This window comes from Canis lupus, chromosome X (genome assembly GCF_048164855.1).
Source record: "Canis lupus baileyi chromosome X, mCanLup2.hap1, whole genome shotgun sequence".
In the NCBI taxonomy this organism is placed as follows: Eukaryota; Metazoa; Chordata; class Mammalia; order Carnivora; family Canidae; genus Canis; species Canis lupus.
In genome coordinates this window covers 101,761,770-101,832,204 of record NC_132876.1, presented here as the reverse complement: position 1 = coordinate 101,832,204, position 70,435 = coordinate 101,761,770, and the positions used below count along the sequence as shown (strand labels likewise).

General features: G+C 35.6%; 1 protein-coding gene and 1 long non-coding RNA gene across 2 annotated transcripts in view; one reads left to right on the top strand and one right to left on the bottom strand.

Annotated features, from left to right (window-relative positions):
• Window positions 1-10,146: 10,146 nt before the first annotated feature.
• Window positions 10,147-53,789, top strand: LOC140627590 (uncharacterized). Its single transcript, XR_012026260.1, has 3 exons — window positions 10,147-10,285; window positions 49,458-49,586; window positions 53,589-53,789. It is a non-coding gene; the product is annotated as an uncharacterized lncRNA (long non-coding RNA).
• Window positions 53,790-70,239: 16,450 nt separating this feature from the next.
• Window positions 70,240-70,435, bottom strand: part of LOC140628141 (protein SET-like) — a 922-nt gene continuing 726 nt past the window's right edge. The window contains 2 exon segments of the mRNA XM_072817148.1: window positions 70,240-70,332; window positions 70,335-70,435. The exon segment at window positions 70,335-70,435 is cut by the window's right edge and continues 726 nt beyond it. Of these exon segments, the coding sequence (XP_072673249.1) occupies window positions 70,283-70,332; window positions 70,335-70,435 (151 nt within the window). The 3' untranslated portion in view covers window positions 70,240-70,282.

Sequence of the window (70,435 nt, the reverse complement as noted above, 5' to 3'; positions counted from 1 at the left end):
TGGAGTTGACTACCCATCTCCGCACTTATGTATAAACAATATGGAGGTTGAGCTTTGTTATTATATAACTGTGGAACTGTTAATTCTTAAGAGAATAGCAGTAAGGTGCTCAGTCAAGAAAGGTGAAATTATCATTTTTGCACAGATTGGGGTTTTTTAAATTGTCCATGGTAGATACTATTCTTTGACTCAAGTGGTTTGCTTCTATTTTCCAAGCCAGTCTATTCTAACCTTGTCACTTCTTCATATAACCCAGGTTTCACTGGCTTTGGGCCAACCTATTGAAGTAGACATTCTGTCCACTTGTACTTAATCCCCCAGAATTTGTTGGAGTCCAGAGGGAATGCATCACACATTCTCATTAAAATGTTTGGTCTTCTACAATGTTGTATCCATGGTGCATTTCTGCTCCCTCTGTTCTTGTCTTTTCTTCTGCTGTGCATAGGTGTATCCATGAGTAATGACCGTGTCTCAGGCTGTTTAGCCTCTAAAATGGTACTGTTGCCATGTTTCCCACTTCTGATGAAGGCATAAGAGAGTAAATGATACCACAGAGTATTTAGAGTTGCTGCTCTTCCCTGACCCTTATGGAGTGATTACTGGATCAAGCTGCCTCTCTGGTTGCCTCTAACCTCCCACTGAATTCTCTCTTAAGGCCTCAGATCATCATCCACGTAGATGTCTGTTGATGCATGGCCACCAGTTCACCAGACATGGCTTAACATTGATGGCTATAGGCCTGTTTTAAGGCACATGTGTTAGGTTATATATCCTGGAAATTGATTCTGAAATGAAGTTTTGCTGGTAGGAGGTTGATTGAGAAAAGCCCTCAGAATCAACATCTAAGGGGGAATGAAGGTAGCCCAAAGGGGCAAAGGAAGAAGTTAAGTTACAGTGCATGCATTCAGTAAAGAAGCCTCATCACCCTTGGGGAGCTCTGGAGCTGGGATGGCCCTCCACTGTTGTCCTAACAATGCATAGATCAGTCATTGGATGCCACAGCTATAACTTTAAGGAGAATTCCTGAGGAAGGTCTCTGCTGTAAACTGCCATCAGGTAATAGTCCAAGAGTAGGGGGAATGAGTACCTCAGTTCTGAAGGGTAGATCTGAATGTCACTTTATACCATCCAGTGCAACATCCATATTATTTATGCCACTGACCAATATATAGTCTTTTAAGTTACCAGATTGTCTCAGAAATACTCCCTATTATATTTGTTTGGATTTGGATAGGTTATTTTTTTCTATTTATAATTATAGCATACACATACATAGCATTTACTGTTAGGACTATAATGCACTTAGCCCTTCTACTCTGTCTATTGTGAATATATATTCTTTTCATTTGCAAAGGATTACAAAACACTACTGCTTCATGCAAGTAAAAATAGTATCTTCTAAAATGAATGTTGTCTGGAAGATTCTCTGTGTAACTCACGTGTGCTTTCCTACATGCTTGGTTCCCTTTTTAATTTTTTTTATTTGGATATAGTCAATACACAATGTTAAATTGGTTTCAGATGTATAGCATAGTGATTCAACAAGTTTATACATTATGCTTTGCTCACCACAAGTGTAGCTACCATCTGTCACCATACATAGTCTATATTGACTATTGAATATCATTGACTATATTCTTTATGTCATGTCTTTTGTTCCCATGATTTATTCACTCCATAACTATAAGTCTTTATCTCCCACTCCCATTCATCCTTTTTGCCCATCTTCCTCCCGCCCCACCCCCACCTCTGGCAACCATCAGTTTGTTCTCTGTATTTATTGGTATGACTCTGCTTTTTGTGTTTGATTTCACTCTAAAGAAACAAATGAATAGACATGGTATTTGTCTTTTTCATTCTAACTTATTTTACTTAGCATAATATCCTCTGGGTCCATCCACATTGTCACAAATGGCATGATAACATCCTTTTTATGGCTATATAATATTACTGTGTGTGTGTGTGCTGTGTGCATGTGTGTATATGTACATATATGCCACATCTTCCTTATGCATTCATCTATCTAGACATTTATTTCCATATCTTTCAAAAGTGCTGTTTCCTTGGATCACAATGATTTTAACAAAATGTGGCTTCACTGAGGCCAGTGAATGTGAGTAACAAAACTCCCAAAAGAGTTTTAAGTAAGCTTTTTTAGTGATTACTTCCAATAATTCAAAAGAATATGTATATATCCTGCTCAAATATAAAATAAGCAATATACAGTGATACTATAGATATTGTAGAGACTCTGTAAGTATCTGTAGTATATTTACAGTATTAGACAAAATCCATTCTGTTTAATTTGTTGTAAGTGTGTGTGGGTCTCCTCCTACAAATGTCTTAGAAATATGTAAATGAACAGTTATTTGCTTCCAAGGATGTCACCTGGGTGACTTTGTAGTATAGTTTCTTTCTCACCCTCATGTAATTCTTTTTTAAAAAAATATTTATTTATTCATGAGAGACAGAGAGAGAGAGAGAAGCAGAGACGTAGGCAGAGAGAGAAGCAGGCTCCATGCAGGGAGCCTTAAGTGGGACTCGATCCTGGGACTCCAGCATCACACCCTGGACCAAAGGTGGGTACTCAATAGCTGAGCCACCCAGGTGTCCCACCTCATGTAATTCTTGGTTCACCCTCTTCCCATGACGTCTATTGGTCTGCCAAAATCAAGATGACCACTCACCTGCTCCCCATTGTTCTGTCTCTGTTATTTGTCTCTTCTCTCCTCAGAGCTGTAAATTTCTGCCAAGTGTTAAGGTAGTAATAAGATCAGATATGTTGATTTTAAGGTGGGCACAGTTGAATTAATTCTTCTGAATATTTGTATACAAAAACATGAAACCTATTGGCGAAATTTAGGAATATGAGGGAGTCGGTAATGAATTAAGCATTTCTGAAAGTTTGGTTGTGAAAAGGAGGAGGCCATTCCCTATGCCCCTTAAAGGGTGTGAATTATGGTAATTTCTACTCTTTATATACAACTGGCCTGCTAATTTGCGATGAAGAGCAGGCTTAGTGTGTGCTCTAGCACACTGGACATGTAGAAATGCTGACTATTGGGATGCAGCAAAAGGAAAATTTCTACTTAGCTCTGTGCAATATCATAAAATGATACCAGCACATTGGAGATTAACCATTGATTGATCTTATTATTTGGTTCAGTATGTAAGATTTGGGTTTTAAACTGTAAATCAAATTAAAATAGTAACATATACTTATTTTGTGAGCTGAGATAGCGATCTAGATATTCAACTACTTCCTAAGGAATTCATCTCCATCCAACTGTATGTTTTGCTCTCTGAAGTTTTTATGGTTCTAGGAAAAGCATGAGAAAGAGGCCCATTTAATTTTTTTGTTGATCATAGAAGAAGAAGTATGTTGACCTTGTTTTGGTTGATGAATGATGGAGCTGTTTGTTGCCATGTAAGTGTTTTGCATATCCGTTTTAAATTATTTAATAAACATATAATTTCCTTTAGCATAACTAAATAAATATGTTACATGTGCTTGGAGATAGCCTGAGATTGCTCTTTATAACTTTTGGCAAATTGTAACCAACTGCAATTTAATGGTTAATATATTGAAGTCACACTTGTTTACTTATCTTGGAACTATAGGTTATGTCAGGCAATTTAATCCCATAGCATTCAAATTTTTAGAAATTTCATACATAGTAATTTTCTCTTGATTCAAACAATGAGAAGCACTTAAGTCATCACTAATAATGACAATGATTCAGTGCAGGGCAGGCTTTCTTTGTGAATCTAGGTCAAAGTAAAATAGTGGCTCTTACCTTTAAAAATAGGCTACGATCATTAGAATAATATTTGTAGAAACGTTATTCGATAGCACTTAAGGTCTTTAGTGGAAGTTACACAGATGAAATGACTATATTTGTTTGTGTGTGTATGACACAGCAATGACTATTACAAGTGACATAGAAGATTAAGACAGTATCCCTAGAGGTCAACTAGCTTCCCAGCTTTGGGCAATAAGCAAATAAGCATTAGCTATTTTATATGTACATACTACACATACACATAATATATATGTTTTTAATATATTATACATATATATGTATTGCTTAAATATATATATCCATGTGTTTATGCATATATACCTGTGTTTTAAGTTTTATTTAATACAACCTAAATGATATAGATTATATATAATAAAATTTAAAAATATTTTTATTTAAGTTACTCAGATTATTTTATTTGGTTATATCTTAACCAATGAATGAAGTATATGCACTGGATTTGCTAATGTTGTGATATATTTCTTATGGCACAGCTTTTAGAGCTTTGATAAATGATATTATACACTTCCAACCACTTTTAATTATCCCTAATAACCCCAAAAGGTTTAAAAGTGTTTTCAACCCTATTCAAAGTGGCTTGCTGGCTATTAAAGGCTGAGTGCCTCTGGCTGAGAGGCATCTTGGCTGCTAACACGGGTAATTATAGACATTCCTAAAGCTATTAAATTTGTAAGGCTATTAAAACATCTAATGTTTCTTAGCTTTGATTATAAGATATCTGAAATTGCCTGTCTGGATTAAGAGTTTCTTGTATTAAGTATTTAGGTCATAAGATTTCTAGACCAAGTCTTATCTATGTTCTATGATGTAAAATTACATTTCAGCTACTCCATAAACATGAACTAGTACCTAATTTTTGAAGACTTAATGTGTCTTCCCATGCTATAGTTGAGTTCCTTATTTATGCAGCATTTCTATAGACATTGAAAAATTAAATCTTGTACTTAAATTGCATTACATGTAGAATTCTATACTGTGGGTAAAATTGAACCACACACAGGGCATTGTTATTTGTATATCACACTGACATATGCAAATATACATATGTAATACAAGAGATAATTTCTTAAACTGTAAGTGACCTTAGAGATAATTTTAACCAAATCTCTAATTTTTTAGTTGACAAAGCTCAAGCAGATTGAGTTTTTATGATTTATACTGTCACATACCAAGTTATTGGCAATATTAAGCTATATGGAACAAACATTGCCAATTCTCAATAGAAAGTTATAGGCCAATATGTTAATATAATCCACTCTTTGTAAAATAGGAAGCTTTCCTGGTTTTATTTTCTCCTAAGTAAATTTATTACAGTAGATGATTCAGTTATTTGTGTGAATAAACCTGATGGTTGTTATTCAGATAGAATACAAATAAAAATTAATAATAATTAGTTTCTGACAGTTCCATCCTGCCAAATTGCCTGAATCTATTTTAGAGTACATGTACTTTTTAAAGCATTCAAATCATCTCTCCCTAAAATACCTATACATGGAATGCTTCAGGAAGAGAATAATTTAGTATAAAATAGAGATGCATCCTCCATTACTTTCATTAGGTAAGGGCTTGAAAATGCCTGGGCCCTTAACCTAAATTTCAACAAGAGATATAATTGGCAAGAAATTAGATTTTATATACTAGAAAATTCTAAAATCAGACAGCTTTTTCAAATATTAGTTTTTTTCCATTTTATCACTTGAGGATAGCTGTTTATCTCACCAGATCTCAGTTTCTTCACCAGTGAAATGGGGATAAGTTATCTATTTTGTGAGTATTAAATGAAATAATGATTATAAAGCATGTGTCACATACTGAGTATGTGTCATACTCAGTATGTTAAGATGGTGTAGCCTTTATTTATTTACCACAGACCTCCATAAGTAGTCCTCAGATCCTATAAGAAATAATCCTTGACTTTTTGAGACCCAGAACTAAATGGACATTAAATACTAAGGATTACCAGAAGTGTGGATCACTCAAAAGTTTCTGGAAAAAAAAGAGTAGTTTAATTAAAATTAGTATCAATCTGTGGTCATTCACAAGATAAGATGAAGTAAAACTATATTATAATGAGCAGATAACCCAATCAGGAATTCAGGAGAAATAGAGTAAGGAAAATTAAGAACAAGACTGCTATCTATATAAGAAAGAATGATTCATAGGGCTTTACCCTAGAGAGGATATGATTCAAACCAAAGATCTCTAGTTGTTCAAATCTGTATCTTGTATAACCGCACAGCATTTCATTATTTCTGAAAAACCCTTGTTTGGAAAGAAGTAGTTATATTTCCTACTTGGTTTTGTCACCTCTTGTGCAAAACACCTCCCACTGACTTTGGCTTTGACATCAATGCCTTGAATGCTCCTCTAAGTGTTTCCCAGTTTGTTTTTGTCTTTAATCATGGTTCATCCTTTACTGCATTTTTCAAGACATTTCTAACAAGTCTGATGCTCAATTATTCCTGTTAACAAAGCTGTATTGAAGGATGATACTAGAAAAGAATAAAGGTTATAGAGACCATAATAGGAAAAAAATTAAAAGTGTCAGAACTTCCTCTTCCAACTGTGACAGAGTATCGGCAGTTAGATAACATAGACACACAATGATATAAGGCATCAGAGTATAATAATTGTGGCTAGTAATTAAAGGACAGTGATCTTGAAGAGAAGGAAGGTGTGTTTAAGTGAGTCCTGCATTCCTCACTTCTTTCCCCTAGGAAAGTTAAAGACTCTGAGTGTAAACTTTGAGACTCAAAAAGAAGTAGCAGCTTAGAGCTTCTGGCTGTCTCATTGAAAATAATTGGAGCTCAGGACTACCAAAAAGTCAGAACCTGAGAATATAAGATGCTGGAAAGGAGAAAACTGCTGAAAATTGAGCTCTGTTTTCTGTGAACATTTTCCCTTTTTGAGGCATTTGCCAAACTCCAAGCTCCTGAATACTTAGGCAAGACATACCAAAAAGAACATTACATACAGTGTTCATGGGTTGAATGACATTCTGTTGCTAAGATATCACTTCTCCCAAAATCTATCTGTAAATGCAGTGCAATTCCAATAACTAGATTTTGCTTGTGGAAATTTGACAAGCTGATTTTTAAAATGTATGAAAATACAAAGGGCCCAGAAGAATCAAGGCTAGGTTGAAGAAAAACAATGTTAAATATCTTACACTACCAGATATGAAGATTTACAATAAAGCTTCAGTGATTTAAAAGTGTACTATAAGCTCAGAGATAAACAGACTAGGTGAACAGAATGAAGAGTTCAGAAGCAGACCCACACTTACACTGCATTGCAATACAATGAAGAAAAGATGATCTTTTCAATAAATGATTGCACCAATTGGGTGTACAGATGGAGAAAAAAATGAAACTTAACCCCTACCTCCCATCATTCACAAAATCAATCCTAGGCATATCATAATCATAAAAGCCAATTTAAACCAACAGAGTTTCTAAAAAATAATGTTAGAGAATATAATCATGATTTTGGAGTAGGCAGTGGTTTCATAAAAACCATTACAAATACTAATCAAAAAGAAAAAAGACTGATAAATCGCTTTATTAAAATTGAGAACTTCCATTCATAAAATGGCATTTTAGTATATGCGCTCTCAAAGTAAGCACCAAAAAGACATTTTAAAAGAATGAAAAAATAGTGAAAGGGAATAAAGGGGAAAGGAGAGAAAATGAGTGGGAAATATCAGTGAGGGCGACAGAACATGAGAGACTCCTAACTGGGAAACGAACAAGGGGTAGTGGAAGGGGAGGCGGGCGGGGAGATAAGGTGACTGGGTGATGGACACTGAGGGGGGCACTTGACGGGATGAGCACTGGGTGTTATGCTGTATGTTGGCAAATCAAACTCCAATAAAAAATATAACAAAAAAAAAAGAGGAGAAGGATGAAACAAGTCTTGGGGGTGGGGAATACTAGAGGTGGAGATAATGAAATTGCTTTTAGGTAAGTGAGCAAAAAATCCTTGGTACCAGAAATTAAGCAGTGGCAGCCAACTCTGACTTAACCAGGGGTCAGCCAACTATGGCTTGTGGGCCAAACCTGGGCCACTGCTCGTTTTTGTATGGACCCAAGCTAAGAATGGTTTTTACATTGTTATGTATATGAGGGGGAAAAAATCAAAAGAATATTTTGTGACCTGTGAAAATTATATGAAATTCAAATTTCACTGCCAATAAAGTTTTTTTGGAATACAAAAAAAAAAAATGAAAAAGCAAGCCACAGAGTGGGAGAAGGTATTTGCAATATGTCAATCCAATATAGAACTGATATCCAGACATAAAGAATGTTTTCATATCAACAGGGAAAGAATTGACAATGCAAATTGAAATTTAGATAAAATAAGTAAAGTAAACAAGGACTTCACAAAAAAGAATGCAATAGACTAAATGTTTATGTGTCCCTCATAATCTATATATTGAAGCCCAAACCCTCAACGTGACTGTATTTGAAGATAAGGCATATAGGGAGGTAATTAAGGTTAAGTGAAGTCATAAGTGGGACTTTAATCCTTTAGGATTAGTGTCCTCATAAGAAGCAGCACCGTAGAGAACTCTTTCTTTACAATGTGAGGACATAGTGAGAAGGCTGATATCTGCAAGCCAGGAAGAGTTTCTCACCAGAAACTGACTATCAGGCACCATGATTTTGGGCTTCCAGCCTCCAGAACTGTAAGAAAACAAATTTCTATGTTTAAGCCACCCAGTCTGTGGTATTTTGTTATGGCCGACCAAGTTAATACAGAGGATGTCTAAATGGTCAATAAGATGGTGTAGAAAGTTTCTGGAAGGCATTAGTCATGAGTGAAATGCAAATTAAAAGTACAATGAAATATTGTGTACTGACCAAAATGTAGAGGAAAAAATTAAAATACAAAATATTAGAAAAGGGTGTGAAGAAATTTTAGTTCTCAACCACTGCTGGTAGGATTGTAAATTGGTTCAATCACTTCATAAAAAGTGTTTTCCAGTGTCTATTAAAGCTGAGAATGGGTACCCAAGATAAATGAGTATATATGACCATTAAAATACATGAAACCCAAATGTAACATATTTTAAGAAAAGAGTAATTTATTTTTTTTCCTTTTTTTATTTATTTATGATAGTCACACACACACAGAGAGAGAGAGAGAGAGAGAGAGGCAGAGGGAGAAGCAGGCTCCATGCACCGGGAGCCCAACGTGGGACTCGATCCCGGGTCTCCAGGATCGTGCCCTGGGCCAAAGGCAGGCACCAAACCGCTGCGCCACCCAGGGATCCCCAAGAGTAATTTATTTTTGATACTATTATGAAAATAGTGAATCCAGTAAGAGGCAACTATAATCCATTTGTCAGATTCCTGGCTGTTCTTAATGCCTTAGTATTAGGCTATCAAATTACTGACATAACTCAGATTTTACTAAATTTTATTCATTTGCCAATTAACATATTTCTGGACCTTCATACTTATGATCCTAATTTCTGCAACTTACAGAATCATCTTCAAAACTGATGAATTTGAGCAACTCATATGCAAACAATGGGAAGAAAAGAGGTGAATAACACCCATCAAAGCAAAAATTGGATGAGGCTGGAGATAGGTTGTCACCAAGATAAGAATTTTTAAGCTTGTGAAGTAAGATGCATAAGCTGGGTCAGAGAGGTCCATGTCACTGGTCAAAGAAGCTAGGAAGTATTAGAAGAGGCTTCATCTCTTTGATAGCCCTAACACTATTAAGAGGCCAGTTGTAGGTTAAGAAACCTAAGAATCCTAAATTTTTAAGAACCCAGGAACATATATTCACAGTGGTTATAAGACTGATACATAAAATTAGAATTCTTATATGGGCTTAACAATAAATTATCATAGAAACTGAAATGCTCAAACATGGCAAAGGAAACCAAATTATTGGCTAGACTGATTGAAATTAAACAAAGGAATTTCATATGTGTGATGTTTAATGACCTAGGTTAAGATATATCCAGATGCTTAAAATTTAGAATTGTGTAAACCTTGTTAGTGGAAGGGAATTCTTAATCTCAATTGGTGTTTATTTCTTTCACCTGTATGGTGCCTGAAAGTGTACTACCCATAAATGCCTCAGTATCTATTTATCCTTATCTCCTCCTCTCTACTCTCGTTTTATACTATCATATCTAACTGAATTCCCTTTGGATATACTCTCTTTAAATACGTTAATATATTAAAACACGTTAAAGTCAAGTTTAACAAGCTAGATGTCTGTCTCTTTGAAATGACCGGTGTGACCCATTTTATGTTTATATTGAAAATAATGTTTGTCTATTTTTCAAATTTTAAAGGAAAGCCTACCCCCCAAGTATTGACTACATTATGTAAATATATAAATAAGGACCACTACAATTTGAAGGAGTTATTTTCCTCTCTGAACAAGGTCTGCAAAATTCTTCCTACAGGAGAGGTGGAGAAAAAGGTATTTTGAAGCAGGTAGGCATTTCTTGAAGAATTCAAATTCATGCATGCATTAATACTTTGAATATTTTATCAATAAACATTCTTACAAGATTTTATGTACTAGGCACTAAAAACATCGAGATGCAGAGTTAAGACATGCTCTTTCTGAATTCTTACAGTCTATAGGGGAAACAGGAAAGTAATCACATGGCTCACTTCCAAAATTTTTGACTGTCTAGTAAGAAACAGATAAATTCAATTTTATGTAATAAATATTGTGATAGAGAAATGAACAGATATATACAGGCGCATAAGGAAGTTAGATTCCCTACTTTAGCCCAAGGATGGAAAATGGAAAGAGTGTCCAAATCAGTAATGATAGAAAACTCAAAGATACAGGAAAGAGAAAGAGGAAGAATATTTGATAATTTCTCTAAGCCTACCAAGCCAAAAGTTTATTTAGTAAATGACTGGGCTAGAGGTAGGGATGTAAATGATGGTGGATCTCTACACATAATTTGTAGAGTGGTGATAAAGATCTTAATGTGGGGCAGCCCCAGTGGCGCAGTGGTTTAGCGCCGCCTGCAGCCCAGGGCGTGATCCAGGAGACAGACCCTGGATCGAGTCCCACATCAGGCTCTCTGCATGGAGCCTGCTTCTCCCTCTGCCTGTGTCTCTGCCTCTCTCTCTCTCTGCATCTCTATGAATAAATAAATAAAATCTTTAAAAAAAGATCTTAATGTGGGGGAGAATTTTTCCCCTTGATAGCTTGTATTATGATTGTCAAATGGGAGGTAACTTGCTAGAAGTGAAAGGAAGATGTAATAGAGGAAAGCCCTGGTGATTTTGAAAATCAGGGATTTATGGCATAACCAATAAAATAACTGAATGTACTTCTCCAGCAGCCATCAGTAGTCCAAGTCAAGAGAGAGAAAGGTCCAATTATCCAGGGTTGGAATTGTACAAGTCATGTATGATGCAAGAATAAGGGGGAGGAGAGTGATGGTGGTGATGAATCATATGATAAAGAACAGATAGAAAAAAGAACACTGAAGGTTAGAAAGGAGCTAATAGATTAGGGAGGAAATCAGTAGAGAGAGTATGTGTATGTCTGTATGTATGTGTGGGGGTGGTGAGATGAAGAGTCTGGAGGGTAAGGCAGCCCTGGTGGCTCAGAGGTTTAGCGCCGCCTTCAGTCCAGGGCCTGACCCTGGAAACCCGGGATGGAGTCCTAGGTCGGGCTCTCCCTGCATGGAGCCTGCTTCTCCCTCTGCCTGTGTCTCTGCTTCTGTGTGTGTGTGTGTGTGTGTGTGTGTGTGTGTGTGTGTGTGTCTCATGAACAAATAAATAAAATCTTTTTAAAAAAAAGATCCTGGAGGGCATAATGAGTTAGAAGAACCATGTCTGCATTTAAATGAATCTTAGCAGTTATAAATAAAAATAGAAATAGGTGGACCACTAGAAACATTGATGACATTCTGCAATTAAAAGATAACTTTGTAAAACTGCAGACATAGATACTGAAGACATTAAGAGTACATTGGTTCTGATACATTGAAGTCAGAGGTCCAATATGGCCCAGGACTTTAAAGCACAGGACTTTAAGCAGATCAATGGATCATGGCTGTTTGGAAAGACTTAAAGTAATATTAAGGATTTCAGCAGTTTAGAGAGAAGGATTGTGAATTACTGTGGGGTATTATAGCTGATTCCACCCTGGGATTCAGTCAGCCTGCCTGTAAAAATAGTGGGCCAGGAACCCCTCTCTGTGTCTGGTTTCTATTTGTTATAGTTGTTGTCCATGAGGATTTCATTTTCTTGCAAAAAGGGGAAAAGATAGATAGTCATCACACTTCTGGAAGAAAATAAAAGAACATGATGTGACCCCAATGATCATATTTAATACCTTTAAAATGTTGTAATTTTATGAGAGGATATAACTCTGGGAGGGAGGAAATGGACTTAGTAGAACCCTGCTTGGAAACCTAGATAACCTTAGTAGACCTAGAGTGGCAATAGTTGTATTCTTTGGCCCTGACTTAATTTTAGAAGATGTATGACATCCACTGGAGAGAAATAAAATACTTGTTGGAGGCTGGATTTTTGAGAGGGTTGATGTCCTGGTCATACATATTTGGGGGTCACTGTTGTCAAAGATCCAGAAATACTAAAATGAAAAGCACCAAATCATTAAATAATATTTAGTAAGAGTTTATTATGCCTATAAGAACAGTTTGTGAAGTGGGAGCTTCCAAATTCAAAGACTAATAGGAATCTCAGGGGCATGAAATTATAGGATGTCTTATAAAGTAAAAATGAGGAAGTTGTTAACCTTTATAGTAATTGGTTATTACAGTGGGGGTTTCCAGACAGCAGGGGATTGGTTAAAAGTGATTATCTAAGATCAGTTTTAGGAAGATGACTTGTTTCTTTTATTATTGTCAAAGGCATTTATAAGAAATAACCTAAGCTAAGTTTCTCTTAGGTTCATGAAATAAACTAGATTTAGTTTTGCTGACATGGCCTAAATGATTTTGTCTGCTCAGGGAATTCTTAGTCTGGTCTCCATTTTGTATTTAATTTTAACACTATCAAGTAAACTTTTGGTAGTAATATATTCACACTTGTGCCCACATAAAGCAGAGCCATACCACATTTATAGCTGTATATAATCCATATTTTACTTTACATTTGAATTCACAATTCAGCTAATTATTCAGGACATTATAGATGTTTAATATCTTGAATGTATTTTTAGTATATTAAATTTATGTTGTTATTATAGATTTCTGATTAAGAGAGATTTTTATATTATTTTTACCTGAGAATCCTAGGTTGACTCATCATTTTTATAACCAAGACCCTGAGACTCACCATAAGAATGCTCGTGGGTAGATCTATCTTAAGACATAGAGGAATGTTGTCTAAAAAGTGTCTTCTCCCATTTAGGGATATATTAGTTTCCTCTTGCTGCTGTAACAAATTGCCACAAATTTACTGGCATAATGTAACATAAATTTATTATCTCACAGTAAGGGTGGTGGTAAGTCATGATATCAGGATGTTGGCAAGGCCATGCTCCTTCTGGAACATATAGGGAAAAATCCATTTCCTTTCCTTTTTCAGCTTCTAGAAACTGACTGTATTCCTTGATTTATGACTTCTTCCTTCATCTTCAAAGCCTCTACCTTCAGAGCATATTTAAATCCTTCCCCTTTAATTTTTTTTCTAAAGGTTTCATTTTTAAGTAATTCTATACTCAGAAGGTGGCTCAAACTTACAATCATAAGTTTAAGAGTCCAAGCTCTGCTGACCGAGCCAGTCAGGTGCCCCAAATCTTTCCCCTTTTCTACATTTTCTTCTGTCTATCCCTCTCTCCAACCTTTGCCTCTATCCTAACATATTCTCTGACTCAGACCCTCTGCCATCCTCTAATAAGGACCCTTGTGGTTATATTAAGCCTACCTGGATGATTCAGAATATTCTCCTCATCTCCATGTGCTTGACTTAATCTCACCTTCAAAGTCTCTTTTGCCATGTAAGGTAATATAGTCACAAGTTTTGGGTATTAGGACATGGACTTCTTTGGTGGTGGGCACTATTCTGCCTATGATTGAGGGGTTATTTTCTAGTAAATTTATCAAGTTTGGAAAATTCTTTACCTGTTATTTATTTTTTCTTTCACACATATTTCCTGAGCTTGTACTACATACCTGGCTCCTAATGGAAGACACTAGGCAAATAGTGAAAGCACTGTCCCTCCAGTCAAGAAGCTGAAAGTCTCTTGGAAAAATAAGCGAACTTTGGGCTTCAGAATTTTTTTGATACTCTTTGGATTGCACAGTGATCTTGTTTATCTTTAAGTGCTATATGTCGGTAATATTTGATACCACATTTGTTTGTACTTATGGTACGCACATCAATGCCCTCCAGCCAAAGACCACCAGGAACATAACCATAGTGGAACAAATTGAGTTTATTACTTACTGCAATGAGGGAGAATATACATCATGGGGAATGTGTGGCATCTCAGAGGTTGTTACTAAAGACTTTTTTTTTTTTTTTACTAAAGACTTATTATGGGATTTGTGTTTGGTTAGGAAATGTTAGAAAAAAAAAAGGAAATGTTAGGAAATGTCTAAGTAAGTGGAGACTCACTTTCAATTAGGTGCTCTTAGTAAGCCAGGGCAATTCTATGACTGGTTATCTTTACCTACTTGGGGTGGGGTGGGGGCAGAATAGAGTGGGGATAAAGCTGTCATAGGCAAAGAAGCAACAGTCACTTAGATCAGCTGAGAAAGAGGGATGTTGGTATTCTGTGGGTGACATAGTAATCTTATTTACATCCCAATTTATTCATGGCCTCAGAGTCATCTTGTGTAATGTTGGTGTTCTGTGAGATTGTTTATATCTAACAAGAGAACAACATGGCCTAGCAGTAAGCCTCAAGCCAGCTTATAATAAAATGGAGGCCTAGGTCATTCTAGTCCCTATTTTTTTAAAGATTTTATTTATTTATTCATGATAGACATAGAGACTGAGAGGCAGAGACACAGGCAGAGGGAGAAGCAGGCTCCATGCCGGGAGCCCGATGCGAGACTCGATCCTGGGACTCCAGGATCGCGCCCTGGGCCAAAGGCAGGCGCTAAACCACTGAGCCACCCAGGGATCCCCATTCTAGTGCCTATTATGTTGGATTTGTGGTGTTTCCCATCGCTGTCCTAATTGTGGCACTTGGTAAACATACAGAATTCTGGATCTACCCCACAGTCATTGCATCAGAATCTCTGAGAATTTATTTATATGCTAAAGATTCAAAATATCTCTTTTTAAAATATAAAATATTTATCAATGTTGAGTATTTTCTTGTTTGTGATTACTATCTTTAGTAATTATTTTCTCATATTTTTAATTTTTTACAGTTTTAATTCATAAACTATGATTAAGCTTTTATTTGTGTATGACCCTTTGTTAGCTATTCCTTGAGGATAGCTGACCTATGCCTTAATGCTAAAGCAAAATAGAGATGCATTTTTGAAGAGTTTTGAATTAGGCACTAATGATGCTTGTATAGACTTAACATCTGTAGTTCAGTCTTTTATTTTCACCATTTACTCTTAAATTGACTGAGTATCACCTGATATGAGCACTGTAGGCCACAGCATGACTGAACAACTATTCCTATTTGGGTTTTGAATGCACCCTTTAGACATCATCTCTTTGCATTATCTTCCTGCTAACAAGCTTCCTCATGTGCTTTAAACCTGAAACCACGTCTTACAATCTCACTCTGATGAGCATACCCTTTGAAAGCTAAGCTAAAGATATTTTCCTAGTCCCCACATGCCAACGTGAGGAGTGCTGGGCCTACCAGAGGAGTCTGTGCCTTCAAAATAGCATCCATGACACTTATGCATTAATTTCTGGTTGTTTTATTTTTGCAGCAGTATAAACATGCACAATAGGAAGACAAAAGCAAATAAACTCTCTTTGGTACAATCTCACATAATTATGAACATTCTATGGCTCTAGGTTCTCAAAATATATTTTTCTGAAACAGTAACAATTTTAATGTCATGCTTTAAGTATGATTGTGTTTATAAGTAATTTTAGAAAAATGTTCACAGAGAACATGCTAAAGTTCAACATAAATTAAGGAAGAGAAGATAGATATATGAAGTGTATATTTAGCCATAATTTGTTGCAACTTGTAATTCCAGAAGAAAATTAGAATTTAATAGGCATTCGGGAAGAGTGGCAGTGTAAGAGTGGTAGTATAAGAATGCCACATTTTCAGTGTCAGTAAAGTGTCCATAGTGTACTTGTTAAACTATTCCCAGCAAAGTACCAAGATTTTTTGTATTTGTCCATTCACTCTTTTTTTTTTTTTTTTGAGTGAAAGAGAGAGAGCAAGTGTGTGTGGGGGAGGGGCAGAAGGGTTGGGAGATAGAGAATCTTAAGCAGGCTCCACAAGAATGGAGCCTGATGTTGCGCTGGATCTCATGACCCTGAGATCATGACCTGAGCCAAAACGGATTTAGAAGCTCAACCAACTGAGTCACCCAGGTATCCCATTGTCCATTCACTTTTTAAACATCATTACCAATTTCTCATAGATGGATAATTTTTAATAGAGTGATACTTAATTTATAAAAATATTCTAAAATAAACAAACTAAAAATCTGTTCTTAAATTATTGGAATCAACAAGCATAAAATTACTCTTGTCAGATTGCTATAAACATTTCTAAAGGTTTAGATTCCATTTCCTCTACTTCATTGTAGACCAATAAAATTCATTCACAGGTCCCTACACTTTGAATGGTTCTGTCTGATGTCATATTTAAGCACTGAGTTTTTTGTTCTGTTTTTTTTTTTAATATTTTACTTATTTATTTGAGAGAGAGAATGGGGGAGGAACAAGGGGAGAAGAACAAGCAGACTCTGGGCTGAATCTGGAGCCTGATGCTGCAGTCCCACAACCCTGAGATCATGACCTGAACCAAAATCAGGAGTCGGGCACTCAATCAACTGAGTCACCCAGGCACCCAAAGCACTGGGTTTTTAATGTTTATAACATCTTAATTTGGTAGAGCTCTGAGGGAGCTAAGGAATTTAACCCTAGATTTTTTTCCAGTTTTATTGAGAAATAATTGACATTTATCACTGTATAAGTTTAAGATGTACAGCATGATGGTTTGATTTATATACATTGTGAAATCATTACAATATGTTTATATAACAATATCCATTTATTCCATGTAGATACAATAAAGAGTTCTTGTGATCAGAACTCTTAGGATTTACTCTCTTAACGATTTTATTATACACCATACAACAGTGTTAACTATATTCATCATTTTGTACATTATATTCCAATACTTATTTATCTAATAACTGGAAGTTTGTACCTTTTGACCTCCTTCTTCCAGCTCCCCCTTCCCCACCTCTGGTAGCCACAAATCTGATGTCATTTTCTTTGAGTTTGGCTTTTTTTGTTGTTTTATATTACACATACACATATGAGAGAGATCATACAATATTTGTCTTTTTCTGTGTTACTTAGCATAATGCCCTCAGGGTCCATCTATGTTTTCATAAATGGTAGGATTTCATTGTTTTTTTTATGGCTGAATAGTAGTCTATTGGATATACATACCACAACTTCTTCATCTCTTCATCCATTGATGGACACTTAGATTGTTCCCATATCTTGACTATTCTAAATAATGCTTCTATGATATGGGGATGCATATATATTTTTAAGTTAGTGTTTTCCTTTGAGTGTATACCCAGAAGTGGAATTGCTGGATCATATGGTAGTTGTATTTTTAAGTTTTTGAGGAATCTCCATATGGTTTTCTATAATGGCTGTACCAAATTACAGTCCAACAATGCACAAGGGTTCAAGCTTTTTTTCAGATCTATACCAGCATTTGTTATCTCTTGTCTTTTGGTTGGTAGCTATACTAATAGGCATAAAGTAATGTCTCATTGTGGTTTTAGTTTGCATTTCCTTAATGACTAGTGTTGTTGAGGAGCTTTTCATGTACTTATTGGCATATAATATGTGTATATCTTCTTTGGAAGAGTGTTCAAGTCCTTTTCCCATTTTTAACTGGGTTATTTGGGTTGAAATTTTGCTTGTTCTCTTTCTTTCTTTTTTTCTTGCTATGGAGTTGTAGGAGCTCTTTATATATTTTGAATATCAACCCCTTTTCAGATATATGGTTTGCAAATATTTTTCCCATTCTGTAGATTGTTTTCTTTATTGATGGTTTCTTCTGCCGTGCAGAAGCTTTGTAATTTGAAGTAGTCCCATTTGGTATTTATTTTGTTGTTTGTGCTTTTGGTGTCATATCCAAAAAATCATTACCAAGACCCATGTCAAGGAGCTTGTGTAAAATGCTATTGGAATTTTGGTAGGAATTGCATTGAATCTATGGAAGGCTTTTGGTAGTATTGACATTTTAACAATTTTAATGTTCCTAATCCATAAACATGGATACTTTTCCATTTATTTGTGTCTTCTTAGATTTCTTTCATTAATATCTTGTACTTTCCTGAGTAGAGAGCTTTCACCTCTTTGATTAAATTTACTTCTTTATATTTTATTGTTTTTGATGCAATTACAAATGTGATCAATTTATTTCTTTTTCAGATAATTCATTAGTAGCATATACAAATGCTACTGGTTTTGTATGTTAAGTTTATGTACTGCAACTTTACTTTATTCATTGATTAGACATAACAGTTTTTTTTTTTTTTGGTTGAGTCTTTAGGACTTTGTATTTATAAAATCGTGTCTTCTGCAAATAAAGACAATATTACTTTTTCCTTTCTAGTTCTGATGGCTTTTGTTTCTTTTTGTTGTCTAATCACTGTGGTTATGACTTCCAGTACTGTGTTGAATAGGCGAGAGTGAGTACCCTTGTCTTGTTCCTGATCTTAGAGGAAAAGCTTTCAGCCTTTCACTTTGGGTATAATGTTAGGTGTGGGCTTGTCATATATGGCATTTATTATGTTGAGGTAAGTTCCTTCATTGCTTAATTTGGTAAGACTTTTTTATCATAAATGGATGTCAAATTTTGTCAGATGCTTTTTTGTGGGTACACTGAGATGGTCACACAACTCTTTTATTCTTGTTAATGGAATGTTTCACATTGATTGATTTCTGTATATTGAGCCATCTTTGTATCCTAGGAATAAATCCCACTTGATTATGCTGAATTATTATTTTAACGTGCTGCTTTATTTTGTTTGATAGTATTTTATTGAGAACTTTTGCATCTATGTTTATCAGGGATATTGGTCTGTAATTTTCTAGTACTTTCCTTTTTGGGTTTGGTATCAGAACAATATTGTAAAATTAGTTTGGGAGTGTTTCCTCTTTGATTTGTTTGGGAAAGTTTAAGACGGATTGGTATTAATTCTTCTTTAAATGTTTGGTAAAATTCATCTGTTAAGCCATCTGGTCCTGGGCTTTTCTTTGTTGGGATATTTTAATTACTGATCCAGTCTTTTTTTTTTAATAAAATAATTTTTATTGGTGTTCAATTTACCAACATACAGAATAACACCCAGTGCTCATCCCGTCAAATGTCCCCCTCAGTGCCCGTCACCCACTCACCCCCACCCCCCGCCCTCCTCCCCTTCCACCACCCCCAGTTCGTTTCCCAGAGTTAGGAGTCTTTATGTTCCGTCTCCCTTTCTGATATTTCCCACACATTTCTTCTCCCTTCCCCTATATTCCCTTTCACTAACTGATCCAGTCTTAATCAGAGCATTGAAAGCAGTGAGAATGACATTGTTGGTCAAGTACTTGGCAGATCCAAAAGCAAAAACAGCCAGTTAATGAATGGAGTAAGAGAGGCTAATAGACAAGAAAGAATGAATATTATTTGCCTTATATTGTATATTTAGAAAAAAATGAAGATAAGACAGTGATGATATTTATAATTTTAAAATAATAGTAGGAATGAGTTAATTGCAGAAAAGATTAAATTTTTTGATATACAAAATGTAGAAGTTAGCAACAAAGCTAAATAGAATTGTGATCCATTTTTACTTAGGAAACTATTCTTGCTACTGTGACTGAGCTCATCCTTCATTTGTCTTTTCCCTCCCCTCCCACTTCCAGTGTGTCATCAGGCCCCACTGAGATAGCTACCTAATGATGCCTCAATTTTTTTATAGTCTCTGCTTTATCCCTGAGACTCTAGTCATGCCCAACACATAGTAAATATTGAGTAGATATGTATAAAAAGATCAATTGAATGTGTGTTCCCCAATACATGCCACAATGCTATGTTTTTCCTTTGTGATTTTGAACATGGGTCTTGCTTTGCCTATAATGTTCTTTTATAAAAGAAGACAGGCTTCATCTATGTGGCACAACTTATCTAAACCATTATTTAAAATTCCCAGAAAAGGTCCTCCTTAACTCTACTCTGGGCCTAGATATATTGTTTCATTGCAATTATTTACTTATATATGTCTTCCACAGTAACCAAATGGTCTAAAATATAAAAATTATATCATTCTTCTAGTTATCTTCCTTTGTGCCCTAGCACCATGCCTGAAAATTCTAAGCAATCAATAAAAATTAATTCTCTGGATGAATAAGTGAGTGAATGAGATGAAAAGAAATTATAAAATGGCTTTAGATCTATTTATCACACATAGAAGTTTTATATTTTGAATCTCTAATTTGTGTAAGGCTTCTTACTCCTAAAGTCTAATAGTTATAGTTTTCAATTTCATTGATAAGTACACTAGAAATTTCTATTCCAATCTTTCTGTTTTATCCTTTATATATCTTTTTGCATCCTTTTTTGAAATAAGGAAAAATTTAACCAAATCCACAAAACATGCTCTCATTAATATTCTAAAATATATAATCCTCTCTCCTGGAAGTAATTATGGAGGATGCACTATCTACTTTGATATTTTCTATGTTGTGGGATGCACTTCTAAATACCAAAGATTTCTTGCCTCAGTACTGACCCCAATTTTATCAAAAGAAGTTTATAATTGAGGGCACACTCAACTGATCCCTAATCTGTGTCAAGGTTACTTCCCTTAGGTTAATTACCCAGTACTTAACTCTTGCATTTGACCCTCATATAAGAGCATATTCAAAAAGAATTCAATCCTTACTAAAGTAATGGATTACATCTTTTCGTAATTCTCTACTAGTTGGATAGTAAAGTAATTTACAACAAAATCTAATCTTTTCTGAACTTTATCTCATTCTTTGCAACATCACTAGATAAAGGTTCTTTGAAGATCACTTATATACTGTCACACATTTTATGGCAATCTCTTTCACTAAAAATAGTCTTAACTCCTATAGTCTTATTTTATCTTCTGAATAATTAGTAGAATAATATAATCACAGTCCTCTGATTTATTGCAGATTTTGACAAGTAGACTTTAGGGGAAAATATTCCTTTTTATTTGATAACACCTTGCTAGACCACCTGTATCATCAAGTTACACACTTGGAGTTCTCAGTTTTTCCTTATAGGACTATTCTAAATTAATGTTGAAGCAACTCAACCTATTTTAAGATATGGCCAAGACACAAAACAAAAATATCAATTTAACAATAGTTCTTACACTCATATTTTAATGTTCTTATTCAGCAAATATTTTTTTGAGGACTTAATATGAAACAGGCTCTGGTTTATTCTGAAGATTCCATGTGGAGAAAGACAAGTTTTCCACATTTAGCCTTATATTCTGGAGGTTAAAGGTAGATAACAAAAAAGTGAAAAACTGTATAAACAAGATAATGTCTTAGTGTTATGTACTGTGTAGCATATACAAGGAAATATGATAGTGACTGGACAGTTTCTTTACATAGTGTTTAGGGAAGGAATCTCGGAGGAGATGGGCTTCGATTTGAGGTTTGAGGGATAAGAAAAGACAGCTACAGACAAAGGAACATTTTTCCAAGTAGAGGAAACCAGCAAATTCAAAGGCTCTGTGGGATGCATCCCTTTGGCTTATTAAAAAAAAAAAAAATTAAGATCACTGTGACCAGGTGTAATACAAGCAGGGTTTTCAGTGAAAGAAGTATATGAATTGATGTCTAGGCTTATGCAAAAACCAGATCACATAGGGTTTTAGAGTGTAAAGGTAAGCCATGGGAAGATGTTAAGCAAGGAGATAACACAATTGGATTTTTGTTTTTTAAAAATTCCTCTTACTGCTGTAAGGAGAATGGATTTTACAGGGTGGAAGCAGGAATCCCAAATTAGAGATAATGGCAACAATCTAGGAATAAGATGGTGGTTACCTACCTACATTAGGAGAGAATTGGACTAATTTGAAATAAATGTAGGAAGTAGAATAGATGGCATTAGATTAATATTCTGGGTGAATAATACATAAGAATTAAAAACTGCCAATTTGTTTTTACTTGACCATTTAAAGAACTTTGCCTGTTGCACATGTACATTGGGGGAATATAGAGGATAGCTGTTATTTTTCTCCTGTTCGGCTTCCATTCCAACTTCTACATTTACCATTCTGATTTTTTATTGATGATTCTCCCTTTTCCTCCCTAGTTATGTTGGTTGTGTAGGACTTTCTCCACTTTCTAGGTCAGATATGGATATGAGATGCAAGTGTGGCAATGAGTATTTTCAAATCTTCTACCAAAACGATTTAGTGACCACACCTGGTCCAGTCGAATGCATTGCTGAGGTTTTGGATTCAACTAATGGAAATATGGTGCTCTTGAAAAAGCACCATATTTATTTATTTAGAAATAAAGTGAGTGATAAATTAGTAGGATTTCAGTTTGGAATACCTGGAGGTTACCACACTGGGAGAGCATGCCAGAGAACGAGGCCAATGCAGAGACAAGCCAGGGTAAGTGGTAGATTGAGAAACCAAGTCCCACTCCTGAAGCCAGATTGATTCTGAGACCTTTCCGTTATCCATTCCAAAAGTTAGCTTTCACATGCTTGAGAAAGTTAGAGCTCATTTCTCTCCCATGTAACCAAGAGTTCTTATTGCTTTAGGTGAGAAATTTGTTTTAGGCATATTAAGATTGAGGTTTGCTAGATTAAGATACAGGATACCCAGTTAAATTGGAATTTCAAATAAATGACGAATAATTTTTTTATATAAGTCTACCCCAAATATTGCTAATTCTGGCAAGCCTATGCCTATTAGATATCCAAATGGAGATGCTAAGTGAGCCATTGCGTCTATAGGCCTGGTGCTCAGGAGAGAATTCAGGGATTTTGATGTGTATTTGGAAGTTGTCACAATAGTGATGTTGTTCACAGCCACGAGGCTAAAGCATTACATGTTGAGAAACAAGGCAGATAGGTTTAGCCCTGGATACTCTTTCAATTCTGAGGGCGACCCATTCCACTGAAGTTTAATAAAAGGTTGAGAAGAAACAGTCAGTGAAGGTGAAAATAGAGTGTCAAGGACAATAAGAAAGAAATGAGTTTCAAGACTAGAGTCATCAACATCAACAGAGATTAGCAAATTTACCTAATTTAGCCCTCTCAACCTTTCCATCATTTCCTGTAACTATTCAGATGTCATGGCCCCTCTGGCCACTGTTAGAGACTTCTAGAAATTTATTCCTTTCTTACTGGTGTAGCGATGTGCCTTCTCTGCTGCCTTTGATATTTTTGGACTTCAAAATCTCTTTTCTGTTTCTGTCAAACAGCTTGAGACTTTAAAGGTTTAAAGATAAAGAAGAGTTAGAACAGGTAGGTGCAATGACTAGTAAATCAAAGTACTCTGTTCAGGGGTGAGAACAGGGAAACATACAGCTCTAGTTAACAGTTGCTCATGACCCAACTGTTATCAACACTGCAGAACCTACTGGCCTTTTTCCTCAGCCTGAGTCTGACTTGTCTTCCACCTTCACTCTATCTAGGTATTGTTATAGGGCCACTAGTCACCCTCTTGTTTCTCTCCAGTACTTTGATTTTCTTCCTTTAACTTCTCCCTTAGTGAACTGTGGAATGGAAGTATCTTGTGGGAGGAGTTTTTGTTTCGTGATTCTCTTTTTTATTTTTAACCAGATTGTTTATAATTATTACTGAAGAAGTGAGGGTATCAGAATTTATTTAATCTACATTTTATTCTGCATTTTTGGATAGACATGAATTTTAAGTAGCAAGAAATTAAAAATCAAGTTTTCATTAAAAAATCAAGTTTGCTAACAGCTTATCTGATATCTAGGACTGATTATTTTATCTGGGAGCTATCACAGGGACTGATGTTATTTAAACTGGGAGTCATCATTGCTTAAATTCTTACCTTTTAAGTGTAAATATAAAATGCTAATCACAATATATAAGCAAAGCAATTACTACTGTCTGCTGTATTTTTTTTAAATGCACTTCATTTTGCAGATGGTGAGAGCTCTACTAACACATCTATTGTTAGCATGAAAGTCAAGCGATCATCTGTGTAGGTGGTTGTGTGGGAGCAATGCTAAGATTTACAAGGATTTTCTCCCACATTGGCAATCCACATTGAACAGAGAGCCATATGAAATAATCTTCTGTTCCCTGGCATTTTTAATCATTCACTTAATTTGTAATAATAAAAAATTCTCAATTAAAACTTGCCATTTTTCCACTCAGATAATATCTTCATCTTTTAAAAAATGTATTTTCTTGGGTGATTTTTTCAATCATGTATCTATTGAGGAAAAAAAAGCTTTTACAAGTTTATCAAAGACAGAAATTCTGGGAAGAAATTAGTAATTATGTTCAGCCTGTCAGTTATAAGATTCAAAAAGTTCTTACAAGTTTGCATCAATAATTATATACTTGGACCTAAAAATTGAAGGGAAAGTTTTTTAAGAGACAGTGCTTGTCTGTTTTACAATCTTTCTATGATAAATCTGTAGCAGTAAGACATGTAAAATGTTTCTAACATCTTATTTTTTTCATTAATATATTTGTCCCAATTTAAATACTAATTATCTCAAGGGAAAACAGAATCATATATTGAAGCCTACATTTTTAAAAAGGTACTATAGGAGTCTTAATGGCACCCACAGTTATTAAACCACGGTAGACAGAAGAGGACTAACTCTCTTCCATTGGTAAACCTGGCTTTCTTCTATATAAGTCTCCTCTTACCATGTTATTTTCTTTTACTGCTTTGGTGTTACCAATATGTGGACACAGGGCAAAACCTTGACCAACTTAACTCTCCTAGACCTAGAGGGTATGTGATCTATGGTGTTAGGAAACATTTAGAATTCACTGGTTCTAAGAGATGAAGAATGATGGGATTGCCACACAAATGTTATCCAACATCTTCTAAGCCTGCCAGGGTCCAGTCAAGAACATATTTGGTTCTTTGCCTTTCCCTTCAAAACCATGAATTCTTTCCAATGCATTATGTTTATGTGACTCCACTTTTTAAAAATGCTTTCAGCCAAAAATCCATGCCAGGCAAGAAGTATTAAATAAATGCAATCTATTTGAGCTGGGGGGAAAGGTCTTTATAAATTTATCAAATCCCTTTTGTTACAGTGAAAGATACACAGCCTAGACTTAACATTTTAATTCTCGCATTCCTCAGTACTTCACTTAACATTCCTAAAATTTATTTATTTTTAATCTTCTGGCTTAATCTTAACTTTTCCATTTTTCCTTTCTGACCTTTCCATTGTAACCTTTAGCAAATTACTTAACCTCTTTTTGTCTTGATAATTCCCACTGTTGTGAGAATTACATGAGTTAGTGTGCACGAAGCACTTAGAACAGTAAAGCTCATGATAAATGCTATACAAGTGGCATCTAGTAACACTATCATTATTATCACTGTTGCTACTGCTATTGTTATTTAATATCGTAACCATATAAATCTTTGTTCTTTCCTTTTGGTGTTATTTTCCTCTTACCATGTATTTTTTTTCTTTACACTATTACATTTCTAAAAATATTTTCTACATTCAAAAATGGAAAAAAATGATTTGCAGTCAGAAAGCCAGATAATTCAGTTTCATACAAATAATTTGGTTGGAGGGTGGAAAGCAAACAATCAGAAAACAAACAAACAAACAAAAAACTATCCCCAAACAAAAATAATAAAAACTGAAGGGTGGCAAAAGCAAAATTGAAAGAAGACTTTAAGAGTGGTTTATATGCAAATACTGTTAACATTATGTTATAACTCAGATATACAAGTGCATTGGGAAATAGGAATTTAAGATGATAATCAGGAAAAAATACAAAAGTCAGCTTACTACCCTTCTTGTTGGGCTGACTCTTCTAGGATTGGCACAGAGAATAAAGCTATCAGTTTTGACTTCATTGAGAGATCTATAAAATTTCAATTGATTTAGAAGAACCTGATTTTATTACCACAAAATAATCTATAAAAGACCCACACCTTAATTTCATGACAAATCCCTGAATGCAATTAACTATACACCTACAAAAGTCCAAGTAAAATGTCAACCTTAATAAACAATTAAAATGGATTATATTAAAATAAGAACAAAATTATAAAACAGATAAATAAATCACATTTCCTTCTTTATTTGAGTATTTAAATATCTAAAGAAGTAGCAACCTTGTGATTCCTGGCCAGAAAATAGAAGACTAAATAGGTCTTAAAATAGTCAGGTATTCCATATTAATGTAATTGAAGCAGCAGTAGCTGTGTCTCCTTTCCAGGTCAGTTCGGAAGCTATCCCTCAATTCAACAGTCTAGTTTATATCATTGCTAAAAATAACTAGCATAACATTTTCTCCCTAAAGTCGATTTAGAGAACAAATGTACTGTAATAATTACAGCCATTATTTGTGGCAGTTTTCCTGAGTCCTTAAATGAGTGCAAATATTTAGGAATAGGGATCATCGAGTCATCCTGGAGAACTATCTGACACTTTGACTTTGGAATGTAGTATGCTTTTAACTTTCTTTGGTGTTATGTTAGAAGAGAAGACAATGTAAGTAAGGAATCATCTAAAATTTGCAATTGTAAGGAAAAGATAGGAAAAGCTATCACATAAAAAAACTATCCATTATCTCAGACCAAATCATATATACTGTTCATCAATGCAAACAAAAAAAGGTATTTGATTGCTAACTAGAAGCAGTCAAAATCCCCAGAAAATATTATTATAAAAATACCATCTGATAACTCTTCAAGGAATCCTATGATGTAATAAAAACTTTGGAAATGTTGAAATTATATGCAAACGTTAAAAATTTTAGCGACTTAACTAAGTTTTGATGGAAAAATAAAATCTAGGGCAGCCCTGGTGGCTTCACGGTTTAGCGCCGCCTTCAGCCAAGGGCGTGATCCTGGAGACCCTGGATCGAGTCCCACGTCAGGCTCCCTGCGTGGGGCCTGCTTCTCCCTCTGCCTGTGTCTCTGCCTCTCTCTCTCTCTCTCTCAAATAAACAAACAAATAAATAAATAAATAAAATCTTTTAAAAAATAAAATAAAATCCAAACAGGTATAAGGTGTTTGATGTTTGCTTTAGCATAGCAAGGTACTTAATTTTTTGAACAAATCAAAATATGTATAATGAGTAAATCTTAAAAGAGTTTAGACAACCTCTATGTCTCCACGTGGAAGTTTTCAGAAGTCTCTCATGAAAAATACCAAGGCTCTATCGTCTTCAAATATATACAGCACTTTTTTTCCCCCTCAAAAGTAAATTCTTCTATTGAGTCTACTTCCAGGGAATTTATCAGCAAGATTATTTAATATTCTTGCAACAGTGAATCACTGTGATCCTTTTCATTGCTTCTCTCTAGTTCCTTTGTAGGATCATTGACTTTTCTCCCTTTCATTGTTTTCTGATATCACAGCAAGTAGGGACTTTGCTTATGCCTACAGAAAATTAGTATTGATAGAATTATTTGCCAAAACCTAGGAAGTCGCTGAGCAGATGCTTAGTCAAAGTCATAGTTTTTAAGAAGCAAAAAATCTTGGATCAAAGGAAATTCAGGATGTGAAAGGGTAGTAAGAATGAAATAGGAATTCATTAATAATGTGCTTTTCCTGTAGTAGGTGCTAAACCAAAATTTTGGACTGTTGAAGGCATTACACTCAAAAATATTCTTTTTCTTTATCATCATGAAAAAACATTAGGTATTAAATAAGATAGTAACCCAATTCTGTCCTTGACCTCATAGTGTCTCAAACAGGTTAAGTTTTTAGAGAACCAAGTGAAATGTAATAGTTGGGAAAGCTATTTTTTAAACAGATAAATAATACCCAACCAGGGTGTCATGCAATCAAATTGCTTAACTTAGTATCAAATGTCTGCTTGTAAAGTTTCCCCAGCCCATCTTTCCTGAGGTTTATACATCTCTCTCTTGTTGCTCAATACAAGCAAACTATTAGATTTCCCATTCCTCATGGACAAAAAAAGTAAATTGTATTAGTAATTTATTTGATCCTGAGGCACAGGAAATCTATGTGCTAGTTCGTTTATAAGTATGTATTTCTCTCTCCATTCTCTCAGTGTGAGTAAACTCTTCAGTTTTCAGACTCTTCCTACTTAAAGAAATGAGAGAATATATGCAATCGTATTGTAGATAGATTTTCTGCATAACTGACACTGTAAGTAAACTTATAAACAAAACAAATGAAAGAAATCATTCCTTTTCTTTAAGTCTTTCCCTATTTTCCTTAACCTAAAACATTGTTTGGAGGGTGTGAATGGAGGAGAATAGCAAAAGGAGGAGGTGTGAAATAATTTTTGAAACTTATCAAATAATAAAAATCAAGGAGGAATTTAAAAAGATTGAGCAGACCACATACATACTTTTAAGATTTATGTATCTCCAAGGTAAAACTGGCACTAAAACTTTGAGTCAAAGTGGAAGACTGAGCATGTGCATTAATTTCTCTCTCCAATTCCAAATACATTTAAAATGCTCAATAAAACATTCAGAGAGTATTAAATAAAAATATATAGATGAATGCACAGGCAAAACTGGGATTTTCAGAGTACTGGTAATAAAGAGGTAACACAAAACAGAAATTGGAATCTGTAGTGTTAATGGTTTGCTTCATGACAGAAGTGGAAGCCACAAACCCCAAGTGCTACTAGAAGCCAAAAGCCCAGACTATGTTTCTTGTTTCTGAGAAGGAACCTACAAGTCTCTGCCAGCTATGTATATGCTTTTTTTTTTTTTTTGTATGTGCCTTATCGCCAATGATAAGCTATCTGGCCCATATCTTGGGTTGAAAAAGTTATCTTTGGAAAATGGGAATTCTCAGTTTGACAGTGCTGTGGGTGTGGCCCAACAAGTACTATTCACTTTACCTGGAAACACTAGGCCTGAATATTAACAACTGAAGTTTCCAGGTACTCCCATAGAAAAGATGCCCAGTCAGATCACACAAGGGAGAAAATTCTGTAGAAGAATAACTTTAATGGAAGGTGAGTTTACAGATAGGAAAAAAAAAAAAAAAAACGATGCAGAGCCCAATGCAGCAAAACAAATTTGGCAGACTCAGACTCAAAAGCTGTATTAGGGTTTGTATCATTAAAAAGTATGTCTAAAGCAGCATGATGTTTTCTAAATACATTTTATTGAAAACATCTGCTTATTTTACTTTAGTCTAAGAATATTTTATATTGATATAAATATTTAATATTAAAAGAATATTTATATTAATATTTTATTAATATTTATTAATATTTAATATTCATGACTGCATCATGATTAAAGCATGTATATTACACACTTACTAGCTTTGTGACTATGGAGAAGTTGCTTATCTTCTCGATGGGTCATTTTTGTTAGCTGCCAAAGGAATTTTGTGAAGATTAAATAAATTACTTAAAGTATTTTTGTGCCTTCTGGCACATACTAAGCACTCAATAAATGTAAGTAGTTAGAGACAAAAATTGTTAACAGTTATCTCAAGGACATGGGCTGTAGCAGAAAAGAAGAAAGAGGACTTTTCCCAATTTTTGTTGTCTATATGTATTATTTTAATTCCTTTTGTACAAGTTTTTATTAATTGTTTAGTAAAATGTAGATTAAATGAATTCTGATACACTCACTTCTTTGGTAATAATTATAAACAATCTGGTTAAAAATAAAAAAGAGAATCACGAAACAAAAACTCCTCCCACAAGATACTTCCATTCCACAGTTCACTAAGGGAGAAGTTAAAGGAAGAAAATCAAAGTACTGGAGAGAAACAAGAGGGTGACTAGTGGCCCTATAACAATACCTAGATAGAGTGAAGGTGGAAGACAAGTCAGACTCAGGCTGAGGAAAAAGGCCAGTAGGTTCTGCAGTGTTGATAACAGTTGGGTCATGAGCAACTGTTAACTAGAGCTGTATGTTTCCCTGTTCTCACCCCTGAACAGAGTACTTTGATTTACTAGTCATTGCACCTACCTGTTCTAACTCTTCTTTATCTTTAAACCTTTAAAGTCTCAAGCTGTTTGACAGAAACAGAAAAGAGATTTTGAAGTCCAAAAATATCAAAGGCAGCAGAGAAGGCACATCGCTACACCAGTAAGAAAGGAATAAATTTCTAGAAGTCTCTAACAGTGGCCAGAGGGGCCATGACATCTGAATAGTTACAGGAAATGATGGAAAGGTTGAGAGGGCTAAATTAGGTAAATTTGCTAATCTCTGTTGATGTTGATGACTCTAGTCTTGAAACTCATTTCTTTCTTATTGTCCTTGACACTCTATTTTCGCCTTCACTGACTGTTTCTTCTCAACCTTTTATTAAACTTCAGTGGAATGGGTCGCCCTCAGAATTGAAAGAGTATCCAGGGCTAAACCTATCTGCCTTGTTTCTCAACATGTAATGCTTTAGCCTCGTGGCTGTGAACAACATCACTATTGTGACAACTTCCAAATACACATCAAAATCCCTGAATTCTCTCCTGAGCACCAGGCCTATAGACGCAAGGGCTCACTTAGCATCTCCATTTGGATATCTAATAGGCATAGGCTTGCCAGAATTAGCAATATTTGGGGTAGACTTATATAAAAAAATTATTCGTCATTTATTTGAAATTCCAATTTAACTGGGTATCCTGTATCTTAATCTAGCAAACCTCAATCTTAATATGCCTAAAACAAATTTCTCACCTAAAGCAATAAGAACTCTTGGTTACATGGGAGAGAAATGAGCTCTAACTTTCTCAAGCATGTGAAAGCTAACTTTTGGAATGGATAACGGAAAGGTCTCAGAATCAATCTGGCTTCAAGAATGGGTCTGTTTAGGAGATTAAAAATATTATCTATAGAATTCCTTCAAATGCACATTTATTTGGTTTTCCCTTCTCTTAAATCTATTTTATTAATAGTGCAGAGTGAGTATTATGGAAATAATCTTTATAGCATTGGAAAATACAGGCTTTGGCCTCTTTTCCCTTACTGATTTTTTGTCAGGTATGGAAGGGTCCATGATTCCATTACTGGGACTTAGTCGAAGACTCTAAGGCAAAGTGTCAGAAAATGAATTATCTGGATTCTTTATAGGGAATGGAATGGTATAAGGTTTCATATGTAGACCCTCTCACACTTGGAAGGCTAAATGTGACAGAGAGGACTTCATGTGACTGATGGAATGCAAAATAAAACTCATTTTTCTCAACCCAACACAAATAGGTACAATACTACTTTGTAATGGCAAAGTTTCCCTATGTTTCCAACCCACGTGTTCAAACATTTGGCCTGAATAATCTTATCCTTTCATATAGATAACTAAGGTAGTCTACATGAGCTATGAGAGCTACTATAACCCCAAAATATCATCCTAAAGAGCACTGCCTAAGATTCTGTGCTGAAATGCTCATTTCTTTAATATATATTTTTTTCTTATTTTTTTTAAGTAATCTCTATGCCCAATGTGGTATTCGAACTCACAACCCTGAGATCAAGAGGTACATACTCCACTGACTGAGCCAGCCAGGTGCTTTTTATTTCTTTATTATAAACATGACCTTTTCAAAGCTTATTCTAATGCAGATTATTTTAGAAACAGTACTACTCAAGGCAATAATAACTTAGTATGATTTCGTTTTATCTAATTTATTTTCCCTCTTAAATAATTCATAGTTCTAGAAATTTAATATTAGAAGGAAATTTAGGATTAGAAGGAAAATAAAATACCATCTAGTCCAAACACTTCATTTTTCCAATGATAAAATTGAGGCTCAGTAAAGGCTCTTATACCTAGTTAAGCACAAATCCAGAACTAATCCCTAAGACTCTTGACTCTGGTCCAGTGCATTTTCCATTATACTATCATAAAACATTAAGAGAACAGTGGTCCCTTGGGGTAAAGGTTAGGGGGTGCTGGAAAGGAATAGAAAGCAGGAAAAAAGGAGAGAAAAGGAGGTATGCTGATCTCTTGCAATTATTTTTCTAGAGTTGATCCACATAACAGGGTCATTAGCAGAATTGAATTTAATTACATCAATGTAGATATGTTAGGTCAGTTAGCTTCACAATACAATGGTACCTTTTTGGTAAAGTTTAGCAGAATCAAAAAGTCTTATAATGCCAGGACTGTGAAAATATGCACTCATATTATTCCCATCCAAAAAGCTATGAATCTAGAAAAAGATAGGAGCAGTTCTTCAAATACCCTGTGTATTAGCCAGTATTGCTGCAAAAGCAAATTGCTGAGGATTGGGAAGTATATAAAAGGAAGGTCATCTTTTCTAAGATTGGAGGGTTAATATTTATTTTCAAAGTCAGAAAATAAATAAAAACAATCAGGCTCAAGGCATGCAATAAAATTTTTAAAAATTCAGTTCTTATAGTACATACTTTATTCATTTAGAAAAAATCTATATAGTAAATTCAATGAATAAGAGTAGCCAGAAAACTTGAAATGTAATAGTCTAGATTATATATTTGGTAAGTCTTAATACATATGAAATGACAAAATACTCCTTTTTTACTCATGTTCTATTAGTCAAGTTTTATTCTAACACATGAGGCAGATCCATGGGACTTTAGGAAATTAATTTTATCTACAGTGGTTAGCGCCAATGTATACTGTGTATATGATAAAAAAAATAAAGTCATAAATTGAGTAAAACTGCTTTGTATATAATAGGTAATTGTTACTATTTGTTAGGTAACATATTTCTTGAAAGTTGAAAGGAAATAAACTCTTTTTAGTTTTTTTAAATTAGAAATCATGTTTGTTGTTTTCTCTGTTCAGGAAATTGACTTCTTTTTTTATTTTTAATTTTTTTTGTATTTTTTATTTTATACATTTATTTTTAATTGGTGTTCAATTTGCCAACATACACCCAGTGCTCATCCCATCAAGTGCCCCCCTCAGTGTCCGTCACCCAGTCACCCCCACCCCCCGCCCACCTCCCCTTCTACCACCCCTTGTTCGTTTCCCAGAGTTAGGAGTCTCTCATGTTCTGTCTCCCTCTCTGATATTTCCCACTCATTTTTTCTCCTTTCCCCTTTACTCCCTTTCACTATTTTTTATATTCCCCAAATGAATGAGACCATATGTTTGTCCTTCTCCGATTGACTTATTTCACTCAGCATAATACCCTCCAGTTCCATCCACGTTGAAGCAAATGGTGGGTATTTGTCATTTCTCATGGCTGAGTAATATTCCATTGTATGCATAGACCACATCTTCTTTATCCATTCATCTTTCGATGGACACCGAGGCTCCTTCCACAGTTTGGCTATTGTGGACATTACTGCTATAAACATCAGGGTGCAGGTGTCCCGGTGTGTCACTGCATCTGCATCTGAAATTGACTTCTAATAAGATAATGCAGTTAGTATCAGAATAGTCTCGAATAAGACAACAACATCAAATTCTTAGTCACCCCCAGAAGGTATCATTGGAGTTCACAGGGGAAGTTGCAGTACACCATTGTTGAGTCAGTGCCCTGCTTGGCAGGATGGAGTCATTGGGGTCCAATGAGAAATGAACATACACACCTACTCAGTTGTCATGAGACACATCGGTGCAAGACTGCTTACTTAAAAAAGAAGGAAATTAACTAGAAATCAAAGTCTCATAATACAGGATCTCAGATGTCCAGTATACAATAAAAATATTACTCATTGTACCAAGAACTGTGAAAATCATGGCTGATGAGAAAAGCCAATCAGTAGATGCCAACACTAAGATGAATCAGACGTTGGAATTATCTGACAAGGACTTTAGAAAAGCTATCAAAACTGTTTCATTGAGAATACCACATGATCATTTCAATAGATGAAGAAAAAGCATCTAAATTGAATATCCATGATCAAAACTATGGATAAAATAGGTATAAAAGGAACTTATCACAATGAAGGCCATATATGAAAATCCCATAGCTAACATCATAATCAATAGGAAAAACTGAAAATCTTTCAAGATCCAATACAAAGCAAGGATGCTCACTCTCACTATTTCTATTCTACATAGTACTGGAAATCCTAACCAGAGAAATTAGAGAAGAAAAAGAACTGAAAGTCACCTAAATCAGAATGAAATTATCTGTTTATAGATGACATGATCATATAGGTAGAAAATTCTAAAGATTCAACAACAAGAAAGCTGTTAAAACTAATAAATGAATTCATTAAAGTTGCAGGGTAGAAAATCAGCATAAAAATCAGTCAAATTTTTATACAGAAATAGCAAGCTATTCAAAAATTAGAAAATTAAGGAAACATTGCCATTCACAGTAGCAACAAAAATAATAAAATACTGTGTAATAGATATGCAAAAGGTGCAAGACTTGTATGCAAAAGGTGCAAGACATTTACTTAAAAAATGTAAAATGAAGGAAAAAAGACATAGATAAATGGAAACAAATTCTATATTCATGGATTAGAAGAATTAATATTATTAAAATCTCCATTCTCCCCAAAATGATTATAGATTCGATGCAATTTCTATCAAAACCTAATGGCCAGTGACCATAAGATATATGAAAAGGTGCTTAACAGCACTAATAATCAGGGAAATAAAAATCAAACCACAATGAGATATCACATCTGAACAACATGTTAGAAAGGCTGTTATCAAAAAGATTTTTTAGGGATCCCTGGGTGGCGCAGCGGTTTGGCGCCTGCCTTTGGCCCAGGGCGCAATCCTGGAGACCCGGGATTGAATCCCACGTCGGGCTCCCGGTGCATGGAGTCTGCTTCTCCCTCTGCCTGTGTCTCTACCTCTCTCTCTCTCTCTGTGACTATCATAAATAAATAAAAATTAAAAAAAAACAAAAAGATTTTTAAAAAAAGATAAGTATTGGTGAAAAGTGTAGCGAAAAGGGAACATTTGTGTACAACAGTAGGAATACACATTAGTACAGCCATTATGGAAAACACTACGGTTCCTCAAAATAATTAAAAATAGAACTACCATAGGATCTAGCAATCCCACTTCTGTTTATATATCTAAAGGGAATGAAATTAATATCTAGAAGAGATAATCTGCACTCCCATGTTTATTGCAGCATTAAATAGAACAGCCAAGATATGGAAAGAACCTAAGTGTCCACTGATGGATGAATAGATAAAGAATATATAAATATAGTTCAGCCTTATAAAAAGATGAGTCTACCATTGGCAACAATATGGGTGAACCTGGAGGACATTATACTGAATGAAGTAAGCAATTACAGAAAGGCAAATACTGCATGATCTCACTTATACGTGGAATAAATAAATAGTACTCATAAAACAGAATGGAGTGGTGGGTTGCCAGGGTCTCAGGGGTGAGGGAATTGGGGGGAGGTTGGTGAAAGGGTATAAACTCTCAGTTATGAGGTTCTGTGGATCTAATGGTGGCTATAGTTAGTTAATATGGTATACTTGAAATTAGCTTAGTGAATTGATCCTAAGCATTCTCACCACACACATACGATAATTATGTGAATTAATAATAATGGAAACTTTTAGCCTCTTAATGCCTACCTGTTTAGTCTGGCTGCTCTCACACTCCCCTTAAGTGATTCTCCTATTCATTCTGGGTCTTGCATCAATCCCCTGAAAAATACTTTGACCAGAATTCTCAAGTTAGTCACTTCTTTTTTTTTTTTTTTTAAAGATTTTATTTATTTATGAGAAACATACAGAGAGAGGCAGAGACACAGGCAGAGGGAGAAGCAGGCTCCATTCAGGGAGCCCGCCATGGGACTCGATCCCGGGTCTTCAGGATCACGCCCTGGGCTGAAGGCAGTGCTAAACCACTGAGCCACCCAGGCTGCCCTAGTCACTTCTTTATTTCTTGTATATGCCCTTTTAAATTTCACCATTGTATCAATTTTAGCTCTAAGTAATTGCTTTCTTTACTCTTGCCCCTGAGTTTCTAAGCTTTACTAAGAAAAAAAATCATATAATTGTTAATCAGCGCCATTAAACTTATGATTTCTTGTCCATTCTGGCTCTTCAACACCATATAATAATTTCATCTCACTATAAATAACTGCCTTCCCGTTTTCTTGTGTTGACTGTGCCATACCTTCGCCATCTCCCTCAGACCTCCTTTCCTTAAGTAAATGGTTTGCTACATGAGAAAGAAAATATAGGACATCAGTTTACTGAATATTTCATGTTTATCTGCCTTGTTAGAGTATTTATAAATTTTCTCACTCTCACCTATTTCCATATGTTCTGGAAAATGTGTCCATTCTCCTCACTAAAGGCAAGCTTTCTATTTGTATCCCCACTTATTCTTGCCTCTTGGACCCATGGATTATCACTTACTCTTTATCATATTAAACACGTCCTTTCTCCATTCAGTCCTGTACTACCAAATGCTCATGTATATCTTTGAGGAACCAAAACCTCAAAATATATGTGACTAGGTTTATTACCTTTATTCACTTTCTATGCCTCCTATTTTCCTTTTTAGTAACAGGGGTAGAATTTAGTGGTTCATCAATTGCTTATAATACTCAGTGCTCATTCCATCACCCAATTACCCCATCCTCCCTACCTCCCCTCCAGCAACCCTCAGTTTGTTTCCTATAGTTAAGAGTCTTCTGTGGTTTGCTTCCTTCTCTGTTTTTATCTTATTTTTCCATCACTCCCCTTGTGTTCATCTTTGTGTTTCTTAAATTCCACATATGAGTAAAATCATATGGTATTTGTCTTTCTCTGAATTATTTATCTCACTTAGCATAATACCCTCTAGTTCCATCCAGAATAGATCACATACTGGTCACAAATCAGGTCTTAACTGGTATAAAAAGAGTGCAATCATACCATGCATATTTTCTGACCACGTAAGAAACTTGAAGTCAACTACAAGAAGAAATTTAGAAGGATCACAAATACATGGTTAAAGAATATCCTACTGAAGAATGAATGGGACAATCATGAAATTAAGAAAGAATTAAAAAATACATGGAAGCAAATGAAAATGAAAACATGACAGTTAGGGTTGCCTGGGTGGCTCAGCGGTTAAGCATCTGCCTTTGGCTCAGGGCATGATCCTGGAGAACCCAGATCAAGTCCCACATTGGGCTCCCTGCATGGAGCCTGCTTCTCCCTCTGCCTATGTCTCTGCCTCTCTCTCTCTCTCTCTCTCTCTCTCTCTCTCTCTCATGAATAAATAAAATATTTTTAAAAAAAGAAAGAAAACATGAGAGTTCAAAACCTTTGGGATGCAGCAAAGGCGATCCTAAGATGGAAGTATATAGCAATACAGGCCTCGCACAAGAAGCAAGAAAAGTCTCATACAAAAACTAACCTTACATCTAAAGGATCTGGGAAAGGCACAGCAAATAAATCCTAAATCAAGCAGAAAAAGAGAAATAATAAAGATTAGCAGAAATTAATGATGTAGAAATAAAAAGAAAAACAGTAGAACAGATCAGTGAACTAGGAGCTGGTTCTTTGAAAGAATTAACAAAATTGATCAACACCCAGCCAGATTTACCAAAAAGAGAAAGGACCCAAATAAAAGAAATCATGAATGTGCTGAAAGATGTACATGAAACATGAGTGATCACAACACCACCACAGAAATACAAAGAATTGTAAGAGAATATTGTGAGCAGTTATATGCCAACAAATTTGGCAATCTGGAAGAAATGAATGCATTCCTAGAAACATGGAAACTACCCAAACTGAAACAGGAAGAAATAGAAAACTTGAACAGACCCATAACCAGCAAGGAAATTGAACCAGTAATCAAAAATCTCCCAACAAACAAGAGTCCAGGGCTGCATAGCTTCCGAAGACAATTCTTTTTTTTAAAAAAATTATTTTTATTGGAGTTCAGTTTGCCAACATATAGCATAACACCCAGTGCTCATCCCATCAAGTGCCCCCCTCAGTGCCTGTCACCCAGTCACCCCAACCCCCTGCCAACCTCCCTTTCCACCACCCCTTGTTCGTTTCCCAGAGTTAGGAGTCTCTCATGTTCTGTCTCCCTCTCTGATATTTTCACTCACTTTCTCTCCTTTCCCCTTTATTCCCTTTCACTATTTTTTATATTCCCCGAATGAATGAGACCATATAATGTTTGTCCTTCTCTGATTCATTTATTTCACTCAGCATAATACCCTCCAGTTCCATCCACGTCGAAGCAAAAGGTGGGTATTTGTCGTTTCTAATGGCTGAGTAATATTCCATTGTGTACAGAGACCACACTCCCTTCTTTATCCATTCATCTTTCTATGAACACCGAGGCTCCTTCCACAGTTTGGCTATTGTGGACATTGCAGCTAGAAACATTGGGGTGCAGGTGTCCCGGCGTTTTATTGCATCTGTATCTTCGGGGTAAATCCCCAGCAGTGCAATTGCTGGGTTGTAGGGCAGATCTATTTTTAACTCTTTTTTTTTTTAAATGTTTTTGCCAGCCGTCCAGGTGACTTACATTTTTTTTTAATTTATTTATGATAGTCACAGAGAGAGAGAGATAGAGAGAGAGAGGCAGAGACATAGGCAGAGGGAGAAGCAGGCTCCATGCACTGGGAGCCCGACGTGGGATTTGATCCCGGGTCTCCAGGATCGTGCCCTGGGCCAAAGGCAGGCGCTAAACCGCTGCGCCACCCAGGGATCCCTATTTTTAACTCTTTGAGAAACCTCCACACAGTTTTCCAGAGTGGCTGCACCAGTTCACATTCCCACCAGCAGTGCAAGAGAGTTCCTCTTTCTCCACATCCTCTCCGTTTGTTGTTTCCTGTCTTGTTAATTTTTTCCATTTTCACTGGTGTGAGGTGGTAACTCACTGTGGTTTTGATGTGTATTTCCCTGATGGCAAGTGATGCGGAGCATTTTCTCATGTGCTTTTTGGCCATGTCTATGTCTTCCTCTGTGAAATTTCTGTTAATGTCTTTTGCTCATTTCATGATCGGATTGTTTGTTTCTTTGGTGTTGAGTTTAATAAGTTCTTTATAGATCTTGGATACTAGCCCTTTATCTAATAGGTCATTTGCAAATATCTTCTCCCATTCTGTAGGTTGTCTTTTAGTTTTGTTGACTGTTTCTTTTGCTGTGCAGAAGCTTATCTTGATGAAGTCCCAATGATTCATTTTTGCTTTTGTTTCTCTTGCCTTTATGGATGTATCTTGCAAGAAGTTACTGTGACCAAGTTCAAAAAGGGTGTTGCCTGTGTTCTTCTCTAAGATTTTGATAAAATCTTGTCTCACATTTAGATCTTTCATCCATTTTGAGTTTATCTTTGTGTATGGTATAAGAGAATGGTCTAGTTTCATTCTTCCGCATGCGGATGTCCCATTTTCCCAGCACCATTTATTGAAGAGACTGTCTTTTTCCCAGGGGATAGTCTTTCCTCCTTTGTTGAATATTAGTTGACCAAAAGTTGAGGGTCCACCTCTGGATTCTCTCTTCTGTTCCATTGATCTATGTGTCTGTTTTTGTGCCAGTACCACACTGTCTTGATGACCACAGCTTTGTAGTACAACCTGAAATCTGGCATTGTGATGCCCCCAGCTATGGTTTTCTTTTTTAATATTCCCCTGGCTATTCGGGGTCTTTTCTGATTCCACACAAATCTTAAGATGATTTGTTCTAGGGGATCCCTGGGTGGCTCAGTGGTTTAGCGCCTGCCTTTGGCCCAGGGCGCAATCCTGGAGTCCCGGGATCGAGTCCCACGTCAGGCTCCCGGCATGGAACCTGCTTATACCTCCTCCTGTGTCTCTGCCTCTCTCTCTCTCTCTGTCTATCATGAATAAATAAATAAATAAATCTTTTTAAAAAAAGATGATTTGTTCTAACTCTCTGAAGAAAGTCCATGGTATTTTGATAGGGATTTCATTAAATGTGTAAATTGCCCTGGGTAACATTGACATTTTCACAATATTAATTCTTCCAATCCATGAGCATGGAATATTTTTCCATCTCTTTGTGTCTTTCTCAATTTCTTTCAGAAGTGTTCTATAGTTTGTAGGGTATAGATCTTTTACCTCTTTGGTTAGGTTTATTCCTAGGTATCTTATGGTTTTGGGTGCAATTGTAAATGGGATTGACTCTTTAATTTCTCTTTCTTCAGTCTCATTGTTAGTGTATAGAAATGCCACTGCCTTCTGGGCATTGATTTTGTATCCTGCCACACTGCCAAATTGCTGTATGAGTTCTAGCAATCTTTGGGTAGAGTCTTTTGGGTTCTCTATGTCCAGTATCATATCATCAGCAAAGAGGGAGAATTTGACTTCTTCTTTGCCAATTTGAGTGCCTTTTATTTCTTTTTGTTGCCTGATTGCTGAGGCTAGGACTTCTAGTACTATGTTGAACATCAGTGGTGAGAGTGGACATCCCTGTCTTATTCCTGATCTTAGGGGAAAGGCTCCCAGTGTTTCCCCATGGAGAATGATATTTGCTGTGGGCTTTTTGTAGATGGCTTTTTAAGATGCTGAGGACTGTTCCCTCTATCCCTACACTCTGAAGAGTTTTGTTCAGGAATGGATGCTGTATTTTGTCAAATGCTTTCTCTGCATCTATTGAGAGGATCATATGGTTCTTGTTTTTTCTCTTGCTGATATGATCAATCACATTGATTGCTTTATGAGTGTTGAACCAGCCTTGCATCCGGAGATAAATCCCACTTGGTCATGGTGAATAATCTTAAATGCACTGTTGGATCCTATTGGCTAGTATCTTGTTGAGCATTTTTGCATCTGTGTTCATCAGAGATATTGGTCTATAATTCTCCTTTTTGGTGGGGTCTTTGGTTTTGGAATTAAGGTGATGCTGGCCTCATAGAATGAGTTTGGAAGTATTCCATCTCTTTCCATCCTTCCAAACAGCTTTAGTAGAATAGGTATGGTTTCTTCTTTAAACATGTGATAGAATTCCCCTGGGAAGCCATCTGGCCCTGGACTTTTGTGTATTGGGAGGTTTTTGATGACTGCTTCAATTTCCTCCCTGTTATCGGCCTGTTCAGGTTTTCTATTTCTTCCTGTTCCAGTTTTGGTAGTTTGTGGTTTTCCAGAAATGCATCCATTTCTTCTAGATTGCCTAATTTATTGGCGTAAAGCTGCTTATAATAAGTTTTTAAGATCATTTGTATTTCCTTGGTATTGGTGGTGATCTCTCCTTTTTCATTCATGATTTTATTAATTTGAGTCTTTTCTCTCTTCTTTTTAATAAGGCTGGCTAATGGAGAAAAAGAGAGAAAAAAAGGGGGGAACAAACAGAAAACAAAAAACAAGGGGAGTATCCACTGATTCTATATACTGTAAATCCCTCGACTTCCTTCCCAGGAGAATTCTACAAAACATTTAAAGAAGACATAATATCTAGTCTCCTGAAACTGCTCCAGAAAATAGAAATGGAAGGAAAACTTCCAAACTCATTCTATGAGGCCAGCATTACCATGATCCCAAAATGAGACAAAGACCGCACTAAAAAGGAGAATTAGCCATCAGTGTCCCTGATTAACATGGATGTAAAAATTCCCACCAAGATACTAGCCAATCGGATTCAACAGTACATTAAAATGATTATTTACCATAAGCACAGCCTGCAGGGATGGTTCAACATCCACAAATCAACCACTGTAGTAAATGCAAGGAAAAAAACCTGTATGATCCTCTCAATTGATTCAGAAGAAGCATTTGATAATATACAGCATCTTTTCTTGATAAAAAAAAAACCTCCACCTTATTGGGATAGAGGGGACATAGCTTCTATTTTCACTATCTTGTTTAGAGATTTCATTTTAAGTTATTCTCACAAAACAGAAACCTTGGTTTCATCTTACTGTCTCTCTCATTGTTCTAACCATAAGGTGAGTTTTATTAGGCCAGGAGATTATTTATTCTATTTACTAGTGTGTCTGCATAGCCTGGAACAGTGCCTGACATTTAATTGGTTCACAGTAAATATTTGTTAAATGGTTCTAAACTTCCTTCCAATGAAGCCCTTCACATGAAATAATTCAGTTATGTCAGCTCTGCTTCCATAATTTTTTGTCAGTTTATCCCCGTTCTCTACATTTGTGATCAGGCCTTAATCATCTGTCATCTGGCTTACCCACTAGCCTCAAACAAAGCAACTGCCTTGGGTCATTTTCATTTCTGCCTTCTCTTCAGAGTTAATTTTTGAAAGTACAAATATGACTACATCTCTTAAATATAGGGACTTCTCATTGCCAGGAAATACAAACTCAGTGATTTTGTACCATCTTTTCCCTGCTGTCCAAAATGGGGTTTTTCCTTCCTCTATATTGAGCAAACTCTCAGAGTTTTTTAGGTAATTGTATGAATCTAGAGTTCCCTTAGTATATATTTTTACATTCTTAATTTATTTTTTTGCTAATATGTACAATACTTAGATATAGTTGTAATTTGTACATTTTGTGTTCAGCTTTATAATTTTTTGCGATTTAACATTATTTCATTTGCACGAGAATTATCAATATAGCCCCATATATGGCTCAGTATTTTATCCAATTTTTAAAATTACTTCAGAAAGAGACAAATTCCTATAAGTCAAATACTATCTTTGTAGAACACATATATTCTAGACTTAAGGTAATTTGCAGCCACTGAAAATGCTAATCAAGATAAATTATCAGGAAGTAGTTGATCAGGAATGTGACTATATGCTTAAACAACAGAGCAGGTCATGAAATAAAATTACTCCACTTCTTTAGGGCACTATACTGTGGTTTTTAAATATCATTTGATAAATAAATAAATAAATAAATAAATAAATAAATAAATAAATAAATATCATTTGACTAAATTAACAACTTTTCACCTGGGTGGTTTTATTTTTTTTAATGAGTTATAATTGACATACAGTATTATAGTTTTAGGGTGCAAAACACAGTGATTTGACATTTATATATATTGTGAAATAGTCACCACAATAAGTCTAGTTACCATCGATCACTTAAAAGTTAATACAATATTATTGACTATATTCCCCATGCTGTACATTACAGTACCCATGACTTATTTTATACCTGGAAATCTGTAGTTCTTAATCCCTTTGCCATTTTGATGCTCCCCACCCCACCTCTGGCAACCACCAATCTCTTCTCTGTATTGATGAATCTGAGTTCTGTTTTAGTTTTTAGATTTTATATATAAGTGAAAAAAGCAGTGTTTGTCTTTCTCTGACTTCCCTTAGCACAATACCCTCAAAATCTATCCATGTTGTTGCAAATTGCAACATTTCACTATTTTTATAGTTGAGTTGTATTCTTTGTATGTGTATGTGTGTGTGTATGTCTTCCTTATCCATCCATCAGCAGACACTAGGTTCATTTGTTTCCATATCTTGGTTATTGTAAATAATGCTGCAGTAAACATAGGTGTGAATACATCTTTTTGAATTAGTGTTTTCATTTTCTTTGGATAGATACCCAGTAGAGGAAATGCTGGATCATATGGTACTTGTATTTTTAATTTTTTAAAAGATTTTATTTATTTATTTATTCATGAGAGAGAGAGAGAGAGAGAGAGAGGCAGAGACACAGGCAGAGGGAGAAGCAGGCTCCACGCAGGGAGCCCGACGTGGGACTTAATCTCAGGTCTCCAGGATCAGGCCCTGGATTGAAGGCAGCGCTAAACCTCTAAGCCACCAGGGCTGCCCGTATTTTTAATTTTTTGAGGAACTTCCATACTGTTATCCATAATGGCTGCACCAGTTTACTTTGCCACAAACAGTACCCAAGCACTCCCTTTTCTCCACATCTTCCCCAACAATTATTTCTTGTCTTTCTGATAATACCCATACTGACAGGTGTGAGGTAGTAGCTCATTTTAATTTTGATTTGCATTTCCCTGATGATTAGTGATGTTGAGCATCTTTTCATGGGTCTTTTGGCCATCTGTTTACCTTCTTTGGAAAAATGTCTATTCAGGTCCTCTTCTCATTTTTTAATCAGATTTTTTTTTGTTATGGACTCATATGATCTTTATGTATTTTGGATATGAACCCCTTATCAGAGAGTGATTCAGTCTCCTTACTAGTAATCAGTCTATTCAGATTTTCTATTATTCATGATTCAGTCTTGGAGATTATAAATTGCTAGGGATTTAACCATTTTATCTAGGTTGTCCAATTTGTTGGTATATAATTGCTCATAGTAGTCTCTTACGATCTTTTGTATTTCTGTGGTATCAGTTGTAACTTCTCTTTCATTTCTGATTTTGAGAGCTCTTTCTCTCTCTCTCTCTCTCTCTCTCTCTCTCTCTCTCTCTCGGCAAGTCTAGCCAGAGGTTTGTCAATTTTGTTTAGCATTTCAAAGAACCTGCTCTTGGTTTCATTTATCTTTTGTCTTTTTAGCTTCTATTTCATTTATGTCCTCTCTGATCACTGTTATTTTCTTCCTTCTACTAACTTGGGGTTTTGCTTGTTCTTTTTCTATTTCCTTTAAGTATAAAGTTAAATTGTTTGAGATTTCTCTTGTTTCTTGGAGTAGGTCTATATTGTTATGAGCTTCCCTCTTAGAATTGCTTTTGCTACATTCCATAGGTTTTGCTACATTCCATAGGTTCCATGCCGGGAGCCAGACGTGGGACTCGATACCGGGACTCCAGGATTGCACCCTGGGCCAAAGGCAGGCGCTAAACCGCTGAGCCACCCAGGGTTCCCCTCTGGCTGTTTTTATAGTGCTTTTCTGTTCCTTTCTTCTCTTTCTCTCTTCCTTTGTAGCCTGATGACTTTCTTTAGTGTTAGGTTGAGACTCCTTTCTCATTTTTTTTTGTGTATTTATAGATTTTTACTTTGTGCTTACCATGAGGTTCACCTATATCACCTTGTGTTTATAACAGTCTATTTTAAGTTGATAGCAGGGTATTTTTTTTAGATGTTGAATCCACTTGGGTAGCATTTATTTATATTTTTGATATTTATATAGATACATATTTTAAATTCTACTTAGTTAACATATAGTGTAATATTAGCTTCCGGTATACAACACAGTGATTCAATACTTCCATACAGTACCTAGTGATCATCACCATAAGTGCATTGCTTATTCCCCATCACCTATTTAACCCATCCCCCCCATCTTCCTCCCCCCGGGTAATCATCAGCTTGTTCTCTGTAGTTAAGAGTCTGTTTCTTGGTTAGCAGGGTAAATCTGAATATGTTCTAAAACAACATTTTTATGTTTTTGATGTCACTTTTTGTATATTCTTTGTTATTAATTCACTTGGATGTTTTTCTGCTTGTAGATGCTACCTAATTCATTTACAGAGTTAAAGCTACAACTTTTTACAGATTGAGAAATTACATATAAAGAGACAATAATTCGAATTCTTTCTGCTTTCAGCTGTAGTCAGTAATCTTTTTTATTCTCCAGATGGTAATAGTCTAGCTTTTAGCAGTACAATATCATTTTATTTTCTCCGTGGTTGCTCTCAGGATTAAAATTAGCATGATAATTTAAAACAACCTAATTCAGATTAATACATTTTTTAATTCAGATTAATATTAATGTAATTTCAATAGTATACAGAAGCCTTGCTTCAGTATAGCTCCATCCCCTCCTCTTCCTCCATTGTATTATTGTCAAACAAATTACATGTTTATTATATGTTATACTTTGCATATATTATACATTATATTTACTATGCCTTGTAAACCTGTCAGCAATTTTATAATTATTGCTTTATGATCTGTCTTTTAAATCTATAGAAGAAGAAAAGAGTTACTAAGAAAAATACACTTACACTTTTATATTTACCTATACAGTTACCTTTACTCATGTTCTTTATTTTTTATTGAAGTATGATTGACATATAAAAAAGCCAGTACATGCTTAATATGTACATCTTGATGAGTTTGAAGATAAGTATATACATGTGAGGTCATCGCCTTATGTAATACCATAAACTGAGCCATCACCTCTAAAATTCTCTTTCTTTCTCTCTCTTTTTGGGATAAGCACAAGTGAAACTGTATATCCTTTGGCCCACACATCATGTAGATTTGATTTACTGTCTAATGTTCTTTAGTTTCAGCCTCTTTAGTATTATTTGTAGGGTAGGTCTGCTTATGGTGCATTCTCTCAGTTTTTGTTTTTCTGGGAATGTTATAATTTCTTTTTCATTTCTTAAGAATAGTTTTGCTACATATAGGTCTTTTCGTTAACAGTCTTTTTCTTCAGTGCTTTGAATTTGTAATACCACTGCCTTCTGGCCTTCATAGTTTCCAAGATTTGGGGAAAGGCTTAACAATCACTTTTTTCAAAGAGATACAGCTGGTACAAAATCATTGCCCTATAGTGGGTAGTGGGTTTGACTGCTGGGAGATTCAGCCCAAGTGGTAATCAAATGTGATTCATGCAAACAGAAGTCTAATCTAATGTATTCATCCCCACCTAAACATGTCACAGAAAATTCCCAAATAATGAAATATTTTTAAACAAGTAAGCATTCACCAAAGAGACACACTGTGGGTTAAAGAAAACCAAGATGGGGAACTACATATACAAATCAGAGAGGATGAGTGTGGTGTGATTAGGAAGTTCAGCCACTATCCTGGAGGACTGTAAGAGTGGAAAATATTGGTGAGATGTTGGTAGTGACCACATTTTAGTAAGCCCTTCAAATAACCCCAAAGTGGACATAATATTGATGTATATGGTGAAAGATAAAAGCCTGTTTACTTCCCAGATATGTGTTAAAGTAAGGAAATTAGGAACAACTTTGCAGGACCAGTTATTAACACTGGACTCAATCCCAAATCAGCCTAAGGACAGCCTGAGGGATGTAGTAAGGGTTGTATAGAAAATCAGTAGTCATGCTGGTATGCACATATTTGTCCAAGAAATGGAAAAGGATTAGTCCTCTTTATGGGCAAACAGGAGAGCAATGAACCCACAGAATGAGGAAGACTTACATAGAAGAGACTCTCTGTTTTGTCTCATCATTGACACTACAAATTACCTGACCAGGGAAGTAGAGCTGAGATAACATTTTAAATAAAGATGAAAAAACTACAGATTTGAAGATTGACATAAAGGCAGGCTATAGAGGAATGTTTCCTGGTGGGGAAGGAACAAACTTTGAGGTCAGCTTGAACTGATCCTATGCCATAGCCTGGCTACTTTATCACTTTATTAGCTTCCTCATAGTTATGGGAATTAAATTCCTTTTTAATTATTTAACATAATACTTGTGTAATCACTTATTGCTCTTTATGACATACTTGTTATTATTTATCAATCATAGAATATTTCATTGGAATAAGAAATGAAATAAACGTTTTGCTCAAATATATTATTTTTCTCTAGCAATTATTTCTAGAACCTATGAGGGACTTTGTGTTGGATGATGAACAGAAACTCCTGCATAAATCAATGTTAGTGAGTCACCACACAATTAAAATCAGAATCATGGTGGGAAAGGAAGTCAAAGGAATACATAATATAATTATTCAGTATACAAATTAAACTCTGACAAAATGCAATAGTAACTCAAATTTTAAAGATAAAGTCAATAGGGGAAATTAGTGGACTATTTAAAACCATCTTATTAAAAGTTTGAGATAATTTTTTTAAAGATTTATTTATTTATTCAGGAGAGACACAGACACAGAGAGAGAGGCAGAGTGTGTTACAAGGAGAGGGAGAAGCAGGCTCCTCGCAGGGAGCCCGATGCGGGACTCGATCCCGGATCCCGGGATCACGACCTGAGCTGAAGACAGGTGCTCAACTGCTGAGCCACCGAGATGCTGAGCATCCCGAGATAAATTTTTTAAAAGCAAAACAACCAGCCATTCAAGATAGCTTCTGTTGCTGTGTTTGATACCCTAGTTCAGGCTCTCACTACTCTTACCTCAACTATGGCAATAATAACCCAGGAATTCTTATTGTCATTAGGTGTTTCTTTCTACAGACCATCTGCCACACTGCTCCATCCATCTTTCTTTCCATTTATCCATTCATGGTTCCATTCAAATATTTATCCATCCACTAGGTGCTGTGTTCAGGGGATCTATTAAAAATGGATACCTCTGAAATTCTCTCTTCTCAGTAAGTAAGTCCTGTGAGGATGGCACATAAGTCATAAAATGATAATGTAATATGATAAAGTAACTACTTGTAGGGATTGGTTGATTTAATTATTATACCTATACATTAGATTACTATGTAGCTATTCATATTGGTAAGTAAGAGAGGAGATAACAGTATATGATGTTGATATCAGTGTATCTACTATCTATATGTATATGTATTATACAACTATATTTTAGGTAACTTTATGTATATTTGTGCATGAAAACATCAAGAATGATGTTCATCTTAACAATACTAATAGTTTTCTGCTGAACTGTCAGAGTTGGAATTTTCACCTACCTCTTAACTCTTTTGCAGATTGAATTTTTTACAATAAGCATATATTATATATGTAATTAGATTTATAACCTAAAAGCTGTGCAGATAGGCAATATCCAGTTTTGCTTGACTTGGGGTTTCAATGAATCTCAGTCCCACTTCTTCCTAGACATTACTTAACCTATCTCTGCCTCACTTCTTAATCTGAAAAATGGAGGAAATTATAGTGCCTTCTTCATAGAACTAACTGTTGTCAGCATGAGAAAATAACCCAGCTGAAGTCTTGTTCAGTGATATATGGCAAAAAGTAAGTGTTCAAAAAACTTTGGTGATAAAGGAAGAGAGGAGAAGAAAAGGAGAAGAAAAATTAATCCATTTAAAGTTCTCCTGCTATAGATCTATCTCAATAAGGAGTCTCACAGTCAAAAAAAAACATGGACTAGGGATTGTCCTCTCTTTGAGCTACACTGTTTTCTCAGATTTGCCCAGTGGAATGCCCTGCCACTTATTAGCACATTTCAGGTGGTTCTCATGATTGTTCCATATAAATCAAGGACCAAAGTTGGCCAATGGAAAGAATGGAGTGATGGAGATAGATAGCAGGAGTCATGGGCCATAATGTCAAAGATCTGTCTTACCTCAAAGCCCATGGATCAAAACCCAACCTCACACATGAATGGAATTAGATTTGCAGGGAATACATTTCCTGGTGAGATGTCCTGCCCTGGAGTCTGGTACAAGTTGATGTTCCTTGTGTGGACTCTTAAAGTACCTAAGGGTATCCAAGTATTCTTTTTTAAAAATCTAAAGCAGTATATCTAGAGTATCAGGACAAGGAGGAAATAGCAAAAAGGAAGTGAGAGTTGTAGTGAAAATGGTACTTATGAAAGTTAGTGTGCATTGATTCATTTGAGTTTGGCTCTGCTATGAAGAGTCCAGAGAAACTGTAATGTTATTCAAGACAAATTCTTCTCAGCCATGTTGATATGGTTTTCTGATCTTTGTTGAGGAAATTGAACCATGCTTTCCAAATTTGAAATATAATCTTGAGGAAAGATGTGCACCAAACATGGCAAGAAGGCTGAAGAACTTTTGGACCTGAGGCACCTTGTGGAGTTGGAACATGACCATCTCAAAGGTAAGTTGTTTGGAGAGAGGAGGCTGACTATGCCTTGTTGCTGTGCAAGACCCCAAGGTTATTGAAACTTTTGTCGGAAGGAGGAGAATAATGGTGTCTGAGGCTGAACAGCAGTGAGGAAGTGGAGGACTTTAGGAGTTAGAGTTTTTGTGGATGCAGAAGGTATTAAGGACTGCTTTTTTTATGCTCTTGAATTTGTGGATTAAGACTCTTGTACATTACATGTAGGGACCTCATTCAGGCTTACTAAGAGTTCTTATAGCACTTACGTACAACAGGGACCAATTCCATGCCCTACTATTGGAACTTATTAGTTTTGAGACAACAATCATGATCACATTTAGTAGCACATAATTATAACTGTAAAGCCTTAAAAATCTCTTCACATGTGTAGGATAAAGTTAATTCCAATGAGAATAACTTTGAAAGATTTCCAAATACTGCTTTAGAACCTCTAATAACATAATGTAGTTGTCAGAAGGAGGAGAGAGAGAGAGGAAATGAAGCTTTCTTTGAATATGCTGAAGAGATTCATTTGTCCATTCTTCCCAGGGGATACTTAAAAACAGAGGCACCTGGGTGATGAAACTTAAGAAGCCTATTTCAAACTAATAAAAACCAAAACCAAACAAAAAAGACCTCTTTCTAGAACTAGAGAGTCACAAGGTAGACAATACTACCATAGGAGTACTCGGACATCAAGACAACCTTAATAAATCAAGACATAGACTAAAATGATAAAAAAAAGAATATAGGCAGATATGTTTTGCCAGTGATGCAATGATGATTCATCAAAATTTAAAGGTATTTTCTACTGATGATAAACTTCTTTGTCTAGAAGTAGACATATTTGAATTTTGTTTGAAACAATATAGTTGATGATGCCAAATAGCAGGTACCTGTGACATCTAAATATTTGCAAATAATGAACATTAGTGATTTCAAAGCAAACAGTGCTACAGGAACTATGAATTAGTGAACATAAGTGTTAGAATGGGCTAATAGACATTCAAATCAGAGAACATAGTAAATTTGGTAAAGATTTTCTAAGGGGCAAGAGTGTAGTCATACAAAAATGGAAGACTTTGGCTCAGAAGATAGTAGCCTTTGGTAACTTAAAACTCAGAAATTCTGGATCTGGCTTTTTTAGAACATATCCAGGCAAACACAGAATTGAACTTATAATTATCTGCGAACTAAATTCTCAAATAATAATGCTACTATAAGAAGGAGAGAAGGTTAAGGTAGTTGATCTCCATGGATCAGGGAAGCCAAGCATGAATTCTTTGAGTACCCTTGCCTCAAGGAGAAGCATGGCCAGCTTCATAGATATACAACCTGTGCGGTTGCACAGGGTACTGCACTTAAAAGGGAGCCACACTTGGTTTAATTCTCTGCTGTCACTGTCTTGAAATTCTCAATATATTTTTTAAAATTTTTAAAAAATATTTTATTTTTAAAAATTTTTTTAAATTGGAGTTCAATTTGCCAACATATAGCATAACACCCATTGCTCATCTCGCCAAGTGCCCCCCTCAGTGCCCATCACCCAGTCACCCCAACCCCCCGCCCACCTCCCCTTCCACTACCCCTTGTTCATTTCCCAGAGTTAGGTGTCTGTCATGTTTTGTCACCCTCACTGATATTTTCACTCATTTTCTCTTCTTTCCCTTTATTCCCTTTTACTAATTTTTATATTCCCCAAATGAATGAGACCATATAATGTTTGTCCTTTTCTGATTGACTTATTTATTTATTCATGAGAGACACACAGAGACAGGCAGAGACATAGGCAGAGGGAGAAGCAGGCTCCATGCAGGGAGACCGATGTGGGACTCAATCCCGGGCCTTCAGGATCATGCCCCGAGCTGAAGGCAGACGCTCAACAGCTGAGCCACCCAAGCATCCCAAAATTATTAATAATTTTCTAACAAGGAGCCCCCATTAGTTTGATTTTTGTTGCCATACTTGAAAGATAAACTTGTGAACATTAAATTGGTAGAAGGGAAGTGCTCTAAAAAAAGTTGAAAAGATTTTAAATTAAAGTGCCTTATTTTGTAAAGATGTTGATTTTAAAAATAGACACTGGGGGCACCTGGGTGCTCATTCAATTGAGCATCTGACCCTTGATTTTGGCTCAGGTCATGATCTCAGGGTCATGAGATCAAGCTCAGCATCAGGTTTGTGCTGGGCATGGAGCCTGCTTAAGATCCTCTCCACCTCTCCCCCTGTTCATGCCGGTCCTCTCTCTCCTCTCTCTCTCTCTCTCTCTCTCTCTTCTCTCTCTCTCTCTCCTCTCTCTCTCTCTCTCTCTCTCCTCTCTCTCTCTCTCTCTCTCAAAAAAGGATATGTGCTGAAGTCTGTACCATTAAAAAATAATAACAAAGATAATGTGACATATTTATCACATTATTGAGTAATGGAGCAAGGAAGCATTCTTTGAAGCATGCCGGAGGTATCATACAAATGGAGAGAAGCCCTAATTTGAACAACATAAAATAATTTATGGGGTTCACCAATTTAGTGGATATAAAAGCTGAAAGATTCAAACTGATACGAGATAAATTAGTGGTGATAAACTACTAAGAATACTCTTTAAAGGGACCCCAAAATATTTAGGTGTATATTCTTAAACCATGAAGTTAATATCTGTTCTAAAGAAAAGATTCACAACAACCACGTTTTCAGTTTCGAAGAGGAAAAAACACCTTATTAATATTATAAAAATCTAACAGAAACAGAAGAAAAGGGAAATCTATGCATAGATGAGGGCAATAGTAAGCAGTAAAGGAAAATAAGCCAAAGTTACATCAAATCGGGCACTTACAACATCCAGCCTCTCACTAGCTGGGGAAGCCCTGTGGAGTCAGCCAAGCTGGAGTCTGGATGGAGAAGTGTGAGGAGACCATCCTCCCCTCAGGTGAGACTTCCAACTGACCATCCCCATCATGGCTGTATTTATAGGGCAAATGATGGGGTCAGAGGTTAAACATTTGCTTTAACTGAATGTTAAACATTCAGTGTGGAGTGAGCTGTGTTCCGTTGTTATCATCTTTACAGCTTCAAGGAGCCTGGGCTAGGTGCGTCTGCCTCCCCTCCTGGATTCTATTCCCCCGGAGGGGGGGCGGGGGGGGCAGCCTGGCTTAAAGCCAGGGGGGATATAAGGCAAAATTTATAGCCCATGGCATCCTGAACAAAAGGGCCAGTTCTGACCTGGCGGCCAGCTAATGTCAACTAACAGGCTTCCAAGGTCACTCATGAAGCAGAAGCTTCACAAACAACATCCTTTAGTCTGCCTGCATACACGTGGGTCAGGGTGAGTGGTTATTCAGGACAAGTCACAAAAACCTCCATCCATAGAATACAACATCAAAAAGGGAAATTATTGGATTCTGCTAACTTTGCATAGCACCTAACAGAGAGAATACTTGCTGCAAGGGCCATAGGCATGTTAGGTAATACTTAAACTCTTAATTTGTGCTCCCACAGAATAAACTGTGAATTATATTTCAGCCTGGCTGTCAATACTGATATGCCTATATTTAATTTTAAGCAGAGAGCAGTTTTTTTTTATCCTAAAGGAGCCAGGTATACAATGATGAAAACAGGAAGGTCAGAATTAGAAGTTCTAACCCAATAATAAATTATATTTATAAATTGAATGTTAGTATTTAGCGATATCATATCATGCTCCACATAACCCACACAAGCATGGCAATGTTTTCATCTTCTTGAAAGAAGAAGAAACCAAGCTCAGAAAGGTTAACTGATTTTCTCAAGGAACCTGTGCCTTCTCAGAGCCACGTGTTCTAAAGTACTCATTAAAACTTACAAAATGGGTTTTATGAACAAGTCAGTAATAATTACACTGTGACCTTTAGTGGGTTTGCTTAATCTATTCAGCCCATCTTCTACTCCTCACCCTTGTTCTAGGAGAAGGCTTTGCTTTCCTTAGTGGGTGCTATGGTATTCTGCCCAGATTCCTATCCCTTTCTCCTCCAGGACTGAAGAACTCATTCCTCCAGCTCTTGGGAGTGTTGACAGCCAACCACTTAAAGCTGAGTCCCCCTCCAAAGAATACCCTAGCTGAAGAGAACTATAAGCCTAAAGTCATAGCCAGCTCCAGGAGCAACCTTCTACTAATGACTAGTGGAATCAAGAGTAAAAAGCCAGTCCTTTCTAAACTCTATGACAGATAACTGATTTTAAGAGCACTTTGTAGTAAACTTCCTGCATACAAATCTCTTTCTCAGAGCCTGCTTTCCAGGGAACCCAGCCTGAAACAAAACCCTTACTACTAAGATGAACACGAGACCTAGACAGATGCAGTCATGGTATCTCTCTCACCTATACATTTTGATTGCTTCAAGAACTAGCATATGACCTAGGCTAGACCAACCAGAGTTTCTCTTAGAGATGTTTTTCAAAATTGGGCAGGGTAAAAGACTTCCTTATCCTTTGGACACAACCTATAGGGGTATGGGACTAAGTTGACTGCATATCATGCTCACTGCTGTGTAGTCTGTGTGAATAAAAGAAGCAGGCAGCAGGGACAGAAAGAATTTTGTGCCCAGCCCTTTTTATCATAATGGATAACTGAGCTCATGCATTAGCCTTTTTGCTTAAGTTAATTCTAGTTGAATCTCTGAATATAAAAGCAAAGGACTCTGATCGATGAATACTTAATCTTCAAGGTTTATAAAAATAAAATAATAAAAAGACCAATCATTTATTAAGGAGGTTGGAAAAATTTATATTTCTTCATATAATCACCATTTGAAGGAAAGGGGCTAAGCTATTGTTCTCTAGAAACTGTTATGAAAAGAGTCCAGAATTATCTTAATTGATTTCAGACCTCAGAAAGCTGAAAACACATTGTTGTAATATGAAGGAATGAATATAAGCTGCAGGCAGATGCAGTAATTAGGCCCTTTATCTTCTGCTTGGGAATTTATCTTTGTATTTATTTGAGTAGTAGCTATTGCACAAATGATTCTTTCTTTGAGAATGTATGTAGACCTTTATAATTCCCTTTAAAAAAAACAAATTTCCTTTCCATGAATAGCTTTCTACCTATGAACTAACAGAGACATATGCCTTTCATGTATTAGCAGTTTTTGTGTGCTTGATATAGAAGAGATTTTAGTGTGTTAGGCATTTGATATTCTTTAATTCTCCTCTGTAAATCTCAGAGACATTTTCTCTTGCTGAAAACTAAATCACTGTGTATAGCAGTAAAGAAAGCTATACTGGATCAGGGGTTGGGAAGACACCAAGGAACCTGCAAATATGCCTCCTTTAGCCTCTTCTTTTTATTTTGTTCCTATGTGTTCACTCTTTTTTTTTTCTATGTGTTCACTCTTAAAGTTTTCCAGTTCCTCCAGACTCTCTCTCAACAGTCACCACCTCAGTTTACATTAGTTCAGCAGCTGTTTATAGAGAACCTATTATATGTCAGGGACAGTGATAAGTCCTGAATTGTGTTGAGCATTTCCCACGTGTTTTTGTTTTTTCCCTTCTAATGTGGTTCTTTTCATGATAAACCTTCTATAGCTTTTTAAAAAATGCCTGATAACACATTTATTACACTCTCATATAGTAATGTCGATTTGACTAGTTATATAAATCTAAATGAAAAAATATTTATTGGACACCTCACTGGTGCAGTTGGTTAAGTGTCCAACTCTTGAATTTGACTCAGGTTGTGATCTCATGGTTGTGAGATCGAGCCTCATATCAGGCTCAGCACAGAGTCTGTTTGAGATTCTCTTTCCCTCTCCCTCTATCCCTTACCCCTCCCCCTCCTCAAATCTTTAAAAAAATAAAACTCTTTTTCTTCAATACTTGAAAAACATCCCCAACCGGGCTGCCCTATTTACTAATTTATAATTAATTTACATGTAATCTCATTTTGCAAGTCGTTAGGGTTTTTTTCCTCCTGAAATTGTGAATGTTCTTAGAGATTTGACATTGTGTGGGTCCCTTTTATTTGTGTTCTAGGTTCTTGATGGGCCATTTTAATCAGGAGATTTATCATTCAGTTTGGGAAATTTCATTCTTTGACAATTTCTTCCATTTGTTTCCTCTATTCTCTCTCTCTTGTACTGCAGTTAGATGTTGGAGCTAGTCAATTGTTTTCCTATTTTCTTATTTTTAGTCCTTATTTTCCATCTCTTTGTCTCATTCTACTTTTGTGAGATTTTACTCAACTTTATTCTTCAGCCCTATTGAATTTTCAATTCTGAATATCTTACCGATATTTTCAAGAACTCTTTGATGTTCTTTGACATTTTCCTGTCTTGTTAGAATTCTGTTTCTTGCATGAATTATCTTGTGCTTTGTATTAATTTCAGTTTTCTTTCACTGTATACAGTGTCTATGTTTCCTTCTATTTCCCTTTTTTCCCCAAGTATAAGGCTCATCAAATGCCTACTATTTTGGGGCTGTCCTTTTAAATTAAAAATGAGAACTAGAAAAGCCTCTTTTCTGTTGTCTTAACTCTAAGGTTATCAGATGTCAAATCCAGCTTTTATTAATGGATCTCCCAAATGTCAGTTTTAGGACATTTTTTTTCTCTGAGGAAATTAAGAAAATAATCCTTACTCTCCTGTCTGGTAAGTATATGCCTAGGTGTTCTGTTCTGGAATCATGAAGGAAGAACTGGGATGAGAATACCCACAGTTCATTGTATAGACTTAATTCTGCCATTTTCAGCTCTGCATCTCAGCCATGAACCATCTTCTCCACTGAGACTATTGTCCCCAACCAGACCCTCACTGGTTCAATTTGCCTAGAGACTAATCTTTCCTACTCCTCAGTTGGCAAAAGGGAGTAATAATAGTCAGCTGACTTTGCAGCCTGGATAATGGATACAGGAAAGGGATCAAACATTTCTGGATACAGGATTTCAAAATATCTTCATAATGTCAGTCATGTCCCTCAGCCTCATATGCCAAGTTATGTGGTATTTTCAGTTGTTGAGCCACTCTTGAGATTCCACAGGAGAATATGGTCTCCTTTCCCCCATGAAGGCAGTTCCATTGTCATTTCCTTTGCTTTGCCTAAGTACCCATCCTCCATCTTTCTGCCTTCCAACATTTTTTTTATATTGTTGATTTATTTATTATTTATTTATTTATTTATTTATTTATTTATTTATTTATGATAGTCACACAGAGAGAGAGAGAGAGAGAGGCAGAGACACAGGAGGAGGGAGAAGCAGGCTCCATGCACCGGGAGCCCGACGTGGGATTCAATCCCGGGTCTCCAGGATCGCGCCCTGGGCCAAAGGCAGGTGCCAAACTGCTGCGCCACCCAGGGATCCCCAACAACATTTTTGAAATGGCTTCTGTGCTACATAGTCATGTTCTCAGTGATCTTGTTTGTTAATAATACCTCTAAAACAATTCACTATCAGTTTGGTTCCACTTTTAGAGGAAAAAGACATATTACACACATACAGTAGGAACAAGATTAATTAGAATTTTGTGTTTGTCAACCTATTTGTGCTTCATGGTTGCAGGCTTCTTTGATATTTCTCTGCTTTATTTCTTTATGTTTTATTAAATAAAAAATTAAAAAAATTCTGTTTATTAACCAAATGCTCCTTGCTGTAAAGACTGTAGAATCATAATTATTTTTATACTGTTATTATTGGAATGTCTATTTTTCTGCCAACACCTATAATCTATCAGTATCCTATCCCTCAGCAGGATAATGTAAAGTATAATTATACTGTCTGCAACCCCTTTATATGACTGAAGTAATCTTATTTCTGAAAAGGATACCTTTTTAAAAATCTTCTTGGTTTATTGTGCCTTACAAAAAGTCTTTTAATTACATTTCTGAACCCTGTTAATATAGCTCTTAGACATTAATTTTTAGTTTTAATAAATGGTTACTCCCATTTATTCTGTCTCCCTCATTTAGTTATAGCCTTTTTTTTTTTTTTTTTTTTTTTTTTTTTTTTTTTTTTTTTTAGTTATAGCCATTTCTCAACTGGCTAAAGTATTTCTGTGTTTGGGGTTTTTTTTGGGGGGTGGGTGGGTGGGTGGTTTTTTTCTGTTGCCTTTACAAATGAACATAGCATAACTTTACTGCAAGGTATACTCATAGACACTTCTTTAAAATTCTGTGTGCTTTGACCTTCACTCAACGATCTAGTATATGTGAATGGGCTTTAGGGAGTTTGTGAACCAATTCCTTATATGAATGAGTATCATGCATTCTTCTAGGTAAAAGGTGCATAATCAGATTGTCAAAGATACTCATTTCTCCAAAGTTTGTTTATAAACTTTGTACCAATATTTTCTGATATTTAGTGTTGCCAACCTATTTTTCTTTTCCTTTGCTGATAATGTCCTGGGAAGCTTGTAGGAATTTTACTCAGTGTTTTAATTTCAGAAATTTCACCCTGGTATGTCTACATGTTTTCCTTTTTCCATTAACTTTGCCAGGTACTTCAAGAGTTTTTTTTTTTTTTTTTTTTTATGGGACTCCTGGGTGGCTCAGTGGTTGAGCATCTGCTTTTGGCTCTAGGCATGATCCCAGAGTCCCGGGATTAAGTCCCACATCAGGCTCCATGCATGGAGTCTGCTTCTCCCTCTGCCTGTGTCTCTGCCTCTCTCTCTGTGTCTCTCATGAATAAATAAAAGTCTTTTAAAAAAAACAATTCTTTTCTTAAAGCAGGCTGAATTTAACTGGAACAGTACACTCTCTATCTGGCACAACCACATAACAAGGAATTGTGCTATTTTCATAACAGTACCTATTTTCTAAAAATGCCAAATATTCTAAGATAAACATAGGGGCCAGTCTTAAAGGTCAGTCAGTTGTGGTGGAATTGTGATGATGGCATACTGGGCTGTTAAGCAGGCTCTTTCCTCTTCTTTATTCAGCTCCTCCATTTACAGTCCACTGTTTTCGGTATTGGAGTAATTCCCTCTGGTTTATTTACTCTATACTTAGCTAACTCAAGGCCTGAGTGGATGTCCCAAAATCTTATTAAGCCCTATTGGTTGCATACACTGGCTTGCCTCTAGATTCCTATGCTCAGGGATTAGGGATTTTCTCAGAACTTTCTTGGCACACACTTGCTCAAAATTTAAATCCAAAGCTACCTTCTAAAATGCTATTTTTCAAAATAATAATTTACACTTACTCCATACCTCTGCAATTCCCTAATCTTTGCTGTGCTCAAAAACTTTTAATGGTTCAACATTTTTCCCCAATAATACAATCCAGGAAACCTTGCATTTAATAGATTCCTATATGTAGCCACTACCCATTTCTTCAACATGGAAAAGCTATCTATTTTTTTCAACCAAACAGTTCTGTTCATTGTTTCCTAGATAACAATGTTTCTGATACTTTAGGTAGCTTACCCTCATGTCCAGCATGTCCTCTTCCATCTTCACCTGTATAAATATTAAAGAACTGATTGGTCATCTAGGACGCTACCCTAAGATCTGACTCAGTGAAAGAGTTAGTAAAATGAAGTCTTTTTCATTTGATTGGTAGTCCAAACCTTGATGGAATTAGGAAGCTCAGATAGGAAGTGAATGAAATTATCTTGCTCTTCAAAGCTGTCAGTAAATTTCAAGAATACAAAAGACTGTATCAATGTCTTTGGGCTACTTAGACACAAAACCTAGAGTTTTGAGGCTTAATAGCATAAGCTGATAGAAATATTAACATCTACTTGATCACATGGTCAGCCCAAGAAGCCACCCAACAAACAAAAACCCAGAACTTATATAGCCAAGCTTCCATGAGTTTGGACTCCACTGAACACAGCAAATTTCTATATGGAAAAATTGCTAATCCTTTACTTTTTATCTGATTTACCTAAAAGCAAGCAAACAAAGATAACAAATCAAGGGATTTTAGAGGTGCCATTATAAGTAAGGTGTTAGTAGGGCACTAAAAAATGATCATCCTCTCCCTCTAGGAAAATTCCAAATCTATGCAAGTTTCTGGGCTTCTTGATGATAAAACTAACGAAATATGCTAAGAAGGCCACATGTGGAAAATATCAAATACATCAGACTTTACTGAATTTATACTACCACTAGCTTCACAGATTTTTCAAAGGAAAGAAAATATGGCAATGTTAAGATGGTTCTGAAATATTACAGCGTGGGAAAATGAGTGTTTTATAGAATTAGTCAAATATAGTGTATCTCAGTTGTACCTAAGGAACACTATTGTGGTCAAGGCCTTCATAACAGTGTCCTCACTTCTTGCTGAGTGCCCTTTAACTTTCACGTAAAATACCTAAAATTAAAGTTAGTTGATATTCCTGTATGAATTCATTTTTTAAGAAAGCTACTTGAACTGCTTCTAATCACTTTGATCCAAATACAGAGAAATTGGGAGTGTACATTTTATATAAGATAATATCAAACATTCACTAAACCATTTGGGATTTCCTTCCAAACAGAATGTGGATGTGGTTATAGCTGCTATTTAAGAAATGAAGATAAAAGGTAAGATTAAGGGAATACCTGGGTGGCTCAGCGGTTTGGCACCTGCCTTTGGCCCAGGGCGTGATCCTGGAGTCCCGGGATAGAGTCCCACATCAGGCTCCCAGCATGGAGCCTGCTTCTCCCTCTGCCTGTGTCTCTGCCTCTCTCCTCCCTTCCTTCCTTCCTTCCTTCCTTCCTTCCTTCCTTCCTTCCTTCCTTCCTTCCTTCCTTCCTTCCTTCCTTCCTTTTTCTTTCTTTCTCTCTCACTCTCTCTCTCTGTCTTTCATGAATAAATAAATAAAATCTTTTTAAAAAAGTAAGATTAATATTGCCATACATTTGACATTACCATTAAAACATTTGCAATCATATCTTAAATGTACCTAATGTTAGGAACTTTCCATGAGTATTGTGATTATTAGTGTATGTAGGCAACTCAGAATTTAATAAAACCCAAGGTACCGAATTTGGAAAAAGCACTGCATGGTAAGATAGAATGTTTGGTAGGCTATAGTGCTTTTTAAAATAATTGTTTTTAATTATCTTCTTTGTGTGTGTTTTTTTGTGGTATACTAACTTTACTTTTGTCCCCCATTTTTTGACTTTCTGGAGGAATAATTGACAAAGATAATTGTATATATTTAAAGTGTACAATATGATGATTTGATATACATTGTAGAATGATTGAGGTGATTCATGCATTAATTAACTAGCTTTTCTTTTGATCTACAAAAGATATACATAACATTATTAAATATTATATGTAAGTTAAAACAAATGCATCATTAAGATGTACTGCAAGTTAAAATTCTTGGTAAAACCATGAAATAAAATTTTAAAAATAAATTGCAATAAAAGTTATGCACATAGTCAGTGACAGAATAAAATCTGCTAAGCTTTTATTATTATTATTTTAAATCATTGGCATGGAAAATAATTGGTAGTTGTGGAAATCTGATCATTGATAAATAAAAATGAATCATTATTTTAATGTGGGTGACTTCAAATAAAGTAAGTTAGGGACTTGAGATGTCACATAGAAAATGTTTCTGCAGTTTTAAATACTTTACTCAAAGTATTTAGGAGAAACTGGGACTTACTTTTTACCCAAAATGTCAATAAACTCAACTCTAATTGTATTTTATTGCTTCTGAGATAAGTTTATCTATCTTTATTCTTCATATTATCCTTAGGTTGTAACCTTCTGGTCCCTCATTTATCTTCACTCTTCACTGAGCATTTTTTTTATTATGACTCTGTACTGTGATCTTGATTTTTTAATTTAATTTTCATTTTTTTATTAAGAAATACAGTTAACCCTTGAACAACATGGGTTTGAACTATGCAGGCCCACTTATATGTGGATTTTTTTTTAACAATACAGTACTGTAAATGTACTTTCTCTTCCTTATGATTCTCTTAATAACGTTGTCTTCTCTCCAGCTTATCTTATTGTAAAAATATAGTATGTAATACATGTAACATACAAAGTATCTATTATCATCTGTTTTTGTTATTATTAAAGCTTCCTTCCAGTCAACAATAAGCTATTACTAGTTAAATTTTGGGGGAGTCAAATGTGATATACAGCTCTCCCTAGTACTTATTTATTTTATAACTGGAAGTTTGCACCTTTTGACCATCTTCCCTCAATTCCCCCTCTTTCCACACCTGCTTCTGGTAACCACAAATCTGACCTCTTTTTCTATGAGTTTGTGGGTTTTTTTTTTTAATTCCACATATAAATGAGATCATAAAGTATTTGTCTTTCTCTTTCTGCCTTATTTCATTTAACATAATACCTTCAGGATCTATCCATGTTGTCACAAATAATAGGATTGCTTCATTTTTTATGGTGAATAATATTCCAGTGTGTGTGTGTGTGTGTGTGTGTGTGTACAATGGTACATATCCTTCTTTATTCATCCATCAGTGGACACTTAGATTGCCTCCATGTCTTGGCTATTGAGAATAATGTTGTTATGAACATGGGGGTATAGATACCTTTTTGAGTTAGTGTTTTTGTCTTCTTTGGATATATTCCCAAAAATGGAATTGCTGGATCTTATGGTAGTTCTATTTTTAATCTTTTGAGTAACCTCTATACTCTTTTCCATAATGGCTGTGCCAATTTACAATCCCCTCAACCATGCACAAGGGTTCCCTTTTCTCCCATCCATGCTAGCATTTGTTTTCTTTTTTAATGATGGCCATTCTAATAGGTTTGAGATCACTTTAATTCGCATTTCCCTAATGACTAGTGATGTTGAGCATCTTTTTTTAAAAAGATTTTATTTATTTATGAGAGAGAGAGAGAGAGAGAGAGAGAGAGAGGCAGAGACACAGGCAGAGGGAGAAGCAGGCTCCACACAGGGAGCCCGATGTGGGACTCAATCCCAGGTCTCTAGGATCACGCCCTGAGCTGAAGGCGGCGCTAAACTGCTGAGCTCCCCGGGCTGCCCCGCACCCGCATCTTTTCATGTGCCTGTTTGCCATTCATATATCTTCTTCAGAATAATGTCTATTCCATTCATTGCCCATTTTTTAATTGTACTACTTGGGGTTTTGCTATTGAATTGTATGAGTTTTTGTATATTATGGGTATTATCCTTTTATCACATAGATGGTTTGCAAGTATTTTTTCTCATTCTGTAAATTGTCTTTCATTTTGTTGATGGTTTTTGCTGTGTGAAGCTTTTTAGTTCGATGTAGTACCATTTTTGTTTTTAATTTGTTGCTTGTGCTTTCTTTAGGTGTGATTTCCAAAAAAAAAAAAACATTACCAAGATCTATGTCAAGGTGTTTTATTCCCCCTCTGTTTTCTTCTCGGAATTTTATGGTTTTAGATTTTATAGTGAAGTCTTTAATCCATTTTGAGTTAATTTTCATGAGTTGTGTAAGATGGGGTCAAGTTTCATGTTTTTATATGTAAATATCTAGTTTTCCCAGCACCATTTATTGGAGAGAATATCATTTTCCCATTGAATATTCTTGTCTTCCTTTTCAAATATTTCATATATGGATATGGTTGGGTTTATTTCTTGTCTTTTGATTCTGTTCCATTGGTCTATTTGTTTTTACACCAGTATCATACTATTTTAATTAGTATAACTTTATACTACAAAGGCATACCTCATTTTATTGTAAAGCACAATAAAATGTGCTTTGGAGATATCATTCTTATAAATTGAAGGTTTGCGGCAACTGTGCATTGAGCAAATCTATTGGCACCATTTTTACAACAGCATTTGCTCATTTCATGTCTCTATAATATTTTCCTAATTCTCACAATATTTCAATTTATTTCATTATTATCATATTTGCTATGGTCATCTGTGAGCACTGATGTTACTATTGTTACTATTTGATGTTACTATTGTAATTGTTTTGGGGCACCCAAATCACACCCACCTAAAATGGCAAGCTTAATGGATAAATGTTGTGTGCTGACTGCACCACCAACTGGCCATTTCCCCATCTCTCTCCCTCTCTTCAGGCCTCCCTATTTTCTCAGACACAGCAGTGTTGAAAGTAGGCCAAATAATAGCCCTACAATGTCTTCTGAGTGTTGCAGTGGAAGTAAAAGTCAGCTGATAGAACAAACTTTATTACTATCTTGAGAAATTACCATACCTACCTCAACCTTCAGCAGTCATCACCCTGATCAGTCAGCATCCACTAACAGAGGCAAGATCCTACATTAACAGAGGAGATAAGGATTCACTGAAAACTCAGATGATGTTTAGCTATTTTTAACAATAAGATATTTTAAAATTAATATAGGTACTTTTTATATAATACTATTGCATACCTAATAGACTACAGTATAGTGTAAACATAATGCTTATATGCATTGGGAAACCAAAAAATTCTTTTGTCTTGATTTATTGAGATGTGTGCTTTATTACAGTGGTCTGGAACTGAACTCAAAGTATCTCCAAGGTTATGCCTGTATAAAATCATGTCATGTGCAAATAGAGATAGTTTTACTTAAAATTCCTTTACAATTCTAATGCCTGTATTTCCTTTTCTTGCCCAATTGCTCTAGCTAGGACTTGCAGTACTATGTTGAAAAGGGTGGTGAGAGGAGACACCCTTATCTTGTTTCTGATCCTAGAGGAAAAGCTTTCAATCTTTCACCCCTGAATATGACGTTAGCTGGATGCATGTCATATATGGCCCCTATTATGTTGAGATATGTTCCTTATGCCTAATTTGTTAAGTGTTTTATCATTAATGTTGAATTTTGTCAAATGCTTTTTCTCCATCTGTTGAGATGATCATATCATTCTTTTCTTTCATTCTATTAATGTGATGTATCATGTGAATTGATTTGCATATGTTGAACCATCCTTGCATCCCAGAGATAAATCTCACTTAATCTTGGTGAATGATGTGATTTGATTTAACTTGACTCCTGGATCTAATAGATCTCCTGGAATTTTTGTTCTTTTTAATTTTATTCTTATTTCAGTTTATTGTCTTCTCTCATGGAATGTACATTGAAAGAAAGCTGTATCTAAATATTCCTATATCTACAAACAAAATAGTACCCCTATCACAGATAGCAAGAATCTTCCCATGGCAGAAATAACCAGTACTTAAGGCTTTGACCAAAATGACCTTGGCCTTAATATTCCCCTGAGCTTAATAGTCATCTCCCTATAGTGGAATAGAAACAAAATCATATTTAGTGATTATTTTATAATCATGCTTTTGGTGTTAAGTCCTGAAGATATTTGCCAATATTATCTCTGAAAAGTTTTATGGTTCTTTTATAGTTTCACATTTTAGATTCAGTTTTTGATATATTTTTATTAAATTTTGTTTATGGTTTGAGACAGGTTGAGGCACTTCTTTCTGCCTATGTATATTTAACTGCTCCAACACCATTTTTTCTCTTCTATTAAATCTTATTGGGATCCCTGGGTGGCGCAGCGGTTTGGCGTCTGCCTTTGGCCCAGGGCACGATCCTGGAGACCCGGGATCGAATCCCACGTCGGGCTCCCGGTGCATGGAGCCTGCTTCTCCCTCTGCCTGTGTCTCTGCCTCTCTCTCTCTCTCTCTCTGTGACTATCATAAATAAATAAAAAAAATTTATTTAAATTCAATTAATGAACATATAATGTATTCCTATTCTTTGTTTATTGAGCTGGTTAAAACTTACAGCACTATGTTGAAAAGTGGGAGTGAGAGTGGACATTCTTAGTCCCTTTTTTAGGGACAAAACATTCAGTCTTTCAAATTATGTTATCTGGTTTTCTTGTTACATGGTCTTTAACAAGTTGAGGAAGTTTGCTTCTTTTCCTGGTTTGCTGATAGTTTTATCTGGAACGGTGGTTGGATCTTGTCAAAAGCGTTCTTTGCATCAGTTGATAGAATCATGATTTTTTTTCTTCTTTTGTGTGCTGATATGGTAGATTACATTGATTAATTCTGAAACATTGAGGTAACCTTGAGTACTAACATCCATTTGTACAAATCCTTTTCACATTGTTGAATTCTATTTGCTAATATATTGCTGAGAATTTTTGCGTTTAAATTCATGAAAGATATTGGTCTCTAGTCTTTTTTTTGTGCTGTTTTTGACTGGTATTAAGGTAATACTTACCTCATAAAATGAGTTGGAAAGTGTCCCCTCTTCCATTTTCTGGAAGTGTAAAATTGGTGTTAATACTTCTTTAAATATTATAATTCTCCAGCAAAACCATCTGGTCCTGGAGACATGTTTTTTTTTTTTTTTGAAAGTTTTTAAATTACAAATTAAATGTCTTTAATGGTTATAATAATATTCATGTTAGCTGTTTGATCTTGGCTAAGTTTTAACAATTTGTGTTTTTTGAGGAATTTATTTTTCTTCTAAGTTGAATGTATGAACATAAAGTTTGTTAATATTTTCATATTCTCTTTTGTGAATGGCTGCACAATCTATAGTGATGTACTGTGTCTTCTTTTTATCTTTGCCAGAATTTTCAGAGGTTTTTCAATTTTACTATTTTCAAAGAACCAAAGTTTTTGTTTCATTTACTTCCTCTATTTTCCTGTTTTTAATTTCACTGATTTCTGATCTTATCTTTATTTTTGTCCTTACTTCTGCTTGCTTTGGGCTTAATTTGCTCTTTATTTTCTTGTGGTTGGTATCTTAGATCACTGATTTTTGATATTGGTTATTGGTATGAAAAGTGATTTTTAATTGAAATGTGGAATTTTAGGGGTTTTTATGAAACTCTGGATCTTTTTAAAATCTGTGTTTCGACAGGCTTCCTCCAGCAGAGTGAGGCACCATCTTCTTATTCCCACATTGGCAGTGGTGATGGGGGGATTCCAGATTTTTTATATAGCCTCTGTCAACACCTGATGAGGAAGGGGCACCTCCCTACTCTTAGGCAGATTTGGGGGTTCAGACTATTAGGCCACTGTTGATACTATTATAGCTGGCAGGAGCAGTGTGCTTCTTCACTGCTTTCCCCCACTTATACTGAAAAGGGGTGGCATCCCTATCATTGAGTGGTATTGATAATCCTGACTCTCCATTAGCCCTGCTCAGATACAACACCAGTTAGGAGGGAGAAGTGCACTTTGTTACTACTAGGTGGGACTAAGCATCCTGGCTCTCCACTCAAACTTTCCTGACCCCATTATGGTAGGGGTTAAGAGGAGGGTTTAGCATCCCTCCTTAAATCCTGGCAAGGGTAGAATTAGAGTTTTGAGTGGAACCACAGTTTTTTCTCTGATGTTTAACTAGAATAGAATGATTTTTGTCTAAAAGTTTTCTGTCTTGCTAGATTGACCCTTTCATGGTTTTGGCTAAAGACAGCTGGCTTTCCTTGGGCTTTTTTTTTTTAAACCTGAGCTCCATTGGCATTTCTAAGTTGCTGCTTTAGTACTCAATATGGGATATTTGAGGTTAAAAGAAAACCAAAAGTACTTAATAGTGTGTCATTTCTTGAGTCTTGAGGGCTATAGCAGGTTTGCTTCTCTCCATTTCTCAGATTCTCTTTATGTAGGATAAATATATATATTTATGAAATGTCCCAGATTTTTAGCTATATCTAGTAGGAAGACTGAAGTCAAATATGTCTATTCCACTTTTCAGGACTGCAAGTCCAGCTTTGATTTCTCTGTAAAAACTTACTAGTTTTTCAATTTTCCTATTTTTGACTATGTCAAGATTTTCTAATTTGTTATCAACATCTTGCTATATTTAGTCTCTTGTGTGGTGCGTAGCATCCATTTATTAGTCCCTCAGAATGTTGGTTTAAATTGCTGCATTTTCCTTATCCTAAAAGTCCATCATTTTATTATCCTGGTTTTAGTGTCCTCTTTTCACTTAATGTATTTATTTAAACTCTTCTGTATCTTAGCTATTGTGAATAATGCAATGAAAATGGGAATGCAGATATCTTCCAAGATATGGAAACAGCCTAAGTGTATCTTAACAGGAAATGGATCAAGAATATGTATGTGTGTTCATTTGTGTGTATACATATACATATACAATGAAATATTATTCAGCTATAAAAAGAAGGAAATCTTGCTGTTTGCAACAAATATGAATGCACCTGGAGGGAATTATGCCAAGTGAAATAAGTCAGAGAAAAACAAATACTGTGTGACATTTGTGGGATCAAAAGAAAAAGTCCAACTCCTAGAAACAAAATAGAATGGTGGTTCACAAGGGGTGGATGAAATGGGCAAGGTGATGATCAAAGGATACAAATTTGCAACTAAAAGATGAATAAATTTTGATGAACCAATGTACAGCATGTTGACTATAGTTCATAATGCTATATATGTACTTTAGATTTGCTAAGAAAATAGATCTTAAGAATTCTAACCACAAAAAAATAAGGTAACTATGTGAGGTAATGGATGTGTTAATTTACTTGATATTGGTAAATATTTTATAATGTATACCTACAGCAAATCACCATATTGTACACTTTTAAATAAATAAATATTTAAGTAAAATTGTATATATTTAGAGAGCACAAAGGGAAGGGCCAAGGGAGAGGGGAAAGGGGGGACAGAATCATAATCACCCTGTGCCAGGTGTGGAGCCTGACCCTGAGATCACAATCTGAGTCCAAACCAAGAGTCTGACATAACCAACTGCACCAACCAGGCACCCCTTTACAATTTTATTTATTATTCCTCAATAGCTAGAAAAAGTTTTCTGTGGTACAAATAATTTATTCTGGGTAGTTTAGTTGTTTTTTGGTTGTTTCTAGCATAATTTCTGTTCCTATTTTTTTTACCCTCTTTTTCAAATTATGTTTCTATATTTCTCTATATACTTTTGTATATTTGTTATGACATTTATTTTCATCTTAAACTTTCATAATAAATAGAATGGGAAGCTCCATGAACAGGAACTATTTGCTCTAGTTAATGTGTGTGAATTATCTTTGATTCTTTCGCAATATATCTGAGGCCCACTTTGTCTCAAGAATTTCTATATGAGAGTTGTATAATAAGTGTATATTCACATTTTTGTTTTGTAATCCAGCTACCTTTCAGAACTAGTGGAGGCCAGAGAAAGAGGGACAGAAACCTCCAGGAATTAGTATAGGTTTTGAGTGTATATGTCATTTCTTAGATGGCCTTAGCAAATAGTGTTGATGGGGTGTGGGAAAGTTAATATTTTAATACATAAAATTTCTTTAAAAAACATTATAAGGTCTATTATTTTTGTTAATTTCATTACATCCAAGGAAAGTAGACTTGATTTTTTTTAAAGATTTTATTTATTTATCATGATAGAGAGAGAGAGAGGCAGAGACACAGGCAGAGGGAGAAGCAGGCTCCATACAGGGAGCCTGACATAGGACTTGATCCTGGGACCCCAGGATCACGCCCTGGGCCGAAGGCAGGTGCTTAAACCGCTGAGCCACCCAGGCTACCCCTAGACTTGATATTCTGAGACTTTTATAGATGATTTTAACTTTCATTATTCAATTTATAAAATGATTTAATCTACTTTTAATTAGCTCAGCAAATTTGCAGCTCTATTGTGTGAGGATATTCCTCACATGCTTTAAATTTTTCCTTCAAAACTATGTGGAGTCTTGGGAAATTTGCTTTAGATGGATACAGTTACCCTAAGTTCTCATACCCCATACTTCATCAGCTTCTCTCCTGAAGTTATGTCAACTCTTCTTATCCAATGGAAGTAAACATAGGTGACATCTGTCAGGAAAATAATCTGAAATTTGGAAACGAGAAAAAATATATTACTGCACTTGACTTTCTTTTGTTTGGGCTATTTTACAATTTTGTAAGGCAGAGGTTAAATTTGGAGACTTTTTGGCTGGTAGAGATGAAATTCCTTTATATTTATTGAAACAGATAACCCCTAAAGGTCTATGGCTCTTTTATTATTTTTTTTGTGTGTACACATTTAGTTTTATTGTAACAAAGCAATTTGTACACTTTTAACGTTTAAAACTGAGCATCTTTCCTTTCCAGTGAAACAAAAAGAAAATTTAAAAATAAACAGGAACAAAATTACAATAGAGAATGTCAATTCCAAATAAGATCCTACAGGTTCTGCTGATTCTCCCATCGAGTGGCAGGGCTCAAGTCATCATTAGGAGAGTTTTATTTTAAAAGTATCATCTTAAACTGCAAGGATGTCCGTTAAACATCACAATTAAACATGACAAAGGAGAAGCCATGTTGTCAAAATGCCCACTTAACCCACCCAAACATCTCAAACCCACCCTTTGCTGATCCCATTTTTTAAAGTTTTTTTTTTTTAAACAAGAGAAAGTAGACAGTACATGTTGGTAAATGCTAACTGTCCATATTCACATAGAGACACAGTGTAATCTCTGAGCCCAATATACAGAGAAAGGAGGGAAAAAGCTAGAATTCTATGCACTACTACACAGGGGCCTAGCACCCTCCAGCTTCCAGGAGAGCTAAGGGAGCAGAGAGTTTTTCTTTTTTCCCATAGAGCACGGTGGTGTTGATTCCATAAAGTTTTTGTTGAGACAGGAAGGAATAAAAATGAATTTGGAACAGAAAGGGGTAGAGATTCTTTTCCCGCTGTATTCTGCTAAAAGTATTTCCCCCCAAAATAAGTTGAGAACAATGGTATAAAGGGAGAGAAAAGAGACTTCAAAAAACAGGGCGAATGAGCACAAGAGGGGGCGGGGAAAGAGAGCAACTTGCGCCCAGGGACTGGAGAAAATTAAAAAAGGAAGGTTGGAATCCATCAGTGTTCCATTAGTCATCTTCTCCTTCATCCTCCTCTCCTTCCTCCCCCTCATCATCATTTCATCTTCTTCACCTTCATCCTCATCTCCTTCTTCATCAATATCTTCCAATCCTTCTTCTTCTTCTTCTTCTTCATCATCATCTTCTTCTCCTTCTCCTTCT